This window comes from Primulina tabacum, chromosome 12 (assembly GCF_025594145.1).
Source record: "Primulina tabacum isolate GXHZ01 chromosome 12, ASM2559414v2, whole genome shotgun sequence".
NCBI lineage: Eukaryota > Viridiplantae > Streptophyta > Magnoliopsida > Lamiales > Gesneriaceae > Primulina > Primulina tabacum.
Genome location: NC_134561.1, coordinates 21,644,826 through 21,716,914, shown reverse-complemented (window position 1 = coordinate 21,716,914; position 72,089 = coordinate 21,644,826). Strand labels below are relative to the sequence as shown.

Below are 72,089 nucleotides of genomic sequence, written 5' to 3'. Positions count from 1 at the left end.
TCAAGTTTAAGCTTCTTAGCAAATCTTCTAGACACAAATGAATGTGTGGCACCACAATCAAACAAAGTATATGCACGTATGCCATGGAGTAGTATAGTACCTGCTACCACCTCGTTGGTGTTATCAGCTTCCTCTTGGGTGATTGCATACACCCTAGCATTGGTCTTGTTCTCATTTTGCTTTCTGGGTCCCGCCCCTTTTTCTTTGTACTCCGGACATTCTTTAATTCGATGACCCACCTGACCACACTTAAAACATGCACCTGATTTTCGATAACATTCCCCGTTATGATACTGTTTACAGGTGTCGCACCACTTTCCTTCCCTGATGCTAGTATTACCAGAACTTCTTTGGGAAGGCCCAGCTGAATAATTTGGTTTCTTAAACTTGGGACCGTTCTGAGTAGGTTGGTTGACCATTGGCCTTTTGTTCTTGTTTTCTTCCTCGCGTCCCTTTATATCAGTTTCTGCGCTCATCGCAGCGCCCATCAAATCCGCAAAGCTGTTTGGCTTGAATACTGCCAATGCCGACTGAATTCGACTGTTGAGTCCCTTCTTGAATCGATGCATTTTTAACGTTTCATCCGACATGATCGTTGGGACATAGGTTCCCAGGTCGTTGAATCGGGAAGTGTATTCCATTACTGACATGTCCGGAGCCTGTTTGAAATTTTCAAATTCACTTAACTTCTGTTGTCGAAATTCAGCGGGATAGTGTTGTCTCAAAAATTCTCTCTTAAAAATCTGCCATGTGATCTCTTCCACTTCAGCCAAAGATGGCGACACAGTTTCCCACCATTTCCTAGCTCGGTCTTCCAAAAACGGTGTTACAACCTCCACTCTCAGCTCTTCAGGTATCTCCAGTAAATGTAGTTGTGTTTCGACGTTCTTGAGCCAATTGTGGCTTACCTCTAGGTCTGGGTTCCCATCGAAAGTTGGAACTCGATTCCTTCTGAGAGATTCGTAATGGTACTTAATCCCACGCAATTGCGGTTCAGGTGGTGGTTGGATGGCGTTAGCCAATGGGTTCATGAATCCTTGTAACGTTGCAGCTACGATAGTTGCTATTGCCATCATATCCTCCTGACTGAGATTCACTCTGGGTGGTGGTGGATTTTCGTTTTGGTTGGCACCACGGGGGTTACGGTTGTTTCGAGGTGGTCTGCCTGCCATTTCCTATAAACATGTATTTGTTTGCCATAATATTTAATCAAAGGAATAATTTCATTAAATTGTAAAAATTTTCATACGGCCAAATATTTTTCAAAACAAATGATTAATCAAATATTTCCAGATACAATCGAAGCCTATTCTAGAACTCTCTCTCTCTCTCTACTCGTCTGTAACTTCTCCGTCCCCTACTGCTTCATTAATTTCTTCCTCCACAGGGTTCTCTTCCAGTTGTTCTATGAGTTCTTCCATATTGATCATCTCATTTTGTAGGTGCTCAATGTAATTCTGCAGTTGTGTGTTGTGGTGATCGAGACTGTTTACTTGCTCCTGTAGTTCTTGTATTGTTGATTGGCTCACTTTTTCATCGATTTCTTGCTCTTCAATCCACTCCTGAAGACGACGTTGTGTTTTGAGAAGACTATTTTCCCGAATTTCGAGCGTAAAAATCCTATCTTGCGCTTTCTTCAACTCCTGCTTGGTGGTCTCGTGTTGACGCTCTGACTCTAGATGATACGTATCATAACGTCTAACGTTTTCGCGTAGTTTCTTCTCTTCCACTCGGGCTTCACGAAGATCCTCAATCCTGCATACGTTATTCCCATCCAACTGGTAGTTATCTCTCTCGAGTTTATCATTCTTTTCTAACAGTGTTTTAATTTCTGACTCCTTTTCCTGAAGTTGATTCTGAAGTTCATTTATAATGCTTTGAAAGTCCATGTTGGTTTCCTATAAAAACATTTAAATAAGATGCTCATCCATTCTTAAATATGCAATAAGATAATAGAAAGTTTCAAAATAGTTTGGTACACATATTATTTTCTTAGTCACAAGTTTACTAAAATCCAGATACTTTATTATAATGCTAATCTAATCGAACATCTCTCCGCCATCGCTGTCGCTTGCACTGTCGTCTCCGGCCACCTCCATCGGTGCTACCTCCTCTTCTTCCATATTCTCTATCACCAAATGTAGGTAGATGTTCTGCTCTTGAAGTCTGTCCATAGTGCCGTGAAGCTTCGAAATGTACCAATCCTGCCTGGCGCTATACTCCTCCTGACACTGACAGGCCTGAGCAGCACGTCCTCTTTCTGTTTCTACTCTCTCTAGCAATTCTCTGTTCAGCGAAGCCAGACGGGCAATGCAAGCTGAATCGGTGGGAATCTGAAGAAGTTGTCTCTCAGCCAAGTCCAGATGATGAGCATGTCGATGTACGTCGGTCTCCAATATGTGCCTAACCTCACTAAGCTCCTGTTTTTCCAGCTTCTCCCTAGCCAGTTGCGCCCTCAAGGTTGCAATCTCCCTAGCTTGATTATCTATGGTAAGTTGACGCATACGAAGAGCAGCCTGAGCGCAAGTACGTGGAGCAGCCATTTCCTAGGATGAAATGGAAGTAAAGCATCAGAATCGTATAAAGGATAGAAAGGCACAATTAAAGTGGTCGTGGAAAACTTTTTGATTCTAAGAATTGCGAAGCAATTAAAGGGATAGATTTTTGAAATCTGTTCGAAATTTAGGAAACAGATGGAAGTTGAATTTTAAAAACAGATGAATGTTGGACTCAAATTGGGATGCACTAGGCTTTTGCCAAAATTTGACTTGTCAAATTTTGTCTGTCAAAATCCCAGCAGGATTATGAACCTGGCGGCTCTGATACCACTTAAATGTCACGCCACGAGTCCGAAGCATCGGTGACATCCAGCATTGTTTAACAATTAAATTGAAAACAATAAAGCCTCGTATCAAATCAAACCAGTCTTTTTCATAAATAAAGTATTGTCTTACAATGACAATGGAATAAAATACATCAGAGTTTCAAATAGAGGAAACCAAAGAAAAGCAAAATCTTGAGTTCTGATCTTGATCTCCGGTTCACCAACCCCTGAAGGCATCTTGCTCTTCCTCATCCAGTTGCTCCTCATTTTTATCTGAAATTTGTAAGGGGTGAGTGTTTTAAGAAACACTCAGCAAGTGGGGGTCGATCGATTTTAAAGATACATATAGAACTTAGTTTTCTTAAAACGTTCTTTTAACAGACTTTCAAAACTTAATATTCTTAGCTTATCAGGACAGAGACAAATCGAATAAACGACAAATTTCATCAGATGATTCAGAACAATTCAAAAACAGATCAATTCAGAATAGAACATATCAGAACAGACAGAACACTGTTACTCATGTTATTTCCATGGTCAAATTGTCCCCAATATGTTAGTTCTCTAAGGGTGAGGCCAGAACACGGTTTTATACCCATCGATGGGGGCCAGACAGAAATGGTTTTATACCCACCATTGGGGGCCAAACATAAATGGTTTTATACCCACCATTGGGGGCCAGACAGAATCACAATTCTCGTCCCATTTCAAATCAATTTGTAACAGTGCAACACGAAATTCAGATTTACCAGACAGAACGTATTAGAGTTTCAGACGGATTCAGCGGAACCAAAGAATTTCGAACAACAAACAGAGCACATAATCGATCGAAATTTTAAAACAAAACATACTGAATTTTCGAAAAAGGACACACATAAACGCATGTCATAACTTATATGTTCAAGTTTTAAAAATACAAAAAGTATACGTAACAAAAGCCCACTTACTCTTGTAGATTTTTGTTCAAAGCTTTCTTCCAAAAATCGGGCAGCACCTCGGCGTGACTTTAGCAATTGCAGTCTTCAATCAGACAGCACTTCGACGTAAGATTTCCGCACTTGACTGTACGAAATCTTCCTTCCTTTCTCTCACTTGACTTGGCCGAATTTTTGAAGAGGTTTTGAGAAGGAGTGAGGGCCGAAATTTTGGAGCACTTTTTGGTGTGTTCTTCATCAACTTGTAGTGGTATTTATAGGAAAAGAAAGGCCTTCCACCTAGCCTCTCCTTGGCCGAAATCTTGGTCAACAAGAATAGCCATGAATGTGGTCATAATGTTGGTCCAAAGTTTCATGCATGAAAATCCAAAATCCCATGCATTCTCCAAGTTCTAGATTAGTCATAATTATAATTCAAACTCCCATGCATATTAAGTTTGTCCTAACCCTTGGCTCCTTTATTGATTATCTCTTACATACTTAATTTGTCCAAACCTCAGCTCAACCTATAACTCCCCTTTTTGGTCTTGTTAGGACAAGTTTGGTTGAGCTTCTTTGAGCTGACAGATCGTGACCTTGAGCTGGGGTTTTATTCCTCCAGTCATAATACTTTGACGGATACGGTTACTTGTAGCTTGACCTCCTGATGAGCTAATCCCCGAGCTTTGGAGTTACTTCCTCGAGTTAAATTTAATGAAAATCTAAGTTAATCTTCAAGTTTGTATTACTTACTTGATTTGCTTCTGATCGTAAAATCCTGGGTTCTCACATTCGACATGTACTTTCACAGCATAGATATGTGGAACATAATGTGTACTCGGGATAGCATCGGTGGCAATGTCACTCTATAGGCTAGTGTCCCAATCCTCTACAAAATCTCAAATGGCCTTATGAATATTTGACTAAGTTTGTCTTTCTTGCCAAATTTCATAACACCCTTCATATGTGCTATTTTCACAAAACGTGGTCGCCTACTACAAAATTTAGATCGCTGGTCGCTTGTCAGCTTAGCTTTTCTGTCGACTTTGTACAGTCTTCATTCTATCTCGAATTTGACTACTAGCTCCGTTTTCTGCTTGATAAGGTCCGGACCAAATTCTCCTCTTTCACCAACCTCGTCCAATCGTATGGGTGATATACACTTCCTCCCATAAAGTGCCTCGTAAGGAGCCATCCCTATCGATGATTATTGTAGGTAAACTCCACTAGTGGTAACTTCGGTTCCCAACTTCCTTGAAAATCAATGACACAAGCTCGAAGTAGATCATCCAAAATTTGAATCACTCTTTCGGACTGACCATCGGTTTGAGGATGAAATGCTATACTGAATAACAATTTAGTTCTCATGGCCGCATGCAGACTCTTCCAGAAAGATGATGTAAATCTTGGATCTCTGTCAGAAACAATAGATATGGGAATCTCATGCAGACTAACTATATCTCGAATATACAACTCGGCATATTGTGTCATGGTGAATGTCGTTTTGATAGGTAGAAAATACGCTGATTTGGTAAGACGATCCACTATAACCCATATAGCATTAACCCCTTGATAGTCCTCGGTAATCCCACAACAAAATCCATGGTGATATTTTCCCATTTCCACTCGAGAATAGGAAGTGGCTTAAGTTTTCCCGCTGGCCTCTGATGCTCGGCTTTAACTTGTTGACATATCAAACATTCGGATACAAATTGCAGGATGTCTCGTTTCATGCCTGGCCACTAGTACAATAGTTGAAGATCCTTGTACATCTTCATGCTTCCAGGATGAATGGAATATGGCGTGTCATGGGCTTCCTTCATAATGACCTCCCTCAAAGAATCGCCACTAGGAACCCATAGTCAATATCGATAACGAACTATATCATCCACCTCAGAATACATCTTCCGGACCTTGGCTTCATCTCTCACTCTCCACTTTTGCAATTGCTCATCAGTAGGCTGTTCCTCACGGATTCTATCTCTCAAAGTCGACTGTACTATCATGGTGGCAAGATTAAGGGCCTCGCCCCTAGCATACACTGTAAGCTCAAATCACTGAATCTCGGAATGTAGAGGTTTCTGAAGTGATAAATGAGTAATAACTGTTGTCTTACTACTCAATGCGTCCACTACTACATTAGCTTTTCTCGGATAGTAGCTAATGTCACAGTCTTAGTCTTTTACCAACTCTAGCCATCTTCTTTGTCTCATATTCAACTCTTTTTGTGTGAAAGAATATTTCAAACTTTTATGGTCGGTGTAAATCTTGCACTTCTCCCCATATAAGTACTGTATCCAAATCTTCAGTGGAAATACCACTGTTGCAAACTCAAGATCATGAGTGAGATAATTTTTCTCGTGAACCTTCAACTGTCTCGACACATAGGCTATAACTCGATCATTTGCATCAAAATGGCACCCAAACCAAGTTTCAAAGCGTCAGTATAAAGAACATACTCCCCTTGCCCCGATGACATCGATAATACTGGAGCTGAAATCAAAGCTTGCTTAAACTTGTCAAAACTGTCTTGGCACTCGAATCCCCATACAAACTTCGCATTCTTCTTTGCAAGGCGGTCATGGGTACCGCAATAGATGGGAATCCCTTAATAAACTTTTGGTAATAGCCAGCTAGTCCCAAGAAGCTACAGATCTCGGTTACACTCTTCAGTACTGGCCACTTTTTCACTGCCTGCACTTTGCTCGGATCAACCTCCATCCATCTCTATAAATGATGTGGCCTAAGAACGCCACTCTATCAAGCCAAAACTCACACTTGATGAACTTTGCGAATAATTTCCTATCTTGTAGTACTTGCAGTACTGTCCTAAAATTCCGACTATGCTCATCTTTACTCTTCGAATAGATCAAAATATCATCGATGAAGACTGTAACAAACTGAGCCAAATACGGCTGAAATACTCGATTCATGAGATCCATGAAGATCGCTGGGCATTGCTCAACCCAAATGGCATGAACATAAACTCATAATGCCCATAACGAGTCCTAAAAGCAGTCTTATGAACATCGGACTCTTTCACTTTCAACTGATGGTATCCAGAACGAAGAGCTATTTCTGAGAATATCGATGCTCCTTGCAATTGATCAAATAAGTCTTCAACTCTTGGTAGAGGATATTTATTCCTGATGTTGACTCTATTCAGCTCTCGATAATCAATACAGGATCGCATAGTACCATCATACTTCTTCACAAACAATAATGGTGCGCCCACGAAGAACAACTAGGGCGAATAAAAACTTTGTCTAGCAATTCTTGAATTTGATCTTTTAGTTCTTTCATTTCTGCAGGTGCTAGACGATGAGGTGCTTTAGAAATGTGTACAGTGCCCGACATCAATTCAATATAAAATTCCACCTCACGGTCAGGTGGAATGCCAGAAACGCCCTCAGTAAAGACACTAGGAAAGTCTCTGACTATCTCAACATCCTTTAGTTTCTGACTGATAGGGTCATGTGCTGTAGTAACACATGCTAAAAAATCTTAGCATCCTCGTCTATAAGCTTCCTCGCGCACATTCAAGAGATAATGTGAGGCATTTGCTTATTCCTCGCCGCCTCAAAGACAAAAGATTTCCCACTAGGCGGTCGGATAAACACTGTCATCTACCGAAAATCTATCGAAGCTCCATTCATTGATAATCAATCCATGCCAAGTATGATGTCAAATTCAGGCAAAAGGACTACAATAAGATCTACACCTAGAATGAATATCATTTCTGCGACGAAAACGCCTTTAAATACATTCATGTTGAAACTTAAAGAATTTCTATCGTTATTTTCCCAATATTTTATGAAGATTAGTGATTGGACCCTATTATTCCTAGGAATATTCGCAATTCCCCCTTACAATTTCGAAGAATTTCATTTTGACCCTTCAATTCATGCAAAATTTGCATTTTAGTCCCCAAGATTTTTGAAATTACGATTTTGGCCCCTTAAAGTTTCGTAAATTGCGTTTGTGGCCCTTTTATTTTTGGTAAAATTGCATCTGGATCCTTGAATTTTTTGAAACTTGCGTTTTAGCCCAAAATATTTCGAAAATTACACTTTAGTCCCTAGATTTCAGTTAGTGCGCAATTTAGTCCCTTAGTTTTTGATTAATTGCCATTTAATCCCTCACATTTTCGAAAATATCAAATCATGTCCAAAGTTTTGATTTTCCTCAAATTTTAAGCCCTAAAACTTTCATTTTGGAATAATTACCTTCCTTACATAATTTAAAAATTCAAGCCCATATTCTATGGTTTCCATTGTCATGTCTTAATTCCAACTAAGATAGAGCATGCACCCTAATTTCACTAGGTTATTCTTGACTCTCAAGTCAATTACAATAGCCAATTTAATATTTCATGCAATAAATGCAATATAAAAACATTAAATAACTAGGTTACCGGTAAGGAGGGTCGTGTCTGGCTCCTCCTCAGCTTCTTCAGCATGGATGACATAAGCTCTCCCCAAAGTTGGTGCTTTCTTCTTTGGGCAATCAGCAACTTTATGTCATTCCTCCTTGCATATGAAGCACTTGTATGTCCCCAACATGCACTTGTCAAAATGTAAGCGATTGCACTCCTTGCATAGTGGCCTCTCTGCAGGTTTCAGTGCTCCAGGTTGTGGTGGTTTTTGTGGTCCTGGATTCTTCACTTGCCCTTGGGGCTTTTGCTTCCCTTGAGGTCTAGGAGGTCTCATATATGACTTTTTATTCGGCTGAGAATTCTGCTGGTGTTGCTGCCTTTTGCGCTGAATCTCAAAATCAATATCTTTCAAGGCTTGCTCGGCTTGAAAGCATAGGCAGTGGCAGCTGCATAATCAATCGGTCGCATCATCATCACATCACGGCATATAATAGGTCGTAGACAATCCAAAAAAAGTGCCTAAGTTTCTCAGCAGCATCCCTAGCAATGAGGGGCACAAAGTGACATCCCCTATCAAACTTCCTCACAAACTCAGCAAAAGTAGTATCTCCCGGCAGAGAGTCATAAATTCTCTCTTCAAGCATCCTTGGACGTCAGCAGTAAAATACTTCTCATAGAAAATATTCTTGAATTGCTCCCAAGTAAGTGTGACGAGATTAATACCATGCTCCCCTCCTTCCCACCAAAGGTAAGCATCATCTCTAAACATATATGTAGCACACCTCACGCGGTCAGCATCTCCCATATTCATATAGCGAAAGTGCACCTCAAGTGATCGAATCCAACCCTCAGAAGCAAATGGGTCAGTGGTGCCAGAAAATTCCTTTGGACCGAGCCTCCGGAACTGATCATATACATCATGATGTGGCCTCGGAGCACGCTGAAACTGCTGCTCAAAGAAGCGTTCCATGCCCTCTAGTGCACGAATAGCAGCATCCCCATTAGGAGGTGGGGGTGCATTAATATGACGATCCTCAACATTATCAGCTTGTCTATCCATATTAGGTTCGCGTCTAGGAAACATTATATCTGAACGTTGTCCAAATTTCTAAACGTAACAACATGCATTTAAATCTAAGTTTTTAATCATGATGCATATACTAATCCATTTTTGAGCAATTTTAAGCATATAAAACATATAATCTCAAAAAGCCATTAAACATGTAACATAAACGTGTAATTCATGTAATCATGCAGGTATCATCATAAAATCATATAAATCAATTAAACTTACAGGTTTGAGGCATGACGACTGAGCTTCCCGGCACTGACATTAGTACAACCCTTTACAGGAACATCGCTCTGATACCAACTAAAACGACCACTACTTGTTTTTCTTAAAAGTTACTAGAATTTTTTCTTCCTTCTATACTAATTATCGTCCGATACCTATACACATATATACATATTTGAATTCTTTCTTCGAATTTTCAAATATAGTTGGTATGTTTTATTTTAAAATGGTGTCAAAGCATAAAATCGTCAAACGTTTTACCAAGCTAAAATTCGCAATATTTCAAAATATAAACTAACTCTAACATCCTCTCAAAAACCTCTCAAAACATCATAAAAGTCATAAAAATCTGTAACGTAAACTTTAACGTAAATGCGGAAAACTAGCGCTGGTCCTCGGGTTTTGTGCACCTTCTGTCCAGTAAGATCGACCATCAAGTCCCTCAACATCAGTATCAAGCTCACCTGCATCGATCACACCTAGTGAGTCTATGGACTCAGCAAACCATAATCATAATAACAAATAATACATATACAATCACATGCAACAGTGAAAATATTTTTATTTAACATAACATAACTTTTCATGAACAAGCATAAACATAAATATTTTTCCTTTCATCATATACATTTCCTTTATCATCATAAACCTATACGTATACATTTTCTTTTTCGTTGAATTCAGATCGTTAATTGTGACTTTATATCAGCTGAAGGTCGATGGATCCATCTACGTGTAATTACAGTACTGGGCGGCGGGGACATCAGCGACACTCTCACCCGTCAACTGAGCATTGGCCTTACATATCATCATAATCATCGTATTAGTCACAATTACTTCTCCTCCTTCAACTTATCGTATTTTCATCACTTATAAAAATTCAAGCATATAAATATCATTTTTCTTTTAAACAAAGCATGCAACATATCTTTTAGTATTATCGTTTTATCATAAACATTTAAAATAAGCATATTATAATTATTTACATCATTTAGGGCACTACCAAGACGTTTACTATTTTTCAGGTGTAAAATGATCGTTTTACCACTAGACGTAAAATTTCTTGATTTTGACTTTTTCTTACTTCCGTCGACTCTAGACCATCCCAAACAATTAAATTTAAGCTTAAATTAAATTTTTTATATTTTTATTTAGCTTAAATTCATGGCTTTTGACTTAATTTCATAATTATTAATTCGTAGAGCGTTTTAATCTCGAATTAACTCAAACTTTAATATTTTCTTCGCAAATTTTAAACATAAACATTTTATACCTCAACTACCCTCGTGAACCATGATTCAACCCTCGTGGACCACGGTTCGATCATTTATCCATTTAACTCTGAAAATCGAGCCCTAACTTGAACCCCTCGAGCCAACTCTCGGTTTCATCGAGCCATGCCCAAGCCACCTTGAGCCAACCCCTGACTAGACCTCCCATGAACCCTACTGGACCCTTTGGACTCAGCCTAACCCACTGCAGCCCCCTGCTCAATGCAACCGAAGCCGCGCGAGTTACCTACCTAGACTAGGAGACTTATAATCGGCTAGGACTCTACCACCCGAGACACCACCGAGTCTGAACCCTACCTCGGACCATGACTAACCTCCTTGCATCCGTTTGTCCCAGAAACATGTAGGGTTTATCTCCTACGTGCAGCCACGTTTAGGAAGAGTCCTAGCCATGCGCGCCTCTCTTCCTGACCCAACTAGCCTTGCTTGGACCAACTTTGCTCAAGTCTAGGACCCTCACGAGCCCCTACCCTGGCCTGTAAGACAGTTCGTGCAGCCCTCCCCTCTTATTCCTTTAATGCCGAGGACTCCTTGAAACAGAAGAATTCTATTTTTCGTTCCCCTTGTCCCACGGTGGTGTCCAGCCCTTAATCCTTGATCTAGGGACTCTTAAACACTCTTAAACTTCTCCCTTGCAGTGTCCCTAAGATGGTAGCCCCTTCATGCAATAATATTTTAAGTTTTGAATCATTAAATCATAAATTATTCATGTGTCAAGGCATAAAAACGAAAATAAACATAGGGTAAACATGGTTTTCATGAAAACACGATTCAAAATAATAATATGAGGTGATAGATGAGAAAAAGATAGTTAAGGCGTGTCTTTGCGTAATTTACGCACGAAAATGTTTCAACGATGCGAAGAACGGTGATGTAAAACCTAGGCTGAATTATTCCTTAGAAAACCGATGCTCCTCTTGCTTAATTACTTGTGTGTGCGTGTTTTTTGATGGGGAGGGGAGAGTCCTTGGTGTTTAGGGGATGGGAGAGCGTGTGTTTTGAAAAAAATAGAGAGGGTTTTAGGCTTAAAAATTTGATAAATATCAATTTTACAAGCCTAGACCCATTAGCATGGTACAATAGGCTCATTAAGCTCATTAGAATATATTTAAAATATTTTGTTTAGGAAAGTTCGTGAAAATTTTAGCCAAGTTCTCGAAAAATTCATATTGTTGTTGAAAATTGCATACTGTTAAAAATTACATCTCGGCGTACAAAATCACCTCTAAAATCCTTGTTCTTAAAAATATCATAAAGCATCAACCTTATTTTAAATATTAAAAACAATTATTTAATAAAAATCTTTTCTATTTTTCGGTCATCGGTCTCCATTCCTCGATCGCATCTCGAATAACCTTTAACAACACAATTTACATGTATTCATGTAGAAAGTACATTTTATACATGTAATCATGCACATCATATTCAATTTATGTAATTAAAACTATTTAATTGGCTATTTTCTATTTTCCCTAAATTTGCATGCAGTTGAATTATGTCTTTTATTTTTGAACCTTACATCTTTCAAAATAATAAGTTTTAATACAAATCATGTTCTCTTGGAAAACTTATTATAAGACCAATCACCAGCTAAAATCCAAACTGAATCACCCATGTTTCTTGAACGTATTCAGAGTTATATTTGTGGGCCAATTCATCTACCATGTGGACCATTTAGATATTTTATGGTATTGATCGATGTCTCTAGTAGATGGTCACATGTACGTTTATTATCAACTTGGAATGTGTCATTTGCAAGATTACTTGCTCAAATAATAAAATTGCGGAATCAATTTCTCAATCATACAATCAAGAAAATTAGACTTGATAATGCTGGTGAATTAACTTCCCAGACTTTCAATGGTTATTGTATATAAATGGGAATCACTGTTGAGCATCATGTTGCTCATGTACATACACAAAATTGATTAGCTGAATCATTGATCAAATGTCTACAACTGATTGCTAGACCAATGATTATGAAAACAAAACTCTATGTTTCTATATAGGGACATACAATTTTACATGCTGCTGCATTAATTCGCATCAGACCAAGTGCATAATAAATACTCCCCATTGCAGCTTGCCTTTGGTAATGAACCAGACATTTCTCATCTGAGAATTTTTGGATGTATGGTATACGTGTATATTGCACCGCCTCAACGAACAAAAATGAGAACTCAAAGAAAGATTGGAATTTATGTCAGTTATTTTTGGAACATTTCGTGTTTGCAATCTTGATTTTGATGTTAAAAAAACTTGCTATTTTGTTTCTAATGATTTTACCTAAGTGCGCAGAAACTGGAACTGATCAGGATTCGAACTGATTAGTTATCGATCCAAAACTGAAGCTATCGAGACGCAACTGAAAGCGCCAACTGATCGCCCAAACTGAACCAGTTCAAGTGATATATCAAAAGTCCAGTTCAACTGATTGTCCAGTTCAACTGATTGTCCTGTTGATAGGCAATTCAGCAGAAGACATTCAGAATCCCGGCCAGCTGATGAAGAGTTCAGCTGCACAGTTCAACTGAAATAGCAAAATAAGTTCAGCTGATGAGCCAACTGATTTCACTGAACTAGTTCAAAATCAGTTCAACTTACCAGTTCAGAACATCAGTTATGAATCAATCAGTTTGCATAACACAACAAGCTTATCCAAGTGGAATCTATGAGAACCCAAGATTTTACGATCCGAATCAAATCAAGTAAGTAATATAAACATGAAATTTAACTCAAACTAAGCTCAAAAATGTTTGTTCTAACTAAATAACTTGAATGATTACTTAGATTTTCACTAAACTTAACTCGAGGAAGCAACTTCAAAGCTCGGGGATTAGCTCAACCGGAAGTCAAGCTACAAGTAACCACATCCATCGAAGTATTGTCACGGGAGGAGTAAAACCCCAGCTCAAGGACTCGATCTTTCAGCTCAAAGCAGCTCAACCAAGTTTTTCCTAAAAAGGACAAAAAGAGAGCTATAAGTTGAGCTAAGGTTTGGACAAATTAAATATGCAAGAAATAATCAATGAAGAAGCTAAGGGTTAAGACAAACTTAATTTGCATGGGAGTTTGGATAATCATCCTAGAACTTGAAGAATGCATGAGAGTTTGGGTAATCATCCTAGAGCTTGAGGAATACATGAATCTTTGAACCAAAATAATGAGCAATCAAGCCTTTATTGTTGACCAAGATTTCGGCCATGATGGGGCTAGGTGGAAGGGTTTTTCTTGCCTATAAATACTACATGCTAGACTTCAAAACTTACATCAAAAGTTCCCCTCAAAACACCAAAATTTCGGCCCACTCCCCTTCATCAAACCTCTCCAAAATTTTGGCCAAGCTAAGCAAGGAAGAGGAAGGAATTTTCGTGCAATCAAGTGCTGAAACTTTGCATCAAAGTGCTGCCGGATCGAAGACAGCATTTGTCAAGGTTACATCGAAGTGCTGCCCGATTTTCGACAAGAAACTTCCTACAAAAAAATCAGTAGGTGGGCTTTTGTTTTACGTATCTTCTTTCTATTTTTAAACCTTGATATAGATAACATGACATGCATGTTGGTATGTCTTATTCGAAAATATTGGTTTGCTCCGTTTAAAAATTCGATCGATTATGTTTTCTTGCTATGCTTCGAATTCTTTGATTCCGCTGTACATGTTTAAAAGTCTGAACTCTGAGAAATCTGATAAGTTCTGTATGTTACCTCTGAACTCTTTGTTACACTGTTACGAGTCAATTTGAAATTGGACGAAAATTGTGATTCTGTCTGGCCCCCAATGGTGGGTGTAAAACCATTTCTGTTTGGCCCCTAATGGTGGGTATAAAACCATTTCTGTCTGGCCCCCATCGGTGGGTATAAAACCGAGTTCTGGCCTCACCCCTTAGAGGATTAACATATTGGGGACAATTTGACCATGGAAATGAGATGAATAACAGTGTTCTGTTGGTTATAATCTGATCTGTTTCTGAACCATTCTGAAAAATCTGATTCGTTCTGAATTATCTGTCTCATATTTGTTCATTTCGATATGATAAGTTAAAGGTATTAAGATTGTTAAAGAACTGTTTTAAAGAATTAAGTTCTATATGTATTTTTGGAATCGATCGACCCACACTTGCTGAGTGTTTTTCCAAAAACACTCACCCCCTTACAATTTCAGATAAAAATGAAGAACAAATAAATGAGAGGAGCAGGAAGCTTTCTGGGGTTGGTGATCGATGATCAAGAGCAAGAATCAAGTTATCCCTTTTCTTTAAGTTTTCCGCATTTCGCAACTCTGATGTATTTTATTTCATTGTCATTGTAAAACAATACTCTATTTATGAAAAAGACTGGTTTGATTTGATACGAGGCTTTATTGTTTGCAATATAATTGTTAAACAATGCCGGATGTCACCGACGCTTCGGACTTGGGGCGTGACAGAATCCAACTGTGCACAACGGTTTAAAAGCAATTGTACGATAAAAGTACAATACTGAACATTGCAGCAGAGCTTAAAGTCAGGAACAAATTCAAATTGCAACGAATATATTTTGTAACGCCCCGAAAATTTAAAGGTCCACGCGAACCACATGCATGCAATTATTAAATTCTTTTGTATTTTAATTAATTTTTTTAATTGCATAAATTAATTATGTGGTGCATTTTGACATGTTTATAATATATTTTTCTACATGGTTGCATTAAAATGTATTTTTAAAGGTTATTCGAGTTGCGATCGAGGAACGGAGACCGATGACTGGAAAATAGAAAAATATTTTTATTGGTTAATTGTTTTTAAATATTTAAATTAAGGATGATGCTTTTTATTATAAGGGTTTTTGAGGTGATTTTATACGCTAGGACGTAATTTTTATCGGTGTTGGATTTTCAACAAAAATACGAACGTTTTGACAACCCGGATAATAAATTCACAAATTTATTAATCAAAATTATTTTTAAGTCTTTTAAATATTTTAATTAAGCACTAATGGGCCTAATTAATTACCTAATGAGCCTAAGCTTGGTTAGTGTTTTATTTATCTATTTAAAGTGCAATTTCTCCCCATTAACTCCTACAACTACACGTCCCACTCCCCTTCCCCACTCAAACTCTCCTCTTGCAAAAAAATACACGACACACACACAAAGGTTTTGAGGGAAAAGCATCAAGGATTTTCAAGGAAATTTCTAGCCAAGGATCTTCGTCGCCGTTCTTCAATCGCCAACGGTTTTTCGTGCGTAAAATACGCAAAGGCACGCCATATTCTCCCTTTTACTCATCATTCACACCATAGTATTTATTTAAAATTGGATTGCATGAAAAATAAGTTGCACTTAGATGTATTTTCGTTTTTATGCAAACAAGAATTTTAAAACATGTGATTTTGATCCAAAATCATTATACAAGTGTGCATGAAGGGGCTGCCATATATAGGATTAAAAAGAGGCATGTTTTTACACGTTTTAAAGGGTCTTAAACACACACAAAATACTTCACACGATCAGGAATAAAAGTTGGTGGCAAGTTGCTGTCATGGTGGGGAGGAGGTTACGGTTTAAGGGAATTAAAGGTTTGGCTTGGCTTTGGTTGGGACCAGGGCCTGGCTAGGGACGTTGTTGAGTCAAGGGAAGAGTCCTAGACACGCTAGGACTCGAGACCATGGGCTGGGGAGGAGTCCTAGCAAGCTAGGACTCCACCCGATCGAGAGTTGCAGCAAAAGGGTAGCGCAGGGTACAGCAAGTTGTGCAGGGGCTGTGGCTCGGACAGGGGCTTTGGGGCTGGGCTAGGTTAGGTACTTAGGGTCCTAAGAAGGGGCACAAGGGGCTGGTTCAAGGTTTGGTGTGGTTGGTTAGGTCCTATCAACAGAAACGTGGAGTCCAAGGTAGGTGGGTTTCTCGGCCATATTATGCTATTGCTGGTGGAGCTTCGGTTTTGGAACTTGGGTTCGGTCTGGGCTTGGTTTGAGCGTGGTCCAGAGTGGTTAGGGTCAGGTTTGGTCAAGGTTTAACCAGCTGGAGGTGTCCTAGGCTAGCTAGGAGTCCTAGTACAACTAGAACACAAGACACACACACATGTAGAATATTGATTCAAGCTCCAGCAGGGATGGTGCAACTTAGGGGCTGGTTCTATGGCTTGGGCTTTCTCAAGAGGGTCCCTAGGTGGGTTGGCTAGGTTTTGGCTCAAGGTGGCTCAGTCGTGGCTCGAGTAAATTAGGAGATGGCTCGGTGTGTTCGTTAGTGTGTCAAAAACGAAAATAATAAATCTAAAATTGAATCCATGGGTCCACGGATGTGACCCATGACTTGGAATGGTATAATAATCATAAGAATGATATGTTTAAAATTTGGGATCAAAATAATGAGTTTTGGATTTATTCGGGATTTAATCCCGCACGAAACGTTAATTAAACGAGTTAATTGAAAAGCCTAGTTTTATGCTTTATAAAATTATGAAAAATTAGGTTTAAGCTTAAATAATTATTATAAGTCTAATTTTTTAATTTAGGAATTTTATATTAAAGTTTGGGATTATTCGATATTAAAACGCATTAATACGCCACATTTAAAGATTAATTTAAAAGTCCTCGATTTATGCTAAATAAAAATATGAGAAAATTCATGTAGGCTTAAATAATTATTTGGGACATGTCAGAGTCAATGAAATTAAGAAAATGTCAAAAACGTGAAATTTTACGTCTAGGGGTAAAACGATCATTTTACACCTAGAAATTAGTAAACGTCATGGCAGTGTCCTGAATGTTGTTTATGTGCTAATATGATTATTTTCAATAGTTATGAATGTTTATGGAATTTTTATATGTTAATATGTCAATTTTAAATGTTTAAGGATTTTTAAGATTTTAATATGTTTAAATGTTTCATGATTTAATATGTTAAAACGTTTATTTTAAATGTTCATAATTTAAATATTTATTTTAAACGTTTATGTTGTTAAAATGTTTATTTTGAAATGTTTATGGCTTTTTATGATTTTTATACATTAAAATATTAATTTTAAATGTTTACGGATTTTTAATCTACTAAAAATGTTTATTTTAAAATGTTTTTGGATATTTATGATTTTAATGTGTTAAATTATGATTTTTAAATGTTTATAAATTTTAAGGATTAATTATGGATATTTAAAAGATATGTTGCATGCTTGGTTTCAAAAATAAAAACGATACGTGTATGCATGATTTTTGTTAAGTAATGATAACATGTTGAAGGATGTGAAGGGATTGTTACTAACACGATGATATGTTGGAGATATCGTGAGGGTTATGGTCCCAGTGGGAGCCCGACGATCATATTTCCTTGGATACGGATATGTATATGTATATGATGATATGTTAATACGTAAGGCCAAGGCCCAGTTGACGGGTGAGAGTGTCGCTGGTGTCTCCGCCGCCCAGTACTGTGGTTACATGTAGATTGATCCATCGCTCAACACGTATATGAAAGTCACAATCAACGATCTGAATTCAACAAACACGAACATGAATATGAATATGAATAAGATGATATGAATATGTTTACATGAATATGGATACGAATATGAATATGTTTATGTTTATATGAAAATGTTTATGCATAAGATTATGAAAACGTTTTTATTTAAAGTTTTATGCATCATGAAAATGTTTACGAAAATGTTATGTTTAAGTTTATGCATCTTCATGAAAACGATATTTTAAGTATAAGTATTTTTCACTGTTGTATGTTAACCGTATTACGTATTATTTGTTATCAAGGATATGATGTGTTGAGTCTTTAGACTCACTAGGTGTGATTGATGCAGGTGATTATGATAATAATGTTTATGGAGGTCTTGATGGTTGATCTGACTGGACTGAAGGTGCACATAACCCGAGGACCTACGCTAGTTTTTCCGCACTAGTTATTATTTATGATTTTAAGTAATGTTAAATATATTTTTACGTCATTTATTTATGTTATGAGATATTTTTGAGAGGTTATAGTATGGGCTATACTTTTCAAATAATTTTTTTAGGTTGGTAAAATGTTTGACGATTTTATGCTTTAAAATATTTTCCTTTGGATTTTTAAATGGCAGTTGGATGTTTATTTTTAAAATGATGTCAAAAATATTTTATGGTTCGGCCGATGCTAAGTGAGGTTAAAAAAAAAATTTCTAGTACTTTTTAAGAAAACGAATAAACAGACGTTTCAGTTGGTATCAGAGCAATGGTTCTGTAAAGGGTTGTGCCACCATAGTATCGAGAAGCTCAGTCGTCAAGCCTCAATTTGTAAGTTTACATGCTGTATATGATTTTATGTTGTTACCTGCATGACTATATGAATTATATGATTATGTCACATGTTTAATAGCTTTATGATAATTTATGATTTATATGCTTCATGATTTTTATACGTGATACGACATAAAATAAGAAATTATTTGATTTCAATGCATGTTGGCTTTGTTGTGAAATTGGACTATGTTGATTTTTGTATTTTAGTATTGAGTTTTACTTCTGGTTCATAAGGTAATCGTGAATATTATGAATGCTCTCGGGGACATGTAGATTTTTTTAAGAAAATACTGATGACTCGTGGGTACTAGTTGAGTTAATTTTGGGAACTAGACATAAGAAATAGTGATCGAAGTTTGCGATTATCTTTGGAAGTAAGAAAATGTATAAATTAGGATTTTAAGTTTGATAAAAGATAAGGTTGAGTATTAGGATTGATTTTTGGGTGAATATTTTAAAATTATCGAAATTTTGTTATGGTAAACCAGTAGAAGAAAATTAAGAATGATAAGAACTTATGGGTTAACCGTAGGATTTTTGAAATTAAAGACCAAATTAGGATGATTTTTTAGGAAATTAAGAATTAATTTTTAAATATTAAGGAATTTGGGGACTAGTTTAGCAATAAGCGATAATTGAATGTTTTAAATGATAGGAATTTTTGAGGTTTTGGGGCTCGTAAGAATATTTGGAAACCTTGTGATATCTTAGGTTATAACGTTATAAGGAATTTTAATTAAGGGTATCGTAAGATGAATCAATATTAAGCTTGGAAATCTAAGACTTTTTACATGTGTTTGGGATTTTAAGATTGAAAATTGATTGATGAATATTTTGGGTATAAAATAAGGAAAGTAATATACGATAAGCGTGGTCATCCATTTTGAATATTGGGAATTGTAAGAAAGGTTGTGATTCGAGGTTATATTAGTAACATCACTAAGTCATTATGAGTCTTTTTAAGTTGCGAATTGCAAATAAGGATTTAGAAGGAAAATTTAGTTGGGATCAAGGAGACGTAAGGACATTTTAGAGTTTAAGTTTTATCAGAGTAACGCAGCGGAAGCGTGGATTTTTGGAATACTAGAACTAAGCCTAAACTTTGGGTTATCAAGGGTAAGCGAATTTCGAGAACGAAATTCAAATTAAGGGGGGAAGATTGTAACGCCCCGAAAATTTAAAGGTCCACGTGAACCACATGCATGCAATTATTAAATTCTTTTGTATTTTAATTAATTGTTTTAATTGCATAAATTAATTATGTGGTGCATTTTGACATGGTTATAATATATTTTTCTACATGGTTGCATAAATATGTATTTTTAAAGGTTATTCGAGTTGCGATCGAGTACGAAGACCGATGGCTGGAAAATAGAAAAATGTTTTTATTGGTTAATTGTTTTTAATTATTTAAATTAAGGATGATGTTTTTATTATAAGGGTTTTTGAGGTGATTTTATACGCCGGGACGTAATTTTTATCGGTGTTGGATTTTCAACAAAAATACGAACGTTTTGACAATCCGGCTAATAAATTCACAAATTTATTAATCAAAATTATTTTTAAGTCTTTTAAATATTTTAATTAAGCACTAATGGGCCTAATTAATTACCTAATGGGCCAAAGCTTGGTTAGTGTTTTATTTATCTATTTAAAGTACAATTTCTCCCTATTAACTCCTACAACTACACGTCCCACTCCCCTTCCCCACTCAAACTCACCCCTTGCAAAAAAATACACGACACACACACAAAGGTTTTGAGGGAAAAGCATCAAGGATTTTCAAGGAAATTTCTAGCCAAGGATCTTCGTCGTCGTTCTTAAATCGCCAATGGTTTTTCGTGCGCAAAGGCACGCCATATTCTTCCTTTTACTCATTATTCACACCATAATATTTATTTAAAATTGGATTGCATGAAAAATAAGTTGCACTTGGATGTATTTTCGTTTTTATGCAAACATGAATTTTAAAACATGTGGTTTTGATCCAAAATCATGATACAAGTGTGCATGAAGTGTTAGAGTAGATGACATGCAAGCCAACGGTTGGCTAGGGAATTTATTGACTTAAGTTAAATAAAAAATCTTTATTTTAATATAATTTAACTTTTTATGGTCTTGTTATACTTTATCTGTATACCCATGCAAACAGCATAGATAAAGTCCTTGATTATGCTTTAATACAAATTAATCATAATTCGATCTTGAAACTCATTTGTAAACACTGCATATTCTAAATCCGTTCCTAGTCGATTCAGCCGCCTAAAACAGGGATAAAGGCCGCTAGAGCTCGAGACTAGCATCTGTGATGTTGTGTACTGCGTTTCTTGGTAAGGGCATAGAGATGTCCAAACATGCAGATGGGTAGTCATATGATGATTATACCGAACAACCCTCCCTTGGACTTTCCAAGTGGTTATCATTCATCGAGAGGATAAGTCCGTGGTTATGATTGTACACCATTAGTCCTTACGACTCGGGACAACACTGAGGCTCTATATGCTAGGGCTGTGCTTTGACTCGTTTACCGGCTCCAGGAGAGTCATCAGGTGGCGAGGTTGGGTACAGTTGCGACACATATAGGAGCCAGTGCATTGTAGTCAGGGATTCACCGCTCACCTACGGGTGTGGATATCCTGTGTGATCTGATAAAATAATAGTGCATGAAATCTCAGGCCAGAGTATGAGATGTACGTTAGAGAAAGAGTTCTCAAATAGTACACGCGATGCCACTATTATAGTTATCACATAGTTATCGAATTATTATGCAACCCTCGATGAACAAATGGTTGCAGATTCGATCGTGATATATGAGCTGAAGGGACCGTACTGTACGCTAATCATAATCGACTGGTTCTTGCAGGCACTATCAGTGATACCTAGGGGATCATGGGACGATGCTACTAGACGCTCTTACCATGATCCGATGGGTGCAATCAGAAATGAGTTCTGACATTCTTAATCGAGGTGTTGATGAAAAAAATGGGGCTTACTAGGATAAGTCCGGATAAGAATAAATATTATTCTAAATCACAAAGAGTTGTGAACCCACGGCTAGCTGTATCCCTGAACCATTGAGGGTCACACAAGTACTGGATCATTTGTTCCCGTTGAGAGAATAAATTCAAGGAGTTGAATTTATATTATGATATATAAATTCAAGGAGTTGAATTTATGATAATTAAATTTTGAGAGAATAAATTCAAGGAGTTGAATTTATAAAATTCGAGAATTTAATTTATTAAAATCAAATGTTGGGTTTATTAAATATTAAATTTTGGAGGTGATAAAAATTCAAGGAGTTGAATTTATAATTTAAATAATAAATTCAAATGTTGAATTTATAATGTATTTAATTTATTAAGCTCAAAAGTTGAGTTGAATAATTAATAAATTAAATATGGTGGATAATATGTTTAATGGGCTTGTAGGGGTACAAGTCCAACATATTAAATAATTAAAGTTTTAATGGGCTTTGATTAAATTAATTAAACTAGTTGGACTAGCTCAATTAATTAAATCAAGCCCATTAATGTTAATTATGTAATTAGGCTATGGATTTAATATAAATTAAGCATACAAGTCAAATCCTAGCCTATCACAAAAAATACCTCACGAGAGCCTCCACTCCAAGAGGAATTCGGCTACCTCCTTTGAATTTTCAAAGGGAATTTTGGCCACTTCTTGTCAAAATTAATTTCAACGCAAAATCTCTTCCATATTCTCTAGTGCAATTTGGAAGAGGATCAAGCGATCTAGTCGTGGACCTGATTAGAAGGAAAGAAAGGAATTCATCGAAGAAAGTTCGTAGGGAATCAACAAGAGCTAATCCGTTTATACCAGATTAGTTGGAGCCATGTGATTAATTCACAAAGGTATGAAATTTCAACACCCTATGAATGTTTTTGTTAAAATCATACAAGCGTCCAAAGCAAAACATATTTTGATTGTCAAAATAAAATAAAATTTTAAAACTTCCGCTGCTTTTGGGCGTGTAGAAAATCGAGATCCAACAGTGGTATCAGAGCCAAGGTTTTTCTGAATCGTATGGTTTTATATCATATTGAATAATTTGTTTTTAACCACACAAGAAAATTTTTCAGAAAATTATAGCACCATGAAATTTATTTTTTTCAGAAAAAAAAAATTTAATCTGCCCGGAACTGTTCCGGGCAGTCCGTGCGCGCAGGGACGCGCACGGCAGCGCGCAGCGTGTGCGCGAGGCGTCGGACGCCCGCGCGCATCACGCTAGCACGCGCGCGCGGCGTAGGACGCCCGCGCGCAGCACGGCAGCGCGCCGCGCGCACTGTGGCTGCCGCCACTGCCCAAAGCGTTCGGGCAGCGGGCGGGCAGCGAGGGCGGCTGCCCGGGATCGTCTCGGGAAGCGTGCTGAATGGTGGGCTTGAATTGTTTGGGCCCAGGGTGCAATTTTCTGATTTTTCAAATTTTTGGACAAAATTGATATTTTTGAAAATTGGTTCAATTTTTATTTTGGAAAATTGATTTTTGGAAAATTAAAAATTTTCTTGTAAAATAAATAATTAGATTATGATTTTAATTATTTATGGTAAAATGATTTTTACAAGAAATCAATTATTATTGATTTAATTGTAAAATTAAATAAAGGTGTTTATTTAATTTATTAAATTCTTTAATAATTGTGGTGGTTAGTGATAAAATTATTAGATATATGATTTATCAATTAATTAAATAGTTTAATTAAATTGATGTTAATATTTGATATTAAATGTATGAAGGATGATCGATAGCCTTGACCAATGTTTTAGGTGTATGTTAGGATATTTTACTGTTTTATTCGTTTTTTTTTAATATTTGATATTATTAAAGTGGGTCTGGTTTATGGCCCGTTCTCACCCTATGAGATGTATCCCTTATGTGACATGGCTATTTAAATGTAATCATTAGAAATAGTGGGAGATCAAGACTGGAAGATGGTGGGCCCGATGAACGAGATGAAGACATGTAAAATATTGGAAGTTCTTGTAACAGTTGCATTTGCATCCCTGCATTCACCTAGGTTTTGGACCTTGATCCATGTATGGCTCATATGGATCTAATAGTGTTGGCGATCGATCATCCTTATTTATTGTTGAATGTCATATTATGATATATGCGATATATAGTAGTATGCAAGTATGTATATTATTAGATAATATAGTTGCATGGATCCGGCAAACATACAAACTCGTGGCACGCGAATTTTTAAATTAAATTGATGAGACAATTTTAAAATTAAAATCCCTTATTTTGAATATGATTCAAAAATTTATATCAAACCGAAAAAGTAAAAATTAAAAGAGTTTAATTTTTCCTTACCTTCCATCAACCGTGGTTGCATGTTGATCGCTACCCGCGGACAGTGTCTGGCTCATATTATTGGGGAGGCCTGTATGCCGGAAAGCTGTGACTTCCACCGGACATATGATGTGAATTGAGTGGAACTCCCATGACTTCGGCTCATATTATTGGGGGAATTCATGGCGACCGTCTACTACAATTCAATATTGATGGGTCGGTTTGACACGCGAAAATAAACGGCGTCATATTATTGGGTCCTTATTAAACGTGAGGCAAAACATGCGGAGGTTGCATAGGGATGCAATTGGATTCTACCTTTTAGAAATTATAATTGGCTGATATTATTCGGGATTATAATTGGCTAATTGGACTCTACGTGCCCACTAAGGAAATACGATTTCCCTTTTTCATCAGAGGGTGGTGAAAATGTCAAAATAGTGGGAGGGAGATTTATAAAATAAAATCCATATTTTATATCTTAAAATTATTTTAAAATAATCAGCAACCATTACTCTGTTTCCATATCATTATATTTTCGATTTCGTCACGTAATCCATTTTTGTTATTAACAAGCTAACCGAATCTAATTTTCAAGACTGGTTGGGAAATTGTTCTGAATTCGGAGAAAATGACATACACACTAATGTCAGTCCTGCTGAACTGACAAAGCATGCAAGATGGTAGGACCATAGTATGCAAGCTAAAGTGTAACATGCTCGCTTTTATGTCAAATGAACTATAGGGACAGTTTGAGGAAATGTTGAATGTTGCTGACATTCGAATAAACATGCAAGAGTTGCATGGTACATGAAACTCGTACAGTGATGAACACCATTTTAAAAGCTCATGACTACATGCATGCAAGATGGAGCTCTGGCCCATGAGCGTGTTGTACATATGATTGGGCTTATTGAAAATGTGGTGAGCCTGGAATATGTGATTCCTAACGAGTTAATTGATAACATCAATTTGTTGTCTTTCTCTTCCTCATATGAAGGGTTATGGTGAACTTCAAGTTTAATAAGATATTTGATAGCCTTGAAGAGCTAGTCAATATACGCTTATGACTTATGATATCACCATAAAATAAGAAAATTGTTGTTATAATGGGCCTCTCGTAGGACGAAAAATGGCCCACAAGGTAAGGGAAAGAAATGTTCTGCCCCTCACATGAAAAACAAACCCAATACGAGGCAAACTCTGAAAGAAACTTAAAAGGCCTACAAAGCCCGATAAGTTAGAACATATTTATTTCACTGCAAGAAGTCCGGACATAAGAAATTATATGTGCCAGAAATGTTCTGGAAATGATAAGTGAATGTCCAAGTAAACATAATTTCAACAACAAAAAAAATAAAGTTAGATGATCCAAATCCCACATAAATATGGCATGCTAGAATATGTCACATTTCAAAAGAAGGATGCACAAACTAGTGGGAGAATGCATGTTTGACTTGTCAGACATAAATTCTCTATCTGCTTGTGAGTCCTGTCTAAAAGGAAAAACGACTAAGACTCCATTCGATGGAAACGTGGAACGTGCGCATGGTCTACTGGATTTGATCCACACAGACGTTTGTGGCCCGCTTAGTGTTAGCACAAAATATGGGCAATCCTACTTCATTATCCTTACTGATGATCATTCGAGGTATGAGTATGTTTAACACAAATTTGAAGCATTTGAAAAGTTCAAAGAGTTCATATCTGAAGTAGAAAATCAACTGGAAAGAAGTATTAAGGCACTTCGATCTGATCGAGGCGGAGAATACTTAAGTGCTGAATTTTTGGGTTATCTAAAAGAGAATGAGATTCTCTCACAGTGGACTCCACCAGCAACACCACAATTGAATGGTGTTTCTGAACGTCGTAAGCAAACCTTGTTGGACATGGTTCGATCCATGTTGGGATTCACTGAATTGCCTACATCGTTTTGGGGCTTTGCCCTTGAAACTGCGGCAATGTTGTTGAATAATGTCTACGCTAAAGCAGTTGATAAAACACCATATGAGATATGGATGGGAAAAACTCCCAAATATTCTTACGAGAGAATATGGGGATGTCCTGCTTATGTGAAGCAGACAGTGGGAGACAAATTGAATAGTAGATCCACTTTGTGCTACTTTGTAGGATGTCCGAAGAATTCTGTTGGATATTATTTCTATCATCCCAATGAAGTAAAAGTGTTTGTTTCAAGAAATGCCACCTTTTTGGAAAGGGAATGTCTATTAGATAGAAAAGGCAAGATAATAGAACTTGAAGAAATTCAAGATACTCCCTCAACTATAGAAGTTGAACCCATTTCCCAAGAACCAGTAATTGAAGTACAAGCTTCTAGAAGGTCTGATAGGGTTATTAGACCACCTGCAAGATATACGCTTCTTCATGAACAAGGCCATGATGAGTCTTGTGTTGGATGTGATCCATCGAATTTCAAAGAAGCAATATCTGATACTGATTCAACCAAATGGCTTGAAGCCATGCAGTCAGAAATGGACTCTATGTATTCAAACCAAGTCTGGACATTGGTGGATCAACCTGAGGGATTCGTTCCCATAGGGTGCAAATGGATCTACAAAAGAAAGCTTGGGCGGATGGGAAGGTAGTGACCTTCAAAGCAAGACTGCTTGGAAAAGGTTATACTCAAAGGTAAGGAGTTGTCTATGAGAAAAATTTTTCACCAGTTGCTATGTTTAAGTCCATTAGAATACTACTAGCCATAGCAGCATAGTATGACTATGAGATATGGCAAATGGATGTAAAGACTGCATTCCTCAATGGAGACATCAAAGAGGAAATTGATATGTCTCAACCTGAGGGATACACATCAGTGGGAAGTGAGCATAAGGTATGCAAACTTCAGAGATCAATATATGGTCTCAAGCAGGAGTCAAGGAGTTGGAACCTCAGATTTGATAGCACTATCAAAGAGTTTGGTTTTGCTAAGAATCCTGAGGAATCATGCAAGAAAGTTAGTGGGAGTGTAGTGACATTCCTGGTACTTTATATTGATGATATCCTGCTCATTGGGAATGATATAGGATTACTGCAATCAACTAAAGTATGGTTAGCCAGTAAATTCTCCATGAAAGACATGGGTGAAGCATCCTACGTATTGGGAATACAAATCTATAGAGATAGATCAAAGAGGATGCTCAGACTCACCCAAGCCACCTATATCGATACCATTAAAAAATGATTCTCTATGGAAGAGTCCAAGAGAGGATACTTACCAATGTGTCATGGTATTACTCTATCTAAAGCTATGCGTCCCAAAACTGATGAAGAGATAGAGATGATGACATGTATTCAATATGCGTCAGCTATTGGTAGTATCGTGTATGGTATGATATCGACACGTACTGAAATTGCTTACGCTCTGAGTGTTACAAGCAGATATCAGGCGAACCCTGGTCCAATGTATTGGATGGCCTTGAAAGATATTCTTAAATACTTTAGAAGGACTAAGAACTTGTTCATGGTCTTTGGGGGTGGAGAATTGAAATTGGAAGGCTACACTGATTTTAGCTTCCAATGTTACGTAGATGATTCGAAATCGACCTCTGGCTTTGTATTCATGCTTAATGGTGCGGCTGTCTCTTGGAAAAGTGCCAAGCAAGACACCGTTGCGGATTCCACTACTGAAGCTAAATACATTGTTGCATCTGATGCAACCAAAGAGATAGTTTGGATGAGGAATTTTGTCCAAGAGTTGGGCGTTATTCCTAATGGAGTTGATCCAGTCCCGTTGTACTGGGACAACACTGGTGCCGTTGCGCAAGCAAAGGAACCAAGGTCTCATCAGCGATCCAAACCAGTACTGAGGAAGTTCCACATCATACGGGAGATAGTGGGAAGAGGAGACATATCAGTTGAAAGAGTCCCCTCTGCAGATAATGTTGTTGATCCACTTACAAAGCCCTTGCCAGGACCATTGTTTGAAAAGCATCGCGAAGCAATGGGATTAAGGGTAGTTGGCTCTAGGGCAAGTGGGAGATTGTTAGAGTAGATGTCCTACAAGCCAACGGTTGGCTAGGGAATTTATTGACTCAAGTTAAATAAACAATCTTTATTTTAATATAATTTAACTTTTTATGGTCTTGTTATACTTTATCTGTATACCCATGCAAACAGCATAGATAAAGTCCTTGATTATTCTTTAATACAAATGAATCGTAATTCTGTGGGGACCCGGACGCTAATCATATTCTTAATCATTATTAGGTCAATTTAATCAATTATAATAAACAGGGTCTAAATTTTTTTTTTTAAATTGCGGAACGTAATGGAGTACATGCAAATATACATATCAGTATATTAAAAGTACAAATCTGGTACTATATATACAATCATTCAACTAAGGTTTAACAACTAAATGTCAAGTGTCCAAATCCTATCTCTAATCCAAGTCCGTAGTCTCCACTCTAATCACGATCTATCTTCATCTCCTCGACCCTGAACATGTCCCACCTGTTGTCATGCATACATACAAACACGACAACAGCCAGATAACTCCGCTGAGAATAAATCCCAGTATAAATCAACGAAACATACAGTTATATCAACAATGTAAAAGCATGTTAAACATGTAACAGATATCAGTACATGTAACAAAATCAGAAACATAATCCATATAAAATCGCCAATCAAACTCGTGACTCCACGTTTCAACTAGACTCAATCCTAGTCTAGGGATCCCGGTTTCTAGACGTTGGCATTCCATATCGACCAACAGTAATAGAAGAAACTCCCATTCTATCCACGCCGATATAACCAAGCATCCAGTGTCTTGACCTAACCGTCACAGACTTTGGCGTTTTCACCAATTTCCTATCCTGTGACATCGTGCAATATGTCCTGGCGATCCCACCACTATCAGACACTTCTTTCACAAGATCACTCGTCTAATACTCATCTAATACGTGCTTTCTATAAATCAATAGAACAAGCAGATCAAATCAAATCAATGAACATGATAATAATAAGTATGTGATTTAGGGAAACTCAGGTATATCCCACTTGAGTCGATGTCCCAATACCACATTGACTTATACTTTTGTCTTCTCGATCTGACAAAGTCGAAGTCTCGAAGTCAAATCTGTCCATATCAAATCTGAAATGACAATATCGAATATACTGTATCAATGTATAACTCAATTCAAAACCTGTTCCGATCAATACTCAAATCAAACATAGTCTGATCCATATCAACTATATCTTGATACAATCTCAATCAATACTGAATCTGATCACAATCAATCTACTGATGTTTCGATGGCATAATAATACAGTCTCGATCGCTCCGTCACTCTCAACATCACAGAAATAATACCATAATTCATAATCGATATCAATAGGAATCATAATCTTCAATAAGAACAGGTCATGATATCAAATCTGTAAAATCTCGATCATAATACTTCAGAAAATCATAACAATTACATACTCAGCCCGTTCTTCGATCTGACTTCAGTTATATACTGATCAGTATACCCAGAACACAATATATCATTCAAATCATAATTCCCTGTTGCGACTTTGATTGTTGCACTCCCAAGAGCAGGTTGTCCACAAGTAGTATAATTCGGTGAGTCCGAATATCGTCTCCACAGGGAAGCTAAGGTAATTACAAGTCCACTACAATGTCTTTTTGTTTTTGTTTTTGTTTTTGTTTCTTTTTAATTTTAATTGTTTGAATCTTTAATGGGTAAACTTTAATTGTTCAAATTTTAATTTTAGTAGTTGAGATTAAAGGATCCACTCTTGGTATTTTAATAAAGTTAACATTAACGAACATTATTGAAATCCGCTTAATAAAATGGTTCCAATATATTAAATAATCATATTTATATTATGCTATATATTATTATCTTATAAGTATATAATATATACCAAAAGTTATAAATGTGTCAAAGTATTTATTGTGCTATATATATATTCGTAAACACTAAATCAAGTTTCCACTTTAAATGGTTGGTAAAACCAAACTAACATTTAAATGGTACCAAGAAATTAATATTATGATATATTTATATATAGTAAATCAAGGTTCCCACTTTAAATGGTTGGTAAAACCAAACAAACATTTAAATGGTTCCAAGAATTTAATATTATAATATATTCATATATAATAAATCAAGGCATCCACTTTAAATGGTTAGTAACACCAAACTAACATTTAAATTGTTCCAAGAATTTAGTGTAACATATAGCAACAATAAATCAAAACTCCCACTTATAAGTAGGGTATAAAAATGCTTAAAGAAAAAAATATAATATAAACAATAAATAATGATTAAATAATATAAAACATAGATTCTTACCTTTTAGTAACTTTATTATCATGCCAAGAGTTTCACCTTTTCATCTCAACTTTAGGAAGTTAGCTATTCATTATTCAAAGTGTAAAACTTTGAATATGAAATTAACATGCTAATTATATTTAAATGTAGAAATAAAGGAAAAATATAGAGAGAAATATTATGAACTCAAAGGTTTGTTCATAGAATGAGGGATATCCCAATACATTACAATTTACCCCTATTTATAGCCAAATTTGGGGAGACAACCACAAATAAAATATTATTTTTTTACACAAAAGTCTTCATTGGTGTTCCAAGATATTATATTATATTACACATCACTTTTGAAAATCTTCTTCTCCGAATTTGCTTCTTCACATAAAAAGAAACATGTGGATAATTGAGTTGTCTAGTTGTGGTATTTTTTTCAAACCATTTGACCAAGTAATTTGAGAGATATGGTCAAAATACTAGAGCATGGTAAAACTGTCACTCCTTTGGTAACTTTATTTGTTGCTTAATTTAATCCCAATTGTGAGAGGATTTTTATCTCATGCTTGCCACCAATATTGTAGATATTAACATCAACTTTCTACAGGTCCAAAAATCATCTTAATCCCATTTGCAACGCCAAGTTTATTCTTGTTTTATCGAACCTGTAAAAAATAGTAAAACTTGTAATTACACAACAACTTATATTTTTATACAATTTATTATAAAACATATAATATTTAAACATTTAATAAAACAAAAACTATATATTTATATTATAAAAAATTTAATTAATGTACAATTTTTATGTTTATCACACCTCCCAACCAGCTTATTGCTAGTCCCTAGCAATTTAAGCGTTAATAGCAATACAAAACATATTGATTAATTTAAATATAAATGTAATCAAAACTATCTAAGTGTATAAATTAAATTTGAAAATTGTCAAAGTTATATCAAGATCATCATAATTGTAATTTATGAAATAATTTGAGATGATCAATTCAAAGCTTATTTAAGTTAGTTAAATGTACACGGCCTTCAGAAATTTCTAGTAAGAGTCTCAACTCCATATCCTCACAGGTTAAAAATTGTTTCAATTTATGGCAACGATTTCTCTCATGGAGTTGGAATACAGATAAATGCTCAGAAAAATGGTTTACAGAATGCAGACAGACAAACGAGCCAAACTAATCAAAAGATAGAAAATCCATTGATTCAAAATCTAGTTGTTCTTATTATATATTTTTTCCTGATATTTTTTTTTTTGCATAACATCATGAAATCAGACTAAGTTTATGCTTCTTGACCACATATTTATTTAATTTGTACAATAAATTTCTCTCTCTTTTTTTTGTTTTTTTTTTTTATGAGAGATATATGGGTCGTAGCATATAACTTAAAAATTACATAGATTTTCAATATCTTTCTTTTTGTATTTTTCTCCATTTTTTTTCAGGAAATATTATTTTTTTTCTTCAAAATAAGAACTCAAGGTCTAAACAATAGATAGTCTCTCTCATGATCAATAAAGGCTCGAAAGCTGTTTTCTCAGTCCTCTCCACTCACTCACAAAATATGTGTGAGTTTAAAATTATAGGCACTCTTATAAGGTATATCTTGGGCCATATACTTTAATACCTGATTTTATCACAATGGTTAATCACTCAAAAAGATTTCATAAATCATATTTTTATATTGATCAGAATATTAAAATTGACTTTTTTTTCAAATAAAAATTTAAACATTCTTAAATAGATTAATGCATGTTCTAATTTAAATCTTTCAAACATGTAATGTATGACATTTTTGCAAAAATTACTAAGACACAAACAATAAACATGATTTTATTTTAAAATAATAAATATTATTTTTTTTAATTTTTTTTTATAATTTTGTTCTCCCCCCAATCAGAATATGACATTGTCCCTAATGTCAAAATAACTATTAATAAAGAGTACATAATGAAAGAGATATCACCTGGAATTTTATTGAAGATAACAAACTGAAACAAACGCAAACCAATCCACGACTTTTGAATCAATGATCCAACTTCCTTTTCTTACTGTTTGATTGCGACCAATTGATCTTTGTTATCATCGGATCAGGCTTATGAACAAAAGCTTCCAAATCATCAATTAATTGGTCGGCAGTCGAATCACAGATGAGCATCCGTCGTGAATTTTCTGAAATGAAATTCTGTTCCACAACTTTATCAAGAAATGTCAACAAACTGTCGTAATAATTATTGATATTCAACAAGCCCACAGGTTTATTATGGATATTAAGTTGTGCCCAAGAAACAGTGTGAAAAATTTCTTCTAATGTACTAAAACCACCTGGTAGTGCGATAAAAGCATCAGAATTTTCAATCATTTGAGTGATTCTTTCATACATAGAAAAAACTTTTAATTCCTCCCTAATCGTAACACCTGTAATATTTCCTTCAGCTAAAGCTGTAGGAATAATACCCAAAACCTGACTACCTCCAAGATGAGCAGATGTGAAACAGATCTCATTAACCCAATATTACATCCCCCATATACCAAGTGAATTTTTCTCTCAGCCAATATCTTTCCAAGATTATTCGCTGCTTCTACAAACACTTCATTTTTTCCAGGACTCGACCCACAAAATACACAAATATTTTTCAATGTTTGTGCAGAGGATCCAGCCATATTTTTACTTTCTTTTTTTCCTGGGAAAATAGAGAAAAAGATGAGAGATTTTATTGGGGTAATATGTTATCATGACAAAACTATGGGTCACAACTGTAAACAGAATAAATAGTAAAAACAATAATGACACACATGCATATAAACAGTAGTGTGATTGTGGCTCACAATTTTCCTCTGGTTTTACGTTCAGAAACGGCTTCAACGCCATCTATGAGTCGAGGATATGCTTCCCATCCAATTTTCTTATAAATTGGCAAACAGGGTCTTTTTTAGTCGGATTCCCAAGACTATGACGCTCATCTTGGAATTGTTTCCATAAACGGAGAAGTTCAATATGTACATGTCCACTAGAATGCGTCTCAAGAGTCAATAAGATGTTATCTAAAGACTCCTTACTCAGCTCATTCTTAATGAAACCAATTTTATCTTCTCTGTTATTGGAAACACATCCCAAAGATCTGCATCGTTTGTCACAAGTCCATCTTGCACACTTATGACAAACCCCTAAACTTTTGGCCCTTCGTTTTTTCGCATAAGTGCTTTTTCTTAATCCAGGCAAATATCGGATGAGCAATGATTGTGGAACTTCTCCTCCAAATCGGACCTTAGCTTCTATTACAAGACGAATATCTTCTGGAATTCCTTTTTGCATTAGCAATCTCAATCTTTCACACCTTCCTGCATAAATTTTTCTTAGAACATTTTCACAAACAGAGGGAAAATATTTACAAATTTTTGAGAGAATTTGATCCATTTTAAAAAGAAAAGAAATGATTTGATTTTTTTTTATTTTTGTATCAGCAATTGTGGGAAACTGATTTAACCGACTATGAGAGTCACGGAGTACCGTTATCCGCCATTTAACCGGGAAAATAAAAATATTAAGAAAACCTGAAATAAAAACAAACAAACTTAAATGCAACACAAAAAAAAAATCAAGAATCAGAAAGGGAAAAAAACTCTTCTTGAAAGATTTCATTTTCTAAAAATGGTTTAAGCCTTTGTCCATTTACTTTAAAAATATCACCATTTTTAGGATTTTCAATATCCACAGCTCCATAAGTATACACATGCTTTACAACATATGGGCATGTCTATCTTGATCGTAATTTTCCTGGGAATATGTGAAGTCGAGAATTATAAAGCAAAACTTTTTTACCAATCTCAAAAGATTTTCTAAGAATTGTTTTATCATGAAATGATTTGATTTTTGCTTTATAAATCCTTGAATTCTCATACGCGTCATTTCTGAGTTCATCAAGTTCATTAAGTTGCAATTTACGCAATTTGTTGGCATCATCCATGCTTGAATTTAAAGTTTTGATCGCCCAATAAGCTTTATGTTCCAATTCCACAGGCAAATGACAATGTTTTCCATAAACCAACCTATAGGGAGACATATTCAATGATGTTTTAAAAGCTGTTCGATATGCCCAAAGTGCATCATTAAGTCGCAGAAACCAATCTTTTCTATTTGAGTTAACAGTTTTTTCCAAAATTTGCTTTATCTCCCTATTAGCTAATTCAACTTGTCCATTTGTTTGAGGATGATAAGGAGTAGTTACTTTATGAGTAATACCATATTTTTTCATTAATGAAGCAAATGGTTTATTAACAAAGTGAGTTCCCCCATCACTTATCATGGCTCGAGGAATTCCAAATCTACTAAAAATATTTTCTTTTAAAAATTTGATGACGATTTTATGATCATTTTTTCGACATGGAATTGCCTCTATCCATTTGGAAACATAATCAACTGCAACTAAAATATACAAGTATCCAAACGACGATGGAAAAGGTCCCATAAAATCAATTCCCCAACAGTCAAAGATTTCAATTTCAATGATAGGATTCAAAGGCATCATGTTTCTTTTTGAAATCGCACCCAATTTTTGACAATTTTCACAAATCTTGCAGATTTCGTGGGTGTATTTAAACAAAGTGGGCCAATAAAATCCACACTGCAAGATTTTTGCAGCCGTTTTCTTTGAAGAAAAATGTCCTCCGCATGCTTCTGAATGACAAAATTTAATGACACTACTTACCTCATTGTCGGGTATGCAACGTCAAAAAATTTGATCTGGACAATACTTGAACAGATACGGATCATCCCAATAAAAGTTTTTTACCTCATTCAAAAATTTTCTTTTATCTTGGGAACTCCATTGCGGTGGCATTTTTCCTGTCACAAGAAAATTTACTATGTTAGCAAACCAAAGTGTAGTAGTAATTGAAAATAGATGTTCATCAGGAAAATTATCGTTAATTGGTGTCATTTCACAAGATGATCCTGTTACTAGTCTCGATAAATGATCGGCTACGACATTCTCGGTTCCTTTTTTATCTTTGATCACAATGTCAAATTCTTGGAGTAACAAAATCCATCGTATCAGTCGTGGCTTTGCATCCTGTTTGGTCAACAAATATCTAATAGCAGAATGATCAGTAAACACAATAGTCATTGATCCAATCAAATAAGAACGAAATTTGTCTAATGCAAATATTACAGCAAGTAGTTCTTTTTCAGTTGTGGAGTAATTCATTTGAGCATTGTTTAAAGTTCTACTTGCATAATATATTACATAAGGCTTACCGTTTCTTCTTTGACCCAGTACTGTACCGACTGCATAATCACTCGCATCGCACATGATTTCAAATGGTAAAGACCAATCAGGAGGTTGCATGATAGGAGCTGATGTTAAATGTCGAATAATTTTATCAAAAGCATTTTGACATTCTTGACTCCACTCAAATGCAGTGTCTTTTGTTAAGAGGTTACAAATGGGTTTAGAGATTAAACTAAAGTCCTTTATAAACATCCTATAAAATCCAGCATGTCCCAAAAATGAGCGAATTTCTTTAATGGTTTTTGGAGGGGGTAAATTGGCAATGACATCAACTTTTGCTTTATCAACTTCAATTCCATGAGATAACACGACATGTCCCAAAACAATTCCACAAGTAATCATGTAATGACATTTTTCCCAATTTAAAATAAGACCTTTTTCCTCGCATCTTTGTAAAACTTTTTCCAAATTTTCAAGACAATTATCAAATGTATTCCCAAAGACAGTTAAATCATCCATGAAAATTTCCAAACAATTTTCAACCATGTCGCAAAAAATACTTAGCATACATCTTTGAAATGTTGCTGGGGCATTGCATAAACCAAATGGCATCCTTCTGAATGCAAATGTTCCAAAAGGACATGTGAATGTAGTTTTTTCTTGATCTTCGAGTGCAATGGGAATTTGATAATAACCTGAATATCCATCAAGAAAACAGTAGTATGGATGACCTGCTACTCTTTCTAAAATTTGATCCAAAAATGGTAATGGAAAATGATCTTTTCTAGTGGCGTCATTTAATTTTCTATAATCAATACACATCCGCCAACTAGATGGGACTCGACTTGTTAACAATTCACCTTTTTCATTTTTTATCACTGTGATGCCAGATTTTTTTGGAACTACTTGTGTTGGGCTTACCCACTTACTATCAGAAATTGGGTAGATAATCCCAACATCAAGTAGTTTGAGAACTTCAGTTTTCATAACATCTTTCATGTGTGGATTTAATCTCCTTTGTGGTTGTTGAGATGTTATAGCATTTTCTTCTAAATGAATTTTGTGTGTGCAAATTAGTGGATTAATGCCCTTGAGATCTTTTAGTGTCCAACCAATTGCATTTTTATGTCTTTTAAGCATATCAACTAATTTACATTCTTGATCACTTTCTAGTTTGGAAGAAATTACCACCGGATATGTTTCATCTTCTCCAAGAAATGCATACTTCAATTCTTCTGGCAAGGGTTTTAACTCCAATATGGGTGGTTCGTCTTTATTCTCATATTTTGCATCAAATTCTTTCTCTGATCCTGGTAACGAGTGATACCTGATAAAATCATCAAGATTAATTTCAATATTTTCTTTAACAGTTTCAATTGAACAAATTTCTAATTGATCACGAGTACTCCCTTCTTGAATGTTTTCTTCCACAAGAGTTTCAATAAGATTTTCATCTTCACTTTCATCTCCTTTGTCATGTGGTTGCTTACAAAGATTAAAAACATTGAGCTCCAAGGTCATGTTACCAAATGACAACTTCATTATTCCATTCATGCAATTTATAAGGGCATTAGAAGTTGCTAAAAATGGACGACCCAGAATTACAGGAATTGCATTACAAGCTTCGATAGGTTGTGTATCTAAAACTATGAAATCAACATGATATACAAAGTTATCAACTTGGACCAATACGTCTTCTACCATACCTCTTGGCACTTTAACAGATCTATCGGCAAGTAAAAGTGTTACCGAATTAGATTTTAACTCGCCTAGATTGAGTTCTTGATAAATTGAATATGGAAGTAAATTCACACTAGCTCCAAGATCAAGCAAGGCTTTTTAAATCTTTCGTTCTCCAATAATACATGAAATAGTAGGACAACCAGGGTCTTTGTATTTCAAAGTATTATTATTTTGAATGATTGCACTTACTTGTTCGGCTAAAAATGCTTTCTTTTTCACATTCAATTTTCTTTTCACAGTGCACAAGTCTTTCAAAAATTTGGCATATGATGGTACCTGTTTTATTGCATCTAATAAAGGAATATTAACTTTTACTTGTTTAAAAATATCATTATATCAGAATTCAAATTTGATTTTTTTGTATTTTTCAATGCATGAGGGAATGGTGGTGACACTGTCTGTTGAACCTCCTCTTCGCAAGTTATGGGTTCCACTTCCTTACCCTTTGGAGTTGATTTATCATCATCTTCACAAGGTTCAAGAATGGATTTTCCACAACCTTACCACTTAGAAGGGTAATAACAGATTTTACCTGATCCATCGATTGAGTTCCAGAAGTTCCAGTTTGTGAATGATGATCCTTGGGATTAGGCAGAGTTTGTGAAGGAAATTTACCTTCTTCATGAACATTAAGTGCAGATGCAAATTTAGCAAGAGTATCTTTCAAATCTGTCATGGTTTGAGCAGTTTGAGTATTGATAGACTCTTGCTTTGCAATGAAAGAATTCAATGTATCTTCCAAATTTCTTTTAGGTGGAGGAACATAAGATGCATAATTTTGAAAATTTTGTTGATTTTGGAAATGTCGTTGTGAAAATTGTGCAGCATTATCATTCCTCCAACTAAAATTTGGATGATTTCGCCAACCTGGATTGTAATTTTGAGAAAATGGTTCAAAATTTGGCCTTTTGAAATTGTTCAAAACATTGGCTTGTTCATTGAGACATTCTTTAAAAGAGGGCAAAGTGGGACAATCTTTTGTAAAATGATCACTTGTATCACAGATGTGACGCACAATTTCTTGAACAGATTTTAATTGACCATTCTTTTTCAATTCAAGTGCCTCAACTTTTCTTGCCAAAGAGGTAAATCTAGCTTGAAGATCATGTTCATCTTTGAGAGTGTACATACCTCCACCAGGAATTTTGTTTGATGGTTCGATTGTACCTATAGTGTCCCAATTTTGAGCATTTTCAGCTAATGAATCGAGATACTCAATTGTCTCATTTGGATCTTTATCTTCAAATGTTCCATTACACATAAATTCAACCATTTGCCTATCTTTAGGTGTTAAGCCTTCATAAAATTGAGAAACAACTCTCCGAATTTCAAAACCATGATGTGGACAAAGATTAAGCAATTCTTTGTATCTATCCCAACACTGATAAAAAGTTTCTCCTTGTTTTTGAGTGAAAGTGATGATTTGCCTTTTGAAAGAATTTGTTCTATGAGATGGAAAAAACTTTTTCAAAAATTGTTGTTGCAATTCATCCCAAGTTCGAATGGATCCCGATCTAAGATTTTATAGCCAAGTTTTAGCTTTTATCTTTTAAAGAAAAAGGAAAAAGCTTAAGTCGAATGGTGTTCATGCTACAATTTAGGTCATTATATGTGTTGCACACTTCTTCAAACTCTCGTAAATGCATGTATGGATTTTAAGAATCTAAGCCATGAAAATTGGGTAAAAGTTGGATAATACCAGGCTTAAAATTGAAATGAGATGCATCAGGGGGAAAAACTAGACATGAAGGTGCACTAGTACGTGTAGGATTCATGTGATCTCTAAGTGTTCTTCGTCTATCGTGATCATGTTGAGATTGAATTTCATCTTCATTTTCTTGGATGGGTTCTTCCGCCATGTTTTGTAAAAATAAAGGGTTATTTCGAATGAGTCGACCACTAAGTTTACGTGACCAAATGCTCATGCAAATGCAAATGCAAAAGAATAAAAACACACAAAAGCAATAAAAATTCAAATAAAGAAAAATAAAATATAAACAAAATTAAATAGACTTGAAATTAAATTATACTTCCCCGGCAACGGCGCCAAAAACTTGTTGCGACTTTGATTGTTGCACTCCCGAGAGCAGGTTGTCCACAAGTAGTATAATTCGGTGAGTCCGAATATCGTATCCACAGGAAAGCTAAGGTAATTACAAGTCCACTACAATGTCTTTTTGTTTTTGTTTTTGTTTTTGTTTCTTTTTAATTTTAATTGTTTGAATCTTTAATGGGTAAATTTTAATTGTTCAAATTTTAATTTTAGTAGTTGAGATTAAAGGATCCACTCTTGGTATTTTAATAAAGTTAACATTAACGAACATTATTGAAATCCACTTAATAAAATGGTTCCAATATATTAAATAATCATATTTATATTATGCTATATATTATTATCTTATAAGTATATAATATATACCAAAACTTATAAATGTGTCAAAGTATTTATTGTGCTATATATATATTCGTAAACACTAAATCAAGGTTCCCACTTTAAATGGTTGGTAAAACCAAACTAACATTTAAATGGTACCAAGAAATTAATATTATGATATATTTATATATAGTAAATCAAGGTTCCCACTTTAAATGGTTGGTAAAACCAAACAAACATTTAAATGGTTCCAAGAATTTAATATTATAATATATTCATATATAATAAATCAAGGCATCCACTTTAAATGGTTGGTAACACCAAACTAACATTTAAATGGTTCCAAGAATTTAGTGTAACATATAGCAACAATAAATCAAAACTCCCACTTATAAGTAGGGTATAAAAATGCTTAAAGAAATAAATATAACATAAACAATAAATAATGATTAAATAATATAAAACATAGATTCTTACCTTTTAATAACTTTATTATCATGCCAAAAGTTTCACCTTTTCATCTCAACTTTAGGAAGTTAGCTATTCATTATTCAAAGTGTAAAACTTTGAATGTGAAATTAACATGCTAATTATATTTAAATGAAGAAATAAAGGAAAAATATAGAGAGAAATATTATGAACTCAAAGGTTTGTTCATAGAATGAGGGATATCCCAATACATTATAATTCACCCCTATTTATAGCCAAATTTGGGGAGACAACCACAAATAAAATATTATTTTTTTACACAAATGTCTTCATTGGTGTTCCAAGATATTATATTATATTACACATCACTTTTGAAAATCTTCTTCTCCGAATTTGCTTCTTCACATAAAAAAAAACATATGAATAATTGAGTTGTCTAGTTATGGTATTTTTTTCAAACCATTTGACCAAGTAATTTGAGAGTTATGGTCAAAATACTAGAGCATGGTAAAACTGCCACTCCTTTGATAACTTTATTTGTTGCTTAATTTAATCCCAATTGTGAGAGGATTTTTATCTCATGCTTGCCACCAATATTGTAGATATTAACATCAACTTTCTACAGGTCCAAGAATCATCTTAATCCCATTTGCAACGCCAAGTTTATTCTTGTTTTATCGAACCTGTAAAAAATAGTAAAAACTTGTAATTACACAACAACTTATATTTTATACAATTTATTATAAAACATATAATATTTAAACATTTAATAAAACAAAAACTATATATTTATATTATAAAACATTTAATTAATGTACAATTTTTATGTTTATCACAGCTCCCAACCAGCTTATTGCTAGTCCCTAGCAATTTAAGCGTTAATAGCAATACAAAAAAAGGTAAAGAGATAACAACTACCGCAGTATATAGATGTCTCCCAGAATTCACTGATATAAAAACTCTTCCCAAAAAGGTAAAGAGATAACAACTACCGCAGATACAGACTCAACAGATAAAGCATACATATACATCAATGCAATTCATTCAGAAATCATGTATAAGATGTACGAGAATCTCCCAATTCATATGCAACAAAATCATAAAAGAACTGATACCTGTCACTACATCATCGAATGCATCCTGGATCTGTTCCTCGGTCACTGCGACCAGATGCCTCTGCTCCCTGGAATCTTCGGGAACCTCGCTGTGGACATACTCTAGCAAAGTGTCCTTGCTGTCGACAGATGTTACAACTACCAGACACACCTTGGCATTGCTCTGTGAGATGTCTTCCTCCACAGGTTCTACAATACACTCCGGTATAACTCGGGCTAGAACCACTGGAGCTAGATGAACCGCTCCCTAACTTCTTGAACTGCTTCTTTCGAGCTTTCAATTGTTCTTTCTTTCCACTACTGCTGCTACCAATTTCAATTCTGGGAGGCAGTTGCTGTGGTCTCGGTGTTGGAAGAACATACGAAGCTTCCTTTTGTCTCCTCAGAACTGTTTCTGCTCTTTTGGCTCTGTTCAGAGTATCAGCAAGGTTATTCGGTCGTTTCACATTTACCAATGTACGTATCTTTGGATTCAATCCCTGGATGAACTGATCAAATACAGCTTCATGGTTCCTAGCCACGTGAGGGGCAAAACGTAGCAAGGTAAAGAACTGGGCCAAATAATCATCAATATTCAACTTACCCTGTCTCAGATTTGCAAACTCTGCACCTTTATCCTGTCTATATGATACGGGGAGGAATCTTTGATAGAATTCAACTTTAAAAATTTTCCACGTAATCACTGGACCACGCTGTTCTACGGCTTCTTTGGTTACCAGCCACCAACTCCTTGCGACTTCCCGTAACTGGTGCCCAATTAGTTTAACTCTACAATCATCTGTGAAACCAAGAAATTCAACTAGCATTTTTATGTCCTCTAACCAATTCTCACAATCGACTGGCATCTCAGTACCCTTCAGAATCGGCGGTTGAAATGACTGAAACCTCTTTAACTATGTTTCCATCAAAATTTCTGACACTTCCATTTGATTAGTCGAAGTACTACCTCGTTCGGGAATTCTTCGAGGAGGTATATCTGATTACCACAAAAGTTAGCAATCACATGAGATAAATCCATCTCAGCCCCTTTCTGATCAGCTTACCTCTGACCAAGAATGGGTTCTAATTCATTTTCAAATAATACACATTATCAAATCAACTCAGATATTCAGGTAACATGTATTTTCAGAAACAGTAAAAACATATTGCAATATTAGCATATACAATGTAATTCAACATTATAATAAATCACATGCTAGCAATCACATGCAAGAAAAGAAAATTCATTCTACCCCGCTCACTAGCTCCTATCTCAGTCTAAAGGATCTATTGCTCTGATACCACCTGTTGTGGGGACCCGGACGCTAATCATATTCTTAATCATCATTAGGTCAATTTAATCAATTATAATAAACAGGGTCTAATTTTTTTTTTAAATTGCGGAACGTAATGGAATACATGCAAATATACATATCAGTATATTAAAAGTACAAATCTGGTATTATATATACAATCATTCAACTAAGGTTTAACAACTAAATGTCAAGTGTCCAAATCCTATCTCTAATCCAAGTCTGTAGTCTCCACTCTAATCACGATCTATCTTCATCTCCTCGACCCTGAACCTGTCCCACCTGTTGTCATGCACACATACAAACACGACAACAGCCGGATAACTCCGGTGAGAATAAATCCCAGTATAAATCAACGAAACATGCAGTTATATCAACAATGTAAAAGCATGTTAAACATGTAACAAATATCAGTACATGTAACAAAATCAGAAACATAATCCATATAAAATCTCCAATCAAACTCGTGACTCCACGTTTCAGACTAGACTCAATCCTAGTCTAGGGATCCCGGTTTCCAGACGTTGGCATTCCATATCGACCAACAGTAATAGAAGAAACTCCGATTCTATCCACGTCGATATAACCAAGCATCCAGTGTTTTGACCTAACCGTCACAGACTTTGGCTTTTTCACCAATTTCCTATCCTGTGACATCGTGCAATGTGCCCGTGGCGATCCCACCACTATCAGACACTTCTGTCACATGATCAATCGTCTAATACTCATCTAATACGTGCTTTCGATAAATCAATAGAACAAGCAGATCAAATCAAATCAATGAACATGATAATAATAAGTATGTGATTTAGGGAAACTCAAGTATATCCCACTTAAGTCGATGTCCCAATATCACATTGACTTATACCTTTGTCTTCTCGATCTGAAAAAGTCGAAGTCTCGAAGTCAAATCTGTCCATATCAAATCTAAAATGACAATATCGAATATACTGTATCAATGTATAACTCAATTCAAAACCTGTTCGGATCAATACTCAAATCAAACATAATTTGATCCATATCAACGATATCATGATACAATCTCAATCAATACTGAATCTGATCACAATCAATCTACTGATGTTTCGATGGCATAATAATATAGTCTCGATCGCCCCGTCACTCTCAACATCACAGAAATAATACCATAATTCATAATCGATATCAATAGGAATCATAATCTTCAATAAGAACAGGTCATGATATCAAATCTGTAAAATCTCGATCATAATACTTCAGAAAATCATAACAATTACATACTCAGCCCGTTCTTCGATCTGACTTCAGTTATATACTGATCAGTATACCCAGAACACAATATATCATTCAAATCATAATTCCCCCAATATCATAATTTCAAATGATACCAGAATTCAATAAAACTTACGTCCAGTTGAAGCCTGCGTCGATAGGAACACAGTACCGAAGACGGATTCAAAATCAGACGGGCGGATTTCTCGGGAATCGAATTCTAGTACCAAGGATTCAAAGCTTTCCCTGGATTTCCGTTTTTCTATTGTTCTGAGGAGAAAAGGGCCGATTTATATATATATATATACATCTCATGCATGAAAAGGGGCAAGTGGCTTATTCTTCATAAAACACGTCTCACCGCGGGTGCGCTACACATTGGACCGCGGGTGCGCTGAGCATACTGGATCACTACCAACATTTCAGAAAGAACGACCGCGGGTGCGGTGCTTTTTGTACCGCGGGTGCGGTGCCTCTACTGTATTAACATCGCGGGTGCGGTAGATTTTATGGCACGGGTGCGGTGACCGTTCTGTATCTCTTCCAAAATTTCCTATGAACCACCGCGGGTGCTGTGGGGCCCTTAGCTCCTAATCGTTATTACAATGCAATCTGATTAGGGTTAACTAATTACAGCGAAAAACGAGTTTAACTTTTCTTTACAATGAGCACAAATCATTTTATTTGAATACTAAAAATAGTATTTAGTCTCACATCATAAACATGCCCACACGTAATCAAAACCAATCACATACAAACATTTCATATCCTCGGGACATGCCCCGATATATAGATATATATACATATATACTAGGAACAAGACATAAACATAAAACCTCAGCCCAAGCTGTGGCTCCCTCCAGAAGTACCCTCTCCGGTCTCCTGATATCCTGGAGTACCTGCCATTGTCCACACACAAAGACAACAACAGCCCCCCTTGGGGGTGAGCAAAGCTCCGTATGGAACAACCAATCATATATACCACAGATATCTAAACAATTATATATGGTATGCAATGCATGTATGTCGTGGAGGTATCAGGTCAAATGCCCATCCACTGATCACATGTCAGAATCAATCGAATCGCTATCAAATCAATGCTCGAGCTGGCACACCGGCCTCAATAAGGGATACTCGTATGATAGCGTCGACAAAGCGCCATCAAATCCCAAATCTCATATCCAATCATCGGGGCCACAATTGTCTATGCTTTACGGGTCATATAATACCAACATAGCAATTATGTTCACAAACCCCAGAATCCAATCAAATCATATCAGGGTATCCAAGGATCATAGCTCAACGTGCATGTCATGTATCGATGTATGCATCAAACGATGTGTGTTAACAAAACATTTATTTTATACATCGATATCTCAATCTCAATGTCATGTATGCCACATCAATCAACAAATAAGGCATATAGACATGTATTCTCATTCCAATCAATCAAATCAATCCGACATATATCATATAATACAGATACCTGTCGTATGTTACCCGGTCGCAACATACCTCAATTCTTCGTTTCCAGTTGATGTAGCCTGAAGATATTGATATAACACTTTATCTACATCAATAACATACTCATTCCAATCAATAACATAATCCAAAATCATTAATATGAGTTTCAAATATCATTTGAAACTTCAAAAATTCATATCAAATCCAAATCATATCATAATTCAATTTCGACTTCGAATATGAGTTTCTTGTCGGTTATTCTACTACATAGAGGAATTTCAACTTCAAATACAAGCTATTCCAGCACTTTGATATTTAGAGCTGCTGGAACTAGAAGAAAATTACCTCAGTCAGAAGCCCTCGACGCGACAATCACAAATATATAATTTGCTTCACGTTTAGACAGCGTTTCGAAGTCGATTTGGACGAAGGAAATCGAATTCCAAACTTCCCCTCGAAGTTTTCTGAAAAGAAATGATGAAGGAAAAGAAGGAAAGAAGTTATTCTTATCCCCACCGATCACGCGCTCGGGCGGTAGAATTCTCGCGCCCGAGCGCGAGACATTCTGTCCCCGAGTGTGATTTATGCCGCGCTCGGGCGGTAAAACATTACCGCTCGGGCGCCGCAAGTTATGCCCGAACACTAAGTTTACATACCTTGGCGCTCGGGCGGTCATTTTCTACCGCCCGGGCGCCACATCTTCTGTACACATATTAATTTTTGTACTATATTGGAGTCCGGCCTCTCCACTCGAGCTCTTACAACGTCAATTCATATTCAATATTCATTTTCTCAATTTCATTGTCATGATATACATCATATACATAATCACATGACAATTTCATAATTATCAATAATCAACATGGGATTTACGATAATACGATACACGGTCCTTACAGGTGCACTGTCTTTTGAACCGCGGGTGCACTGTCTGTGCTGTCCCAACAATATATTTTGCAACTAAAATCGAATCGCAATGTCTCTTGTTCGGTCTTCGATAAATACCTCAAATCATGCATTAATAATTGCTGATTACAAGCTCACATCTCGGGCATTACAAATTCGATGTTGAAACTCATTTGTAAACATTGCATATTCTAAATCCGTTCCTAGTCGATTCAGCCACCTAAAACAGGGATAAAGGCCTCTTGAGCTCGAGACTAGCATTTGTGATGTTGTGTACTGCATTTCTTGGTAAGGGCATAGAGATGTCCAAACATACAGATGGGTAGTCATATGATGATTATACCGAACAACCCTCCCTCGGACTTTCCAAGTGGTTATCATTCATCGAGAGGATAAGTCCGTGGTTATGATTGTACACCATTAGTCCTTACGACCCGGGACAACACTGAGGCTCTATATGCTGGGCTGTGCTTTGACTCATTTACCGGCTCCAGGAGAGTCATCAGGTGGCGAGGTTGGGTACAGTTGCGACACATATAGGAGCCAGTGCATTGTAGTCAGGGATTCACCGCTCACCTACGGGTGTGGATATCCTGTGTGATCTGATGAAATAATAGTGCATGGAATCTTTGGCCAGAGTATGAGATGTACTTTAGAGAAGGAGTTCTCAAATAGTACACGCGATGCCACTATTATAGTTATCACATAGTTATCGAATTATTATGCAACCCTCGATGAACCAATGGTTGCAGATTCGATCGGGATATATGAGCTGAAGGGACCGTACTGTACGCTAATCATAATCGACTGGTTCTTGCAGGCACTATCAGTGATACCGAGGGGATCATGGGGCGATGCTACTAGACGCTCTTACCATGATCCGATGGGTGCAATCAGAAATGAGTTCTGACATTCTTAATCAAGGTGTTGATGAAAAGAATGGGGCTAACTAGGATAAGCCCGAATAAGAATAAATATTATTCTGAATCACAAAGAGTTGTAAACTCACGGCTAGCTGTATCCCTGAACTATTGAGGGTCACACAAGTACTGGATCATTTGTTCCCGTTGAGAGAATAAATTCAAGGAGTTGAATTTATATTATGATATAGTAAATTCAAGGAATTGAATTTATGATAATTAAATTTTGAGAGAATAAATTCAAGGAGTTGAATTTATAAAATTTGAGAATTTAATTTATTAAACTCAAATGTTGGGTTTATTAAATATTAAATTTTGGAGGTAATAAAAATTCAAGGAGTTGAATTTATAATTTAAATAATAAATTCAAATGTTGAATTTATAATGTATTTAATTTATTAAGCTCAAAAGTTGAGTTGATTAATTAATAAATTAAATATGGTGGATAATATGTTTAATGGGCTTGTAGGGGTACAAGTCCAACATATTAAATAATTAAAGTTTTAATGGGCTTTGATTAAATTAATTAAACTAGTTGTACTAGCCCAATTAATTAAATCAAACCCATTAATGTTAATTATATAATTAGGCTATGGATTTAATATAAATTAAGCATACAAGTCAAACCCTAGCCTACCACAAAAAATACCTCACGAGAGCCTCCACTCCAAGAGGAATTCGGCTACCTCCTTTGAATTTTCAAAGGGAATTTTGGCCACTTCTTGTCAAAATTAATTTCAACGCAAAATCTCTTCCCTATTCTCTAGTGCAATATGGAAGAGGATCAAGTGATCTAGTCGTGGACCTGATTAGAAGGAAAGAAAGGAATTCTTCGAAGAAAGTTCGTAGGGAATCAACAAGAGCTAATCCGTTTATACCGGATTAGTTGGAGCCATATGATTAATTCACAAAGGTATGAAATTTCAACACCCTATGAATGTTTTTGTTAAAATCATACGAGCGTCCAAAGCAAATCATATTTTGATTGTCAAATAAAATAACATTTTAAAACTTCTGCTGAGTTTGGGCGTGTAGAAAACCGAGATCCAACAGAAGGGCCTGCCATGTATAGGATTAAAAAGGGGCATGTTTTTACACGTTTTAAAGGGTCTTAAACACACACAAAATACTGCACACGATCAGGAATAAAAGTTGGTGGCAAGTTGCTGTCATGGTGGGGAGGAGGTTACGGTTTAAGGGAATTAAAGGTTTGGCTTGGCTTTGGTTGGGACCAGGGCCTGGCTAGGGACGTTGTTGAGTCAAGGGAGGAGTCCTAGCCACGCTAGGACTCGAGACCATGGGCTGGGGAGGAGTCCTAGCCGATCGAGAGTTGCAGCAAAAGGGTAGCGCAGGGTACAACAAGTTGTGCAGGGGCTGTGGCTCGGCCAGGGGCTTTGGGGCTCGGCTAGGTCAGGTCCTTAGGGTCCTAAGAAGGGGCACAAGGGGCTGATTCAAGGTCTGGTGTGGTTGGTTAGGTCCTATCAACAGAAACATGGAGTCCAAGGTAGGTGGGTTTCTCGGCCATATTATGCTATTGCTGGTGGAGATTCGGTTTTGGAGCTTGGGTTCGGTCTGGGCTTGGTTTGAGCGTGGTCCAGAGTGGTTAGGGTCAGTTTTGGTCGAGGTTTAACCAGCTGGAGGTGTCCTAGGCTAGCTAGGAGTCCTAGTACAACTAGAACACAAGACACACACACATGCAGAATATTAAGTCAAGTTCCAGAAGGGATGGTGCAACTTAGGGGCTGGTTCTATGGCTTGAGCTTGGTCAGGAGGGTCCCTAGGTGGGTTGGCTAGGTTTTGGCTCAAGGTGGCTTGGGCGTGGCTCGAGTAAATTAGGAGATGGCTCGGTATGTTCGTTAGTGTGTCAAAAACGAAAATAATAAATCTAAAATTGAATCCATGGGTCCACGGGTGTGACGCATGACTTGGAATGGTAGAATAAATTATAAGAATGATATGTTTAAAATTTGGGATCAAAATAATGAGTTTTGGATTTATTCGGAATTTAATCCCGCACGAAACGTTAATTAAACGAGTTAATTGAAAAGCCTAGTTTTAAGCTTTATAAAATTATGAAAAATTAATTTTAAGCTTAAATAATTATTATAAGTCTAAGTTTTAAATTTAGGAATTTTATATTAAAGTTAGGGATTATTCGGGATTAAAACGCATTAATACGCCACATTTAAAGATTAATTTAAAAGTTCTCGATTTTAGCTAAATAAAAATATGAGAAAATTCATGTAGGCTTAAATAATTATTTGGAACATGTTAGAGTCAATGAAATTAATAAAATGTCAAAAACGTGAAATTTTACGTCAAGGGGTAAAATGGTCATTTTACACCTAGAAATTAGTAATCGTCATGGCAGTGTCCTGAATGTTGTTTATGTGCTAATATGATTATTTTCAATGGTTATGAATGTTTATGAAATTTTTATATGTTAATATGTCAATTTTAAATGTTTATGGATTTTTAAGATGTTAATATGTTTAAATGTTTCATGATTTAATATGTTAAAACGTTTATTTTAAATGTTTATGATTTAAATATTTATTTTAAACGTTTATGATGTTAAAATGTTTATTTTGAAATGTTTATGGCTTTTTTGATTTTTATACGTTAAAACGTTTATTTTAAATATTTACGGATTTTTAATCTGTTAAAAATGTTTATTTTTTAAAATGTTTTTGGATATTTATGATTTTAATATGTTAAATTATGATTTTTAAATGTTTATGAATTTTAAAGATTAATTATGGATATTTAAAAGATATGTTGCATGCTTGGTTTCAAAAATAAAAACGATACGTGTATGCATGATTTTTGTTAAGTAATGATAACATGTTGAAGGATGTGAAGGGATTGTGACTAACATGATGATATGTTGGAGATATCGTGAGGGTTATGGTCTCAGTGGGAGCCCGACGATCGTATTTTCTTGGATACGGATATGTATATGTATATGATGATATGTTAATACGTAAGGCCAAGGCCCAGTTGACGGGTGAGAGTGTCGCTGGTGTCCCCGCCGTCCAGTACTGTGGTTACATGTAGATGGATTCATCGCCCAACACGTATATGAAAGTCACAATCAACGATCTGAATTCAAAAAATACGATTATGAATATGAATATGAATATGAATAAGATGATATGAATATGTTTACATGAATATGGATACGAATATGAATATGTTTATGTTTATATGAAAAGGTCTATGAAAATGTTTATGCATAAGATTATGAAAACGTTTTTATTTAAAGTTTTATGCATCATGAAAATGTTTACGAAAATGTTATGTTTTAAGTTTATGCATCTTCATGAAAACGCTATTTTAAGTTTAAGTATTTTTCACTTTTGTATATTAGCTGTATTACGTATTATTTGTTATCAAGGATATGTTGTGTTGAGTCTTTAGACTCACTAGGTGTGATTGATGCAGGTGATTTTGATAATAATGTTTAGGGAGGTCTTGATGGTTGATCTGACTGGACTGAAGGTGCACATAACCCGAGGACCTACGCTAGTTTTCCGCACTAGTTATTATTTATGATTTTAAGTAATGTTAAAGATATTTTTACGTCTTTTATTATGAGAGATTTTTGAGAGGTTATAGTATGGACTATACTTTTCAAATAATGTTTTAGGTTGGTAAAATGTTTGACGATTTTATGCTTTAAAATATTTTCCTTTGGATTTTTAAATGGCAGTTGGATGTTTATTTTTAAAATGATGTCAAAAATATTTTATGGTTCGGCCGATCCTAAGTGAGGTTAAAAAAAAATTTCTAATAATTTTTAAGAAAACGAATAAACAGACGTTTCATATTTGATGAGTCTTGGTGTACGGTCACATTGCCTCTATAAATACAAGATCAAGTCCATCAACAAATAAGTGTATGAAGATCAGAAAAGAAAAGAAAAATAGAGCATGACAACTACTTAGTCTAGAAGCAAAATTCTCAGTGTGTTAGAACACTTTCCTATTCTATTCATAGATCGGTTATCACACATTCACACATCATCACTCACACATACAGAGAATTGAGCGTACTGATAAGTTGAGTGAGTCTTGCATAAAGACATTAAACTTGCGTATGTAGTCTTTAACACATAGACGTTAAAAAAGTGTTGGCTGGAAGATGTTGTCTTCAGTCTAGGCTAGGAATTCAGTTAGGCAGTAGGTTAAGTCCGAAGCTGAGTGGGTTTGTACAAAGCTTTGTATAAATCAAAGTCTTCTAGTAGATCCTACCCGAGGTAATAGAAGGGGTGATGTAGGAACAGTTGAAGTCTCCGAACATCCATAAATATATCTTGTGTACTTGACTGTTTAACTATTGTTTTGAAACTGATTTGATCAGTTCGAGCTGTTATCAGTTCACACTATAACTGAACTGATATATGCAAGAACTGATCTCCCTTATATCAGTTAATCAGTTTACACAAGTTAAAAGCTTTATACTGATTAGCTTTCTTAACGAATGATTATTTCGAGTATTTTCTGCTTGGTTTAAAACCAAACTTGATTTAATTCATCGGTGTTTACATTCTTAGAACATGAGCTATTGCAGCTCATTGAGAATATTGTGTTTGAAGCACCTTCGCAGGTGCCTAGAACCGATCCATCAGTTATGATAGTACATCAATAATTCGATATCTTGAACTTCAGACAAGCGACGTGCTTACAGCACATTTTGCTGATTGTCATTTTAATGAGGAAATCTTCCCAATGTTAAGGGGAGAAAATAAACATATCGAAAAGAAAATTACATGGTATATATCATCATTGTTACATCTGGATCCAAGAACTAAACAATGTAAAAAGGATGTACAACAAATTTTGCACTTGGAAAGAATAGCAAATCAAATATCAGATGCATTTGCAGACACAAAAGGGATAACTTAATCATATATACATGCTATAAGTTCCCCTGCTCGAATTGAAATTCAAAAGAAACTAATTGAAAACACTCATGATGTCATTAAACACTTGAAGCGTGGAAGGCCAATCAATTCCAAGGATAAAAATTCTCGAAAAATAAAAAATGATAGAAAAACACAATGACCACAAAATAGAGAATGATATTCCGACAAAAATACATGATGATGAAAATTTTTTGTTAGAACCACAAAATGATGAGAATCGCGAAATCTATATCAATTATATTAATACTGGAAAAATATGAAACCGAAAAGATATAAAAAAAATTAATGAGATATTTTCTTACAATGTGGCATTTGACATCATAAATGACAATGAAGATCATGAACCAAAATCTTTGGTGAACGTAAAAATCGGCATGACTTTATAAAATGGAAAGACGCCATCCAGGTTGAATTGGATTCGCTAAATAAATGCAACGTTTTGGACCTCCTTACACCTGAAGGTGTAAAACCTGTTGGGTACAAATGGGGCTTTATTTGAAAGCGAAATGAGAAAAATGAAATAGTAAGATATAAAGCTCGACTTGTTGCACAAGGTTTTTCTCAAAGGCCTGGAATTGATTATGAAGAAATATATTCTCCTATTATGGATGCAATTACGTTTCGCTATTTGATTAGTTTGACGGTATCTGAAAATTTAAAAATATGTCTTATGGATGTGTTCACAACTTACTTATACGGATCACTCGATAGTAATATATATATATATATATGAAAATCCCTGAAGGATTTAAGATGCCTGAAGCACAAAGTTCAAAACCCAGATAATGTTATTATGTTAAATTGCAAAGATCATTATATGGTTTCAAGCATGGTATAATCGGCTAAGTGAACACTTAATGAAAAAGGGATATGTAAACAATTCAATATGCCCTTGCGTTTTCATTTAGAAAACAACATCCGGATGCTTGATTATTGTTGTATATGTTGATGATTTAAACATCATTAGAACGAATAAAGAAATTCAAGAAGTTGTGTTGTACTTGAAGGATGAATTTAAAATGAAAAACCTTGAAAAAACAAAGTATTGTAAGGGTTTGCAAATTGAAAAAAAAATGTGAAATATTTGTTCACCAGTCAAATTATACAGAAAAGGTCCTTAAATGTTTTAATATGGATAAATCAAATACTTTAAGTACTTCGATGGTTGTTAGATCATTAAACATAAAAAAGGATCCATTCCGTCCATGTGAAGATGATGAAGTTATTCTTGGTCCAGAAGTACAATGTCTATGTGCTATTAGTGCCCTTATTATCTTGCAAATTGTACAAGACCTGATATATCTTTTGCTCTAAATTTATTGGCAAGATTTAGCTCATATCCAACAAAGAGGCACATGAATGAAATTAAACATATATTCTATACGAGGAACAAGAGACTTGGGATTTTTGTATTCAAAAAATATCCATCAAAGTATAATTGGTTATGCTGATGTTAGGTAATTATCTGATCTACACAAGGCACATTCCCAAACCAGATATGTATTTACTTGTGGAGGCACTGCAATTTCTTGGCGTTCACAGATATAAACACTTGTAACAACTTCATCAAATCACGCCGAGATTATTACACTACATGAAGCAAGTCGTGAATGTGTGTGGCTAAAATCAATGACCGAACATATCCAAACCCTATGTGGATTATCATTCGACAAGAAGCCTGTGACACTATATGAAGATAATGTTGCATGTGTTACTCAGATGAAAGAAGGATAAATAAAAAGCGACAGAACTAAACATATTTCCCATAAGTTCTTCACATTCACCCAAGAGCTTGAGAAGAATGAATATATTGATATTCGTCACATTCAGTCAAGTGAAAACTCATCAGATCTCTTCACAAAAACACTTCATATGAAAATATTCAGAAAGCATATATATAATGAGGCAGTATAAAAATATGTAATGAAGACAATCATTGTATCATGATCATCATTACAAGGGAGGGTGTTGAAAATAAGAGATTAAGTGTAACATCCCGATAATCTGAATGTTCACGTGAACCACATGCATGCAAATTATTAAATTTCTTTGGTATTTTAGTAAATTGTTTTAAATCTTTAAATGCATGTTTATTTCATTAATTTGTGTTTTAATTCATGATTTATTTAAAGTTCATGCAATCTAGGATTTTATTTAATTATGGATTTAATTATATTTTTTTTTATGTATTTCATGCATGGTTATTGCATGGTAGGATTTAATTCATGAAATTTTCATAAGTTCATGCATTAGGGTTCTAGGTGCATTTCGCGTCTGAACGAGGATCGGAGACCGGAGAATTTTCAGGAAAATTATGTTTATTACATGATTAATTTTTATTAATTAAAATAAGGTGTTTTTATGAGTATTTTCAAAAATAGGATTTTATTGGGTATTTTTACCCGGAAGATTTTATTTTTACGGTACGCGAATTTTTATCGAATCAGGAGACTTTTTAATGTTTCGGCTAATATTTTAAGAATCTTTTCAACACAAAATATTTTTCAGGAGTGTATTTGAATTTAACGAGCCAACTTTTAAACTCAATAGACTTAAATATTATTTTAAACTTTAATTAGCAAGATTAGAGCCTTTAATCTTTTTTAATTAACATAACAATTAAACCTATTTCCACCCCTTAACCTCCCCGTAACCCCCACAGCCGATATGCACAAATTCTTTCAGGATTTCCTCGGTTTTTGACAGCAACCAACTCAAGGGACACGGCCACATCATTAACCATATAATTAGCCCTTAAATATTTCCTTAAACTCCCACTAAATCCAAATACATTTCAGCAGCCGCCCACCTCCACCACTCACAAGCTTCTTCGTGATTCTTGCTGCTGCAATGTTCGGTGAGGCCAATTTCTCCTTCAAGCTAAGCGTTCATCCCTTCGGCCGTGTCACTCGATCATTGTCCTAGATTTTTCCACCAAGGCACGCATTTGTATCCTTCTTCATGCATCATACACGATATATATGCTGTCATATACTTGTTTTCTTGTGTAACTCTCGATCCATGCATGATTGGAAAGGAAAAATCGAAAATCTTGGTGTCTCTTACACTCTTATCTTTGCGGCTTATGTTTATTTCTGGTTTCATGAAAGGGGCTGCGGTTCCAGGGCTGGTAAGTGTCTGGTGTAAGGTTCGAAATGTAATCTGAGGATTTAAATCATGAACAATGGTGTAGGATGGGAGTTCGAGGGGGGGAAGGAAGGATTTGGTCTCGGTAGGAGGTTGGTGGTGAAGTCTCGGGTCCTAGTGGCTAGATGCGTGCATGGGGCTGAGAGCTTAGTGCGGTTAGGTGGCTTGGGGTCTGGTATAGGTCCTTGGTAGGCTGGTATGTGGCTGGAACGACGGGGGAGCTTGAGGCGAGAGCTTTTGAGGGATATGTGCATGTGAGGTGGCATAATGAGATAGGACCAAGAGATGAAGTTAGGTTCTGGAAATTGCAGCCGTGGATTAACAGCTTATTGACATTTGTCTAGGGTCTATTAAGTGTTTATAAGACATGGTGGAAAGTTGGGAAGAATTTGGTTCAGTTTCGAGTCGATTCGGGTTAAAACCGGGACCTCGGTTCAAGTTTTAAAACGAATCGGTTAAGTTGTGATTTTGGCTCGAATTTACGTCTAGGCATACTTATAAAAATGTTTTGGGACATTTTAAGGTGATTAGTAAGCTTCGGGTAAATTTTAGAGGTCCAGGATTGAAACGATAATTTATGGGTTTTCCAGGGGCAAAATGGTCATTTTGCACACGGGATGAGAGTTTGGTCCTGGCAGCGCACTAAGCACAAATTCATGATATTTTAAATGTTCATGCATCATGTTCATGATTTTTACGCAATTAAGATAAATAGTTGCATACTTGGTTTAAAGGAAAAGTTACGCATATGCATATTTTTATTAAGTGATGAAAATGATGATATTTTTTAAGGACGAGAACTGGTTGTGACTGACGATGTATATGTATACGATGACATGAGATATGATGAGCTGAGGCCCGGGCTCAGTGGGTGGGTAATGCTGTCGCTGATGTCCCCCGCCGCCGGGTACTACGGTTTTATAGATGGATCCATCGAATAGAGCTGATACGAAAGTCACAACTAATGAACTGAATTCAATTAAAAGAAAATGTTTAAGTTTATGATAACACGATGAGCTGTCTTGACACGTATATGATGATATGAGATGACATGATTTGACACGACATGATTTTATACGACACGTTTACGTTATGCTTTTAAGTTCATGAAAGATATGTTGAGTATGATATTTTTCACTGCGGTGTGCTATGTATATGTACTTTTTATTAACGGTACAGGTGTGTTGAGTCTTTAGACTCACTAGGCGTGTGTGATGCAGGTGAGCTTGTTATTGAGAGGACTGGAGGTGCTGAACACTGAGTAGACAGACCCGGTGGGGTGACACGACCCGAGGACCACATGTTTTCCGCATTTTGTTTTTATGAGATTTGAGATGATATGAACATTTTTATACGCTGGTTTTGGTACGCTGATGATTTTCACAATTTTTACTCGTTTATGTTTACGCACTATTTTTATTGTCAAATACTTAAGACATTTTTAAATGTTATTTCGAAAATTCGAGCTTTTATAAAAAAAAAATATTTCCGCGCTTTTAAAATTAGTAGACGTTACATTAAGTGTTGAAAATAAGAGTTGTAAATATTGAAAATTAGTGTGTGATGATGTATGTAATGACGTATTTATTTTTGAATTATTTCCAAAGAAATTCTATAAATAGGTCTCTCAATTTGTGAAGAAAAACACAATTGAGTAGAAAAAATTTTATAAAGTGTATAATTTAATATATTTTGTGAGTTTGATATTTTTATTTTTTACCGTAAATTTTTACTTTTAACATTTATAAATCTATAAAATCTTCTAATAAAATAGATTGTGACATGGCGTTTGTCCAATTAACTAGCACAAATAGGTCGATAATTTTAATGTTGTCGCATCGTACCATTTGATCGATAAAACAAGATTTTATTATATTTTATTATATTTTCTTGATTTAATATTTATATATACATAATAAGTATTTGTCACATCCCCTGTTATTTACCTAGTCAAATTCCTTGTAAAACAAATCATAGTCAAATTCATTTTGCATTAAACCAATTGCAAAGCTATCAGCTACAACTAATCGAATTTAATTAATTTATCATTAATAAAATAACATTTTAAAGTAGATCAACCAGGATAATTTGTATATTTGCACCCTATTTTATGTTATCTATATTTCACTTCATGTATAAAATACGTGTCAGATTTATTTACAAATATAGTGAAAATAACAACAAATGGAATGTAAATATCAACTCTATTTTATATTTTACATATAATAATTGAGAAATTGTATTTTTGGATCTATATATTTACATATTTGTGATTTTAGTCATTTATGCTGTCAATTTAAATTTTAGTACGTTTTATTTATCATTTTTTCAGTTTTGGTCATTTTTTTGACATGATGCTAATGCAGAGCTAATATTAGGATCGAGTTTATAATTTAGAGGAGGTGGATAAACTCTTGAATGTCTTTTCAAAACATTTAAGTTTGATATGGTTCTCAAGTTGGACTCAACAATCTTTAACTGTGAAAGTCTTTTTCTTGATCGGATAGATGCGGTTGAACCACTTAAAAGTGATTTTCAAAACGTGAAACGGTCTAACTGGATCTGTATAATGATAAAATAAAATAATAAGCTTTTAACAAGTAAACACGATAACAATAAATATGATAATAAAAGAAACACAATATATTTTTATGAAAGTTTGAAGTTTAAATCATTCTATGTCTCCCGTTCTTTCAATCAGGAATGAATTCACTAGAAGATTTTGGTTTTACAGTTGTACAAACTCACTTCAATTTAAGACTTATCTCTTGCTTAAATTGAAATATCTAGTTTAACTTATAAAACAATACAACAACCGTAAATATGAATGAGTCCTAAGATTCAATCAAATCAGCAACTCTCGACAATGATTGAACAACGATTTGAGAAGTTGTGAGAGAATTCAATTGATCATTTTTTTTGTTGTTGATAGATCTGTCTCACAAAATTAATACGTGAATTCAATTGATCATTGATGATCAATAATAAGCTTGAACTCGAGGGCTTGTGAAATATTTAAGATTTATTCAACTTAGTGTACTCGTAAATCTTTAGGAAATTGAGAGCTTGTGCGTTGTTCAAGATGCATCAAATGAATGAAGATACTTTCAATTTATAGTTTCTCTTGACTCTAACAGTTCAAATCCTTGAAATATTCGAACTTTATTATATGATGCAAAAGCAACTCTTAAACTTCTTGAATCATAGTACAATGCATTAAATCATTTGTTAGTGCCTTACAAAAATATTTGATTTCATCAGAGAGAAGACTGCAACAACTTTATAATATTGTGATGACCTTGTTTCTTGTGTATGATTCGTCAAGAATATCTTCTCATATAACCGAGTTGGAAGATACTGTTAGATAATATTTTTGTTGGCTTTTTTCATTTAATTTGTCAAAAAATTTAGAAAATATTGATTTTAGATATTGAAGATATGAAGATAATTGAAAAAGATATTTTTTTGATATGTTTTGAGTAAGTAATTGTCAAAAAATGAAATTTGATTAAGTAGAAGACCAAATAACAGAAAAAAAAAAAAAATATATATATATATATATATGACAAAAACTTTAATTTTCCATAATAATTTGCACATGTTTTAATCTTGTTAAACATGAATTTTAACTCTCTCGTTTTTTAGTTTGTTAACTAATAAAGATTATATAAAAGTTGCAATGTCGATTGCCTATGATAGCAATCTTGTGTCGTGATCGACTAGCTAGCTCCATCTGTGGTCCACCATATTTTCATTTTTTGACAAATTAAATTAAGCATTCAATACAAATTGTACTTTGTCATATATGTGGAAAATTCAACTTTTTCCAAAAATTAATTAGCTAAAATACAATGTATTTAAAAAGACGAAGAAGAAATTTTCAAATATTGGGATACTAAAATCGAAACACAGATTTGAAACAAGTGTTCTCGACAGAGTAAAATTTAATATTTTAACAAATTAATCTACTTATTGAATGGTTATACAATTAATTAATTAATTGAAAATTTAAATCTCTATCTTGTCAAATTATGTTTTAGTATTATCTCTTTAAGTTTTGACAATTTTAGTAATTTGTTTTGTAATTTTAATCATTTTACGAGAGTGCTTATATGATTTTGTACACATCAATGTTAAATCGATGTCATGCCGAAAAGAATAAAAAAGAAAAAGAAGATATATAGATTACTAAAACTGAAATTAGATAACATATAATTGACAAAAATAACAAATAAATAAACATATATGACAAAATTTATAATTTTATCTGGTCGTAAATATAAATTTTAAAACATCCATCTTTGCCAAACAATAATAAATATATAACCATAATATTCAAATGTATTAGAATATTTATCTTGTATGTTACCCTAATAAAAATAATACAAAAGAATAAGATATTCATTGAATTACCTATAGAAACAAGTAAGTAAATAAACACTATAAATGTTAAAGTTTCTTCGAAATCATTTCAAACTGTGGAATATAAACTCAACCCTAATTGAAGATCTAAAGATTCTCCATCACTAATTTTCTTTGAACTAAGCCAAGACGAAGGCCAAATCTTCATCTTCATCTTCGTCGATTCGTTCGCAGATTTCGGACCGAAAGTACGAGTATTTTGTTGAGACGAGCTGGACCGGTCTACTAGTCGAGGCGAGTTGTGCCGCCTCCAACTTTCATAATCAATAATATTAATATCATCAGAATCAGTAGGGCGAAAACTTATTTGCAGTTTTTCATAAGGTGCAGATTGGGGAAAAACGTGACATGAGGGATCATAAAGCCATGTCGAGTTAGATCCATGATAACTCGAATTATACTTGCAATTAGGACTGATTTTATGATTATTATAAAAGGGTTGAATATAATAATTGATGCTGGCCTTTCTTGCTTGAAGTTGAAGCCTCTTTTTCCTCATTCTCTCCTTCTTATGAGCATTTTGATGCCCCCCTAATGCTTGGGAGTTTCCAAAAACCTTGAAACAATATGGGCACTCCAACTTCTTGTCCTCCGGCTCATGCGCTACTCCGGTCGAGGTTTTCTCCGTCGCCGAAGATGATATCACAGACGAGATCGTCTCAGGGCCACGCCCCGTTTCAAGCTCGAACCCGAATAGTTTAACCTTGCAAGATTTTAAAGTGGATTCTTGAAAGCTAGACATATTTTTTTAGGGAGAATATGAGGTGAGGATGTCTTTATTCAATTGATATGCACCTACATGTTCTACCCACCTCTTCCTTATATAGAAAAAAAGTTATTTGTATTTGATTGTGCATGGCAATGCTGAAAATAAGCATTAATAAGAGTTTTATAATTACATTTGGTCAATATTAAAGAAATAATATATAAGGGAAAATTGTCTCATGCAAAGTATTATTTAATTTGACTAATAAGATTAATCTAGTAGATATCATAAACTTTTTTCTTACCAAAGTGGATTTAGTGCGTGTTTACATAAATTAAAATGCCACTTGGGTAATTAAATACACAAATATTCCTTTCTTAGAAAGCATAAAAAATAATGTAATATTATATTAATGAAAAAATGATCAAAAGTCAAAAGAAAAGATTGGGGATTCAATCACGAAGGAGGGCGATCTACATAGCTGCTCAAGAAATCTACCACTGTACTTAAAAATGTGACTTTAATTTAGTGGATTCATGTATTATTGTCGACTCACGATTGTCGCTTGGATACTTTTCAAATCATGTCATAAATTATTCTATAAAATTAGTTTAATTTGTTTTTAAAAATATAACACAAAAAGATAGAGTTTGTAGATTTCATTGTTATAAAAAAAATATAATAAATGAGTATTTTTTGAAGGCGATAAAAAATCTAGTTGAAAATATTGATTATATTTGTTGAAAATAAGAGTTGAAAATATTGAAAATTAGTGTGTGATGATGTATATAATGATATAATTATTTTTGGATTATTTTCAAATACATTCTGTAAATAAGTCTCTCAATTTGTGAAGAAGATGCACAATTGAGTGGAGAAAATTTTACAAAGTATGTAGTTTAATATATTTTGTGAGTTTAAGATTTTATTTTTTATCGTAAATTTTTCTTATTAACACGTTACCACCACGAAACTCTAAGGTTCTCCATATTTTTCCAAACTCCAAAACACAAGAAAATTGTAACAATATTCAAAAGTAAAAATATTTATTTTACTGTTTATTTATTTTTATTATTTAAATATTTAATATATAATATCATGTTATTATATAAAAAGAATCTTTGACACTTCATTATAATAACGTGATGTGATTATATTATTACATTGTTTATATATTTTTATTGTGTTACTGTGTATTTATTTTGTATATATTTAATATATAATATCATGTTATTATATAAAAAGAGTCTATGACACCTCATTATAATAACGTGATGTGACACTATTTATATTGTGTTATATAATGATTATATAGATATATTAATAATGTCACGATATTATATAAAAAAAGTCACTGCCACCTCATTATAATAATGTGATGTAATATACATAATTATTTAAACATGATTAATATTATATACATCATATTATTATAATAAAATTATGCATATGCATACATATTTTTTTTAAGATTTTATATTCGTATAAACGGTCATAAACTGCTAGTTTTTGCCCTATAAATATAATTTCACAAACACATTCAATCACTCCAAACTTACTCTTCATCCCTAAAAATTTTTCTTCATCAATTTTTCGAAGAAGATTGTTCTTTCAAGGTTATTTGTATAATTATTTTGGTTATTATACTCATTACTCTTGTATTTATTGGAGGATGTCCGCCCCAAGTTTTTTCTTTATTTTTAAGTATGTTTGTACTTATAATTTATCTGTTACTTTGTATTGCCATATTAATAGATTTGGAACTTAACTAATAAAAATCATTATTATTTCTTTCTAGTACCACCATATCAAATTTGGCAAAACTCGGATTTCTTGCGCTTGACATTACGGAAAAAATTATATGTCATGAACTCTCGATGTAAACATGCATCTAGAGTCATTAGGTCTAAATGAGATCATTAAAGAAAATGGTATCTCATCATCACAAGAAAAAGCAAAAGCTATAATATTTTTGCGTCGACATCTTGATGAAGGATTAAAATATGAATATCTCATTGAAAAAGATCACATTGCTTTATGGAAAGGATTAAAGGAAAGATTTGAACATATAAGAGAAGTTATATTTCTGAGCGCCCGTGATAAATTGAATACGTTAAAATTCCAAGATTTTAAGAAAGTCAGTGATTACAACTAGGAAATGTATCGAATAATCTCGCAAGGTTACGGAATCGGAAATTCTTGAAAATACATTTTCCACTTTTCGCGTATCAAATATAACTTTACAACAACAATATAGAGTGCGTGTATTTGCAAGATATTCTTAATTTATCGCATGTCTTCTTGTGGAGGAAAAGAACAACGAGCTGCTAGTTAAAAATCGGCAGTCCTGACCTACTGGATCAACAGCATTTTAAAAAATAAATGTCATAAGGAAAAATGAATTTAAACATGTAAACCAAAATCAAAGTGGTAGAAGAAGTTTTGGTCGAGGTCGAAATCGAAGTCATGATCGTGGACGTGGTCGTGGTCGAGGCTGTGCTTTTGAAAAAAACGAGATAGTTACTTATATAACTCATCTCAAAAGGACGTCACGAACTACCCACTAAAAATGCACCATGAGAACATGAGTGTTAATGAAAATCACTCAAAATGATTTGAAATTTTTTGTTTTAGATGCAGCACTCCAAGACATTGGTCTTGTATTTGTCGAGCTCCTGAGCACCTTTGTAAGCTCTATAAAGAATCAATAAAGGAAAAAAAATATGAGGTAACTTCACGGAACACACTGACTGTTTGAGTGATTCAACTCATTTTGATACTGCAGATTTTCTTAATGATTTCTCTAAAAATGATCAATATACTAGTAGAATATAAATATAAAATATTTATTTTTCCTGTATTCATATGATAATGTTTATTATCTAATTATGATATGTGTTATATTTTTCAATAAATTACATATGTATTATCAGTAATTTTTTTCATTGCATATTTTTTACATATGTATTATCAGTAATTTTTTTCATTGCATATTTTGTTTGAAGTTCAAATATGAAAAATGTTACGAACAAAGCTAAACAAAGAACTAATCACATGGAAGTTTGCATCCTGATAGTGGTACAACGCACACTATTCTTCGAGATAAAAGATATTTCTTGGAACTAAAACCAACAAAAACAACTGTGAATATAATATCAAGTCATGTAGACTTGATTAAAGGTTGTGGTAAAGCACATTTTTGTTACCTAATGGTACAAAATTTCTGATAAATGATGCTTCATACGCACCACAATCAAACAGAAAATTGTTGAGTTTTTATGACATATATTCCCATGGGATGATACTCAGACAATAAATAAAGAAAATGAGAAATATATGTGTCTTACCATATATAAATCAGGAAATAAATATGTAGTAGAAAAACTATCAATGCTCGCTACTAGATTGCATTATACACATATACGTCCAATTGAATCAAACATGGTAGTTGATAATTATTCAATATTAATTAATTGGAATGATCGATTAGGACATCCTGGATTAATAATGATGCAAATAATTATAGAAAATACACATGTTCATCCGTTGAAAGACAAGAAGATCGTTCAAAATAATAAGTTTCAATGTGAAGCATGTTCTTTTGGAAAACTTATTATAAGATCATCACTAGCAAAAATCCAAACTGAATCACACATATTTCTTGAACGTATTCAGGGTGATATTTGTGGCCAATTCATCCACCATGTGGACCATTTAGATATTTTATGATATTTATTGATATCTCCATCAGATGGTTACATGTGTTTTATAATCAACTCAGAAAGTGGCATTTGCAAGATTACTTGCTAAAATAATAAAATTGCGAAATCAATTTCCTGATTATACAATCAAGAAAATTAGAATTGATAATGCTGGTGAATTTACTTCCCAGACTTCAAGGATTATTGTATGTCAATGGGAATCACTGTTGAGCATTTTGTTGCTAATGTCCATACACAAAATGGATTAGCTGAAACATTGATTAAACGTCTACAATTGATTTCTAGACCAATGATTATGAAAGCATCCCTATTTCTATATGGGGACATGCAATTTTACATGTTGCTGTATTAATTCGTATCAGACCAAGTGCATATCATAAATACTCCACATTGCAGCTTGCATTTGATAAAGAACCAGATATTTCTCATCTAATAATTTTTGGATGAATGGTATATGTGTCTATTGCACCACCTTAACGAACAAAAATGGGAAATCAAAGAAAAATCAAATTTTATATCGATTATGATAGCCCATCAATCATTCGATATCTTGAGCCTCAGACAAGCGCCATGTTTACATCACGTTTTGCTAATTTTCATTTTGATGAGGAAATCTTCCCGATTTTAGGGGAAAAAAGGAACACATCGAAAAGGAAATTACATGATATTTATCGTCATTGTTACATCTGGATCCAAGATCTAAACAATGTGAAAAAGATGTACAGCAAATTGTGCACTTGCAAAGAATATCAAATCAAATACCATATGCATTTGCAGACACAAAATGGATAACTAAATCATATATTCATGCTGTAAATGTCCTTGCTCGAATTGAAATTCTAAGAAAACAAATTGAAGACACTCATGATATCATAAAAAGATTGAATCGTGGAAGGCCAATCGATTCCAAGGATAAAAATGCTCAAAAAAAATGCATAGAGAAACACGATGATCACAACATAGAGAATAATATTCCGACAGAAACACATGATAATGAGAATGTTCTGTTAGAACCACAAACTGACGACAATCGTGAAATCTCTATCAATTATATTAATATTGGAAAAATATGGAACCAAAATGATATAAAAGAAATTGATGAGATATTTTATTACAATGTGACATTTGACATCATAAATCACAATGAAGATCATGAGCTAAAATATTTTAATGAATGTAAAAACGACATGACTGGATAAAATGGAAAGACGTCATCCAGGTTGAATTGGATTCGATAAATAAACGTAACGTTTTTGGACCTATAGTCCTTATGCCTGAAGGTGTAAATCCTGCTGGGTACAACTAGGTTTATATTCGAAAGCGAAATGAGAAAAATGAAATAGTAAGATATAAAGCCCAACTTTTTGCACAAGTTTTTTTCAAAGGCCTGAAATTGATTATGAAGAAACGTATTCTCTGGGAGATTTTACGTGACTGCACTCTTTTTTCTTTACTATGGTTTTTATCACAATGGGTTTTTCTTAGTAAGGTTTTTAACGAGACAGCATAAAAACAAGTAATGAAGACAATTATTGTATAATGATCATCATCACAAGGGAAAGTATTGAGAATAAGAGTTGGAAATGTTGAAAATTAGTGTTTGATATTGTATGTAATGATGTAATTATTTTTGGATTATTTTCAAAAGGATTCTATAAATATGTCTCTCAATTTGTGAAGAAGATACACAATTGAGTGGAGAAAATTTTATAAAACTGTTCGTATAATTTAATATATTTTGTGAGTTTGAGATTTTATTTTTTACAGTAATTTTTTATTTCTAACAATATTAGATATATGAGAAAAATAGAAAAATATATTTGGTGGGGAAACACAAAATCAAAGTAATAATCAATAGATCAAGTTTATTGGGAGTAAATATAAGTGTATCTAATGTGAGAACGGGTGAACACATGATATTTAGATTATTTTATGATATAAAATATTAGAATTATATCATTACCAACAATTATAACACGAAAAGATCGTTTTTATTAATTATTTGAGGATTATTAATACAAATATGAGTATCTTGCTTGATCCTAAGGACAAAATCTATTTTAGAAGGTAAGATTTGTTGTCGTTCAGCACTTTAAAAATGAAATTTCTTAATAATTATAAAAAAAATGTCTCCACTCACAATTTTTAAAAGTTTTATCTTGACCAAGATTTTGGTATACATTAAAGAAATAATTTAAGTGTGGAAGATATATGATAAATATTGAGTGACAGATTTTGGCATATCTTCTTAGAACAAGTTAAACCTTATTTTAATGCAACCATAAGCATATGTTTGAGGTGAACTAATACATCATTTAACATTAATAAAAGTGTTTATGTTCGACAGTTGTTAGAATTTGGTCCCACAAATTTTAGGAAACCCTATATAAAATAGTGTTGTTTTATTCCATTTGTCTATTTTATTATTTTTTATTTTTGTTTTTATCGAGCGCTCCTTTTATTCCTTATAAGTATCGTGATTTTTTTACTTTAAAAATCACATAGTCTCGTATATTTTGTGTAGGACGATTAAAAATTATACTCGATGGTAATAATATAACTTAATCTTTTAAATCATATAAAAGTCAAGCTTCACAGTTCCCAATTTATATAAGTAATTATTGCATCCCAACATTTTGTATTCCTATAACATTTTGTACGTGGAGTAGGTCTTCTAAGTGACAGTCTCACATATATATATCTGAGATAAGTCAAATCGATACATAATATATACAATGAAAATTGATATTTTGATATAAAAAATAATATTTTAAAATAACGATAAGCATATGTTTAAGGTGAATTAATACATCTTTTAATTTAACATTAACAAAATTGTTTATGTTTAACAGTTGTTATTTGTTAGAATTTGGTCCCACAAATTTTAGAAAACCCTATATAAAATAGTGTTGTTTTATTCTGTTTCTCTTTTATATAATATTTATATTTTTTCGAGGGCTGATTTTATTCTTTGCAAGTGTTGTGATTTTTTTACTTTAAATAAAAGTCACATTGTCTTGTGTATATTTTGTGTATGATTGAGTGTTTATCGTTTTACTGAAATTTATAACTTTTGATAATTGTGCAAATCAAATCATTTAAATCATATAGTAGTCAAATGTTACAATTCGATCGCGCTCCAATTAACATGAATAATTATTACACCCCAATATTTTGGAGTAAGTCTTCTGTGTAATGATCTTATTGTGTATATTCGGTGAGACAATCGATCTTATACATACATACAGTGAAAAATATTTCAAATAATATGTTTGAAATATCATGAAATTTATGAGGATATTATGAACTTTTAAAAATAAAAATAAGATACCATCGGACCTAATTTTTTTCAAATTTTTTAAATATTATAAGCTATTTTCAAAGAATAAAATACGTACCCACCCTCTTCCTACATTTTTTCTATCATAAATTGTTATTTTGTTCTTTTATTAAAATTAAATTATAATATTTACTTAAAATTCTTATGAATCAATTAACTAAGAGTATGTATCTTGTAAGTCTAATTGATCAATTAACTAAAATACTTAAAATTTTATTAAAATTAATTAAATTTTGGTCTAATTGATCTTGATGGTTTTTTTTATATATATTTCTTAGAAGAAGAATTCCAAATAGGCATGCTGTCATCAAGCATCCCATTTTACTAAGTTCCAATAACACGAGTAAATCAATATTAAAGATTGAAATTACATGACTTTTAAGTGTTGAGTTCAACGTATCGCATTATTTTCAAAATAGATACAATAAGATTGTTCTATTTTTTTTATTTTTTTTTAATGTGAGACCATATACCTTCATGGTAGCATTTTATTAACCTGTTTTGAGATTTACGGCACTTGTATAAAAGAAAATATAGCACAAAGTTTTAGTAAAAGGTTTAATATTTTTCCCCATTGTTATTTGTAATTTAAATATTTAAACCCTTTATTTCAATTTTTTTTTAACCCTGTTGTATGTTGAACTTTCATATTTACTTCACTTAAACATTAGCCAAGATTATAAAGATAATATTACTCCTCGATAAATAATGGGTTAGGTTTGTGATCAGTTGTATTATATTCAATAACACAAAAACTCATGTGAGACGGTCTCACGAGTCAATTTTATGAGACATATATTTTATTTGTGTTACATATGAAAAAGTAGTGTTTTTTTATGCAAAAAAATATTACATTTTATTGTAAATATAAGCAGGATTGAGAGTCTCACAAATAAAAATCCGTGAGACCGTGATACCGTCTCACAAATTAGTTACTAATTTTGCTTACATTGAATTAAATTTTTAAAGAAAAATCAGAGCAATGGTTAATTTTCATACTCTTGAATTCCGACAATTTTTTTAAAATTTAAAAAAGATAAAATTCCACAATACAAGCAAAGATAACGTAAAAATAAAATTCAAATCGATACCCAATTATGCTCTAATAAAAATTCGAAATTATCAATTTTCAAAACAAATTTTAAATATCTACAAATTATTGAAGCAAGTCTTAAAGTCTGTTTTCTGTTGAATAGAAACCCTTGCTTTGAACTTTGAAGGTGATGACTGACTACGAATGATTTGGTATTGTAATTTATAAAAGGATACTGTTAGGGATCGATAAGGAGTTTAGAGGGGATGAATAAACTCTTTCCTTTGTTTGACGATTTTGCAAAGGGTGCTAGAATCTCATTAGAGATTATAGCTGGTCTTGTTCGAATGTAAATCCAGCAGATCACAAAAAGTGCGGAAACGATCCAATATAGTACGATGAGAAATAATAAAACAGTAGGCAGTAGAACAATGGTTGTTTCTGGAAGTTCGAAGATAAAATCTTCTACGTCTCCCCTTTTTCTGTTTCCAGAAGGTATCACTAAAAGACTTTGGATATTACAGTACAACATTTGTACACACCCACTTCAATAGGACTTACCCTTAGCCTACTGAAATTCTTAGTTACACAACTCCGTAAAAACGAATACAACAAAGTTATGGAAAAGACTCTTTTCCAGTTTACAAAATCTTCTCAAATGTTTAGCTTGAAAAGGTTTTCGAAACAGCAACAACACAAAGTGATCTCAAAAGATCGGATATGGATAATAAAGCGTGTGCTGCTTTTCTGTATGTTGAGTTAGAAGATAAGTAGTTGATGAAAGCTCAAAACTCACGTTGGAATAATCGTTGTATTGATAATGATAATAACGTTGTTTTCTATAAAGGATTGACCTCTATAAATATAGAAAACTTGAGTCCAACGTAAACAAAACGGCTTCTTTTGACTTCTGATAGAATCAGCTTTATCACCTAAAAAGGGTCCTGCAGAAAGCTTTCGGAATAATAAGCCTTTGCTTTATACCAAAACTGGTAAGACGTATTAAATAATTTTGTACATCATTAATTGGTGCAATTAATGCTAGTACTAGGTAAAGTAACAGTAACATTTAAGATTGTAACGATCAATTAAAAGACGTTAAGTTACTTCTATTTAAGCTAAGTACTGCTTATAAAGCTACGTTCTGCTTCTGGTTTTTCTAATCTGATAAGTACTCGAAGAGTACTGCTCTCGTTAACGCGATACGAGAGCTTCTGCTTTTATATAGTCTTCTGGTTTAAGCTATCGTGACCTACTGATTTTGACTCTCATCACCACAATTAAATTAAGTCTAACAATTTCCCCCTTTGCGGTGATGCCAAAACCTAGATGTTAGTAACGATGAATATAAAAGCAGATAGCAAATAAGATAATCGATAAACAAACAAACAGTAAAACATAGTTCAAAAGCATTTAATCATCAGTTCCAATGTCTCTGAACATTGTTTCCTCATCCTGAGGATCTTGGTTTCTGAAGGAGGATTTTGCATGATGTCCTCCAGATCTTCCTTCTTCTCTGTGTTCTGCTTCCCCCTTTTTGGCATCATTGTCTTGAATACGAGTGAGTAAGTCATCCATTCGGCCAGTAAGAGTAAGAATGCCATTATTCAGCATCTCCAGAAATGATGTTTGATTCGAAACTCGTTCATTCAGATCAAGAATAGATTGAGATTGAGACTCAATCTTGGCATCAATAGTTACAAGTTTCGAGTCCAAGGCTTCTACTTTGGTGGAGACTGATTGAATAGCCGAATCAAGATCAGAGACAGTTTTAATGATGTCAGTTTGTCCAAGCAAGATGATGGAGTGACTTGAGACAACATTTTGTCTGAAAAGACTGGTTTCGACATGCAGTTTGGCCAAAGATTCTGCCGTGCGAGTGACTTATTTTGAGATGCGGTCACCGAAGAATTTGGTGGCACTAACCTCACCAGCATGTTCAAAAGACAACTGTTTGACAATCTCTGACAGATTATCAAGATTTCTCCTCATAATATCTATTTCGAATTCAAGATCAAACGTTGTTTCTGCTGGGGACGGTGTCCTTTCGAGCATAAGCTGTCTGATCTCTGCGAGACGATCGTTGTGAGGAGGAGAATTAGCAGAATAGATAATCAAAGCAGCAGAAGGGGTATCTTCTGGTTGAGCAGTAGAAGGAGCAGTAGTCTGTTCTGCAGAAGTGCCTCCAGCGGTAGTTGTTTCAGGAGCTGCACTCTCATCTGGTTGGGCAGTTTCCGTGGCTTCTAGTTGCTCAGCGGTTGGAATAGATTCAAATTGAACAAACAAAATAGCTTCCATTTCCGCTTGATGTTCAGCAGATAATACCTCCAGATTTGGCAGTGATTGAGATGGAGCAGCATCTGATTCTCCCATGGGTTGGTCTGCTGGTCGAGCTTCTGGTTGGACCACATCATCAGCCTGATCTGATTATGGTGCAGTAGAGACAGTAAGAGCAATAGATTGAATGACTTCATCAACTGAAGCCAATTCTCGAATAGAGAGAAGTGATGAAGATTGAGTAGGCTGCTTTTGGGATGCAGGACTACTAGAGACCTTAGCATATGAGGGAACTATAGTCCTTTTGTCAATTGGCTCATTCTGAATAAAGTCTGGGATGAAGCCTACTTGATATTGTACAGGCTCTCCAAAGGCCTGTTCTTGAGCAAGAAGTTGATCATTCATCAATTTCAGTCTATCGGTCAAAATTTGGATCACATTCTGATCCTGAGCAGCAGTAGGAATCATAGAGTCGAAATTAGACTGAAAAGTCTTTAAAACAGATTCCAGCTTCTGACATTTCAGCTTCTCAAGAATGTAGCTTCGTTTGTTCATTGCCACAATCACATTTTCAGTCTTGACAGAGTCAAAGACCTTCTTCTCATTTTTCACCATAATCGCATAACCACCTGTTGTTTTCAAATAAGTGATTGGGTGGAGAATTATGATTTTCAACCAATCGTCAAAGAAATTCATGTCTTCACTGGCAGATTTTTCAATCTCCTCCAAGTGAAGATCAATAGCAGTTAGAACAGATGACTTAGCGCAAAGAGATTGTGATTCTGCAATAAGTTTACCCTTGCATTTATCTGAAGAGGAGGCAGGCAGTACGGATCTAAAGGCAGAAGACCCTGCAGTAGATTCTCGAATAACGAATCTAGATGAGGGTCTGAAAGTCGGAACAGAAGTAGAGGTGGTGGCAGTAGATGTGACTGTTGGTTTGGAGACTGGGACTGATTCTGGTAGGGATGAGGTGGCTTTTGGAAACACTTGTCTCAAAGGGACAGTGTCTAAATCAGCAACGGCTGCTGTTTTCTTGAGGCGGAGAACTGTGCGAGTTTTCTTCTTGCTAGGGGTGGCAGGGAGTGATGCTTTGATCGGAGCAGCAGACTCCTCAGATACTGTTTTATCCGAATCAGTTGAGACAACCATTCTTTTTCTCTTGATTTTCTTTTGAGGCACTTGAGCCTCAGTCTGAGCATCGCC

The 72,089-nt window shown here is 34.4% G+C and overlaps 1 protein-coding gene and 1 pseudogene across 1 annotated transcript; both read right to left on the bottom strand.

Moving 5' to 3' along the window:
* Window positions 1-33,456: 33,456 nt before the first annotated feature.
* Window positions 33,457-38,831, bottom strand: LOC142520256 (uncharacterized; annotated as a pseudogene).
* A 21,023-nt stretch (window positions 38,832-59,854) lies between these two features.
* LOC142520255 (uncharacterized) lies at window positions 59,855-60,547 on the bottom strand. Its single transcript, XM_075623261.1, has one exon. The coding sequence runs from the start codon at window positions 60,545-60,547 to the stop codon at window positions 59,855-59,857; it is 693 nt and encodes a 230-aa protein (XP_075479376.1).
* Window positions 60,548-72,089: the final 11,542 nt, after the last annotated feature.

Excerpts from the sequence above, each read along its gene's own strand:
- LOC142520255 (XM_075623261.1), bottom strand. The coding sequence starts at position 60,547 with ATGTCTAGCTTTCAAGAATCCACTTTAAAATCTTGCAAGGTTAAACTA.